General features: G+C 46.3%; 1 protein-coding gene and 2 long non-coding RNA genes across 6 annotated transcripts; 2 read left to right on the forward strand and 1 right to left on the reverse strand.

The window, feature by feature from the left end:
- Positions 1–2,740: 2,740 nt before the first annotated feature.
- On the reverse strand, positions 2,741–21,854 carry LRRC52 (leucine rich repeat containing 52). Its single transcript, XM_078440533.2, has 2 exons — positions 20,924–21,854; positions 2,741–3,206 (listed from the first exon to the last, which is right to left on the reverse strand). The coding sequence occupies exons 1-2, from the start codon at positions 21,543–21,545 to the stop codon at positions 2,881–2,883; spliced, it is 948 nt and encodes a 315-aa protein (XP_078296659.1). The 5' UTR covers positions 21,546–21,854; the 3' UTR covers positions 2,741–2,880.
- Positions 21,855–21,898: 44 nt separating this feature from the next.
- LOC132686573 (uncharacterized) lies at positions 21,899–37,747 on the forward strand. Of its 4 annotated transcripts, none has more exons than XR_009613765.2 (6): positions 21,899–21,986; positions 27,190–27,421; positions 31,469–31,592; positions 34,326–34,488; positions 35,424–35,556; positions 37,478–37,747. It is a non-coding gene; the product is annotated as an uncharacterized LOC132686573 (long non-coding RNA). The 4 variants fall into 4 exon arrangements; XR_009613766.2 differs by lacking the exon at positions 37,478–37,747 and adding an exon at positions 35,651–35,756; XR_009613769.3 differs by lacking the exon at positions 21,899–21,986 and adding an exon at positions 22,006–22,204.
- Positions 37,748–46,130: 8,383 nt separating this feature from the next.
- On the forward strand, positions 46,131–69,280 carry LOC132686574 (uncharacterized). Its single transcript, XR_009613772.3, has 5 exons — positions 46,131–46,834; positions 53,172–53,321; positions 66,078–66,160; positions 68,297–68,623; positions 69,192–69,280. It is a non-coding gene; the product is annotated as an uncharacterized LOC132686574 (long non-coding RNA).
- The last annotated feature ends 1,979 nt before the right edge of the window (positions 69,281–71,259 follow it).

Genomic DNA, 71,259 nt, shown 5'->3' on the forward strand with positions numbered 1-71,259 from the left:
TCCGCACCACCCGCTGGGTGAGGTGCCCTTCCTCTGTGTCCCTTAGCACCCCCTGTCCACCCTTCACTTTCCACTCTGTCCTGAGGTGGCCTGATTACTTGTGTCTCTGCCAAACCAGACTGGACGCTCCCTGAGCGTCTTAACCCTGCCTGTTCTTTGTGGTTTCTTAGGGCCGGTCAGGGTAGGTGCTCAGTCCATTTTGTTGTGGGACGATCCAGGGAATCTTAGAGGTTATCGTGAAAAACTGCAGTTCAGATTTCTTTTGCCAAGATCTTCTTGGTAATTTATATTCCTGGGGTGCCTGGATGGCTCAGTCGGCTGAGCGTCTGACTTCGGCTCAGGTCATCGTCTCTTGGTTTGTGAGTTCGAGCCCCGCTTTGGGCTCTGTGCTGACAGCTCGGAGCCTGGAGCCTGCTTTGGGTTCTGTGTTTCCCTCTCTCTGTACCTCCCCTGCTTGCGCTCTGTCTCTCTCTCTCAAAAATAGATAAACATTAAAAAAAAAAAATCCTGAGAGACAGTACTTGTTGCTCATTGGGAGAAGGAGTTTGCAGTCGGACACAGCTGGTCTCATTTTGGTCTTTCTAGCTGGGTGATGTCGAGCAAGTTACTTAACCTCTGAAGCCCCACTGTCATTATCTACGGGGGATAATAATAGTAACCATCTCACAGGGTCATTGTGATAGGGTTAGTGTCACAACGAAATGAGCTGGTCTATAGAAGCACTTAGAAGAACCCTTGCCCCATACATGTTAGATATTTTGTGAAGAATGTCCCAAGTACAAATGTGGGATTAGACCCTGGAACAGAAACACGGGAACAACCAGGGGCATCCGAATGAAGTCTGAAGTTAAATTCCAGCTTTGGGATTTCTTATTTTGACAGATAAGCCACGGTCGTGGGGGTAACTTTATGGGGAATAACTTTAGGGGAAACCCGGTGAGGGGGTATGTGGAAACTCTGTGTTCTACCTTTGTAACTTTTCTTTTTTTTTTTTATCCTTTAATACTGTTTTTATTTTTATTTATTTATTTATTTTTATATTTATTTATTTTTTATTATAAAATTTATTGTCAAATTGGTTTCCATACAACCCCCAGTGCTCATCCCAACAGGTGCCCTCCTCAATGCCCATCACCCACTTTTCCCTCCCTCCCACCCCCCCATAAACCCTCAGTTTGTTCTCAGTTTTTAGGAGTCTCTTATGTTTTGGCTCCCTCCCTCTCTAACCATTTTTTTTTCTTCCCCTCCCCCATGGTCTTCTGTTAAGTTTCTCAGGATCCACATAGGAGTGAAAACATGGAATCTGTCCTTCTCTGTATGTAACTTTTCTATAAGCCTCAAATTCTCCCAGGATGTTGCATTATTATTTATATATTCACATTATTCTTATAATATCCCTTTATGATGTGGGCACTATAACGATGGCCATTTACAGATGAAGAAACTGAGGCAGAGAGAAGTAAAATAGTTTGCCCATGGTCACCTGTCACAATCCGCATAACAGAGTAGGAATGATCAGTGGGTTGTGATTTCAATAGGATGTGATAATGAACTCTTATGGAACCCCTCCTTTTGTGTAAGGCACCTCCCTACGCACTGTGTCAACAGAGAATACCAGGAGGTCTCGGTCCTAAAGCTCATTATAAGCAGGAAGCCTACGGTGACACGGGGGTAAGGGCAGAATCGGGGGACAGGAACCTAGCCCCCAATTCAGGAGCTCCTACTCTTAACCATTACACTGGACAAATCTGGGGGAAATCATGTGGGATTCACAGAGGAAGTGCAGAGGTAAGGAAGATCTGGTTGGGGGTTTAGGGACAGCTGGCCTCATGGGTAGGGCCTTTGATCAGAGTCTTGAATGGGTCTTGGGGTTGAGCCACGCCTGTCAGCTGCTCCCTTTCCCTTCCTCCGGCCAGTCCTGAGAGGCGGATCGTACTTGTATACACTTGGCTCTTCTGTTTAGCGCTTCATGAAAGACGGGAGCTCATAGTACGCAGGGCACAGGCTTCGGGGTCAAGTGGCCTGGGAATCAGAATTCCTTTGGCTTCTCGTCAACCGTTTGATCCTGAGCTGGTTCCTTAGCCTCTCCGAGCTTCAGGAAAGCGAGGGTAACAGCGACCACCTGACCTGGGGTCGTGAGGGCTGACCTGGAGAGAAAATGCATACAACGCTGGGGGTGAGACTGGGTGCCGGGGAGGGGCTCAGTAAGTGGTGGTCGCCTCTGGGTTTCACTCCTTTGTTTCATACAAGACTTACGTGGTGAGTCCTTGGCTGCGTTGCCAAACATTTCTTGGGGAGGCAACCTCATGGAAAGGAAAGTACATGGAGTTTGGGGGGCTGCGCACCTGTCCTGTTGGGTGACCTCAGTCGCTTGTTTAACCTTTCTAGGCCTCAACTTTTCACTGTCAACTAGTATCCGTACCATGGGATGGTGGTGGCGGTCTTGAGACGGGGTGTGAAGTTGGCCCGTGGGCGTGTCCCACTGATGTCAGCTCTGATCACTGGGTCTTGAGTTTTTCTCCATTTCATTCGTATTAGTCTTGACTTGCCCCAAACTGTTTGCTCTTTGGGAACTGGTCTTCAGTCTTGTGTTTTTCATATCCCTCCCGCCAGCCAAGGCATAGTAGTTGCTCATTAAACAAGTCGGCCTGCATTGAAGAGGGTGCAGCAGCCTTGTTCTATACCATCCTGCAGAGCTCACGGAGGTGCCCTTGGGCTGGTGGAGCAGGAAGGGACCAACTTGTGAAATGGCCACCAAACATTTTATTTGCTTTACTAATGGGCGTCAGTGTCTCAGACAGCTGTGAGGGAGTGGGAGGGGAGGGCGGAGAGAAGGCGGGGAGCCTTGGGAAAGGCACGTCCGATAGCCGTCTCGGGCCGCTAAATCAGCTGAGGGAACCCGTCCTGGGCCGAGTCGACCCTGCTTCTGAAGATCCGCCCGCTGACGTTTCCCCGCTGGCCGTGTTCGTCCTCGGTCTCGTCTTCGCTCGACTTGCGCCGGACGTTCTGGTAGAGCACGGCACACATGCCTGTGAGCCAGGCGGCCACCGTGCCCGCCGAGAAGATGCAGAAGCCGATGAGCAGCAGGAAGAGGTAGTCCTGGCGGTCCAGGTGCGTGATGCACATGTAGCGGAGCGGGTTCCCCACCTGCGTGATGGGCCACCCCGCCAGCTCCGTGGGCTCCGTGCACGTGGCATTTTGATCATCTACGAGGAAAAACACAGCAGGCACAGAGCTGAAACCGCAGAACCTCCAGGGTCCTGAGTCCAAAGGGGACCCGGAGAGGCCTCGCGGACCCGGGCTACTCAAAGCGTGGTCTGCGGGCCAGCAGCACGGGCTGGACCTCGTTAGAAACGCAGGACCTCAGGCACCACAACAAACCTCCCGAGGCAGGATGCGGGTGTGAATGAGACCCCCAGGTGGTATGTGGCACAGCAAGGTTTGACAAGTACTGCACCAGCCCTGCTTCTTGTCCTCACCCCCCGCTTCCGGGTCCACTGTATTCAGTGGCCTCCTGGGAATGCGCTTGGCTTCTTCAGGATGCTCAAGGGACGAGAAACCACAACCGGGGCTGAAGGATCCCCCTGGAGTGTTGACCCCCACCGACATCCGTCACCTCCCTCCCGCCTCCCACCTTTCCAGCCACCTTGTCCCTTTTCCCCGGGCCTGACTGAGTCCCGCCGGGGACCACTGAGGCATCACACCCGGCTCAACTCTCCGGAGGGACAAGCATTCCCCAGAAATGCCTCCTGTGTGTCCTCTGCGCAAGACGTCGGGGTGCGGGGAGCTCAGGGGAGAGGATAGCCAGGAGGAGGAGCGGCTCTGCTTCTCCATGGTGAGGTCGACATCACTGGCTCATCACGTGATCCACATGAGTCTTCGGTCCTTTGTAGCAGCCGACTCAGCTACCTGGCTACTTCTCTGAGCCCCTCCCCGTGTCAAGCGTCGTGGACTTGAGTATATGACAGAAAGCAAACTGGGCCCTGGATCCAGACAGACCAGACCAGGGTTCAGACCCAGACTGTCACTTACTAAGTTTGTGAACTTTGGCAGGATGTCCATTTCCCTCTCTGAGTCCCGTTTCCTCACCTTACACGGGCTGGGCCATGAATGCTACCTGCTCTCAGGGTAGTCGAGAGGATTTCATTGCCGCAGGAGGGAAGGCAGGCCTGGTGCTCAGTAGTTGCACAGAAAACTCAGAGCTCTGCCCTCAGCCCTGCATTTTCCCATTTCCACATGCTCCTCCGTGCCGAGGCAGAGGGGTGCGTGCGTGTGTGTGTGTGTGTGTGTGTGTGTGTGCGCGCGTGCGCGTGTGCCAGGGGACTATATCCAGCAGGCATCACATAAATGCCCTCCAATGCAGGGTGAGACCAGGGCTTGAGATAATCATGCCCCCAATTATAACAGCAGCTACTATGTGCCAAGCTCAGACTACATGCTAAGTGGTATACAAAGGTCTTGTTTAATTCTTACAGCAGCTTTGACACACACAGTGCTATCATTCTTGTTTCGCACATAAGGAAACCGAGACTCAGAGACGTTTCTAGATAACCTGAAGGATCCAGGCAGGAGACAAGACACAGAAAACACAGACCGAGCTCTCTAAGCTCATTTGTAGACGTGGGAGACACAAGCCTGCTCGTGTGGAGAGATGCTTCTCCTAAACTTTAGGGCAGAAGCTCCCGGATGGGTGAAGGCATTCCGATCCTTGGGTGACCAAGGAAGTTAGGGAAATTGGGTTTGGACAGGAGCTACAGCAGCAGAGGAATTAGAGAAAGGGGTTACAGAGGTGAGCCAAGTGGCAAGGAGGCTGTTGGGCCTGGCTGGCCGGAAAGAGCCGACCAGCCTGGGCGCCCTCAAAGTCCGCCGCAGGCTGAACACCCATCCCCTGCGCCTTGCTTCTGCCCCAGTACGCCTGCAGTGAGAGTTGTTTGTTACTTTCAGGAAGATGGCCTGAAAGCTGTGATGTGGTCGAGGACTGGCTCTTGGTGGAACCTGTAGACACGGGAAGGGAAGCCACCGGCTGTCACCTCCGCTATGTGCAAAGATTACAGAGGGAAGGAGAGGAAGCGGCCGTTTGGGCGACCCTGCCCTGCCCGGGGGAGAGCTCTCAGGAGAGGAAAATGGGCTGGGGCCCTGGGATCCATGACAACTGCTGTCAAGGGGCAGGACCACAACCGTGCCTGGAGGCCTCTCTCCAGTCAGCCTGGCTTAGCGATTTGCCCAGGAGGCCCCAGAGTGGGGGCGGTGGGCAGCCGGGGGCTTCTGGCCAGGCTTCGGGAATTCTATCAAGAGAGGGCTTGGGGCATCTCTCCAAACTGCCAGAGACCCGACATGGGACTATACAGAGAAAGATGTATTGGAGGAAGGAAAATGTGAGATTCTGTGGGTCCGGGTGTGTCTGGGGAGGGGGGTTTATCTCATTCTATTTTAAGAAGATTCAGCTTTCAAATTGGGGCTTGGGTGGCAGAGAGGAGACTAAACACGAAACACCGTTTCCCCATTTTGGAGCGTTACCTTGAAAGGGGCAATTAGCAGTGATTTTAAGGCTTTGTTAGGTTGCTCTTAAGTGCGGGATGTGGGTGGCTCTGCGGGGAGGGAGGTCTGGGTTTTTCTGCTGCTGTATTCTCTCCCCCTCTCCGCTCCCCAGTCACTGCCAAGGTGGGAGCCTTCCTACCTCCCAGCAGGTCCCCCTAAATCCACTTTCCCCCATTTTCCCCATTTCCCAGCTCTGGACCGTGTCACACACAACTGCCAGACTTCCCTTCCTCAAGCACAGCTCTGTCGTGGCACACTGGCTCGAACCCTCCTCTAACTCCCCCGTGGGCCTGGGAATAACATCCAGACCACCTGGCCTGGCGTTCAGAGCCCTCAGCATCTGCCCCCTTCTACCTCGCCCTCCTTTAGCACTCCAGTGCCCCTCCCTTTGCTCCAGTCAAATTAAACTATTAATTCCTTGATTACATCTTACCCCTGTTGTAGTGAGCTTTGTTCCACCACTCTTTCTGTATCAAATGCCTCCTCCTGCAATTTTTGCATGATCAAGTCCTTCCTATCCTTCAAAGTCTGGCGTCAATGCATCTGCTCTCAGGGTGCTCCCACAGCCCCCTCGTCCTCATAGCTCAGACTACATGTGATTGTCCCCCTTCCTGAACCATCCATAGCGTTCTCACTGTGCCTATCGCGTTGCCTCTTGCCGGGGGGTCGTGGTGGGGTACTTGCCAGAGGGGGAGTGTATCTTTTCTCCCCCACCAGGCAGACAAAACTCTTGAAGGCATAATCCATATCTTCTCATTCTTGTTCTTGTTAAGAAGACATTATCATTTATTGAAAGAAACACTTATTTTGGGGGGATTTTCTAGTTTGTATTTTTATTGATGAATCCTACTTGAACTCTGTGGGCAGAGACATACTCTGTATGATTTCAGTCCTTTGAAATTTATTGAGAATTTGCTCGATAAAGCCAATTTTAGTAAATTTTGCACGTGCCCCCCAAAAGATGTGTATTCTGTCTTTGCTGAGTACGTCGTTCTGTGAATACCAACTAGGACGTGTTTTGTACAGGTCTTCTGTATCTGTATTGGCTTGTCATTTATATCTTTACTGGCTTTTTATCGATAAAAATGATTGTCTCTTGGTTACTATGAGTTTATTCATTGTCTATTAGTTACCGCAAGAAGGATGTTAAAGTCATCGGTTTTGGCTGGGTATTTACCTACTTCTTCGTATCGTTCTGTCATGATTTGCTTTACATATATTGAAGATATGTTATTGGATGTGTAGAAACTTCTGTTACCTCTTTCTGGTAAATTTACCCTTGCCTCACTGAACATTATCTCTCCTTATCTCTAGCAGGGCTTCTTGCCTTAAAGTCTACTGTCTTTGACATTAGTATGGCTCTATTGAATTTCTTTTGGTTAGTGTTTGCATTGTTTATCTTTTTCCATCCATTTACTTTTATCTACATTCCTATGTTTAAGATACATCTTTGTAAGCAGCATATAACTGAGTTTTGTTTTCTATGCAATCTAGCAAACTTTGTATTGTAATTATTCCGTTAACATTTAATGTTGGACTGATATATTTGTTTTCAATTTGTCCCACATACTTTATCTCTTTCTCTCTACCTTGTTGCTTTTTATTTTATTACTTCGTGTCCTTTTTGCTGGCTTGATAGTCATACGTTGTTTTTCTATCCTGGCCTAATGACATTAGAGATTATAGGCCCATCTACTGATCTTGGAGAGCCTGATATATGCTGGGCACCATAGAATGTGCTTTTCAAAGTTAAATTCTACTCTGACCACTCCACCAGGTAGTTTTAATCATTCCCGTGCTACAGAATGAATAAATTGTTTGTCAATTATTCCCTCTCTGGCTTTCTTGATTTCCTTTCCTCTGACAAAGAGCTACCAAGTACTGTTGTATATGCTGTGCACTGCACAATTCTGGGGCCTTCATTCATATTGGAAACAGGTTACTAGACCCCACGTCATCCTTCTGTCAGCCCCACTCCATGGGCGCAGGGCATTTGTTCCAGTTAGAGCACCCAGGTACGATTACAGGCGTCATTGATGTTTAAACTCTCCCTGCAAATAGTTCCTAAGGAAACGTAAACTCCCCCCTTGTTTATTGCCACACATAGCGTGTTACTCGCAGGCAGAAAACCCGTCTGCCAGAATCACGTGTCTGGAGGAGCAAGAGCTTCTGTGGCTCAGAACCACACCTGTTGGCGCAGGAGCCCAGGAAGCCTCTGTCTCAGAAAACTGGTTTGAGCCCAGTGGTTGTAAGGCAGACTGTTCCTTTCTTGGCCTGCAGGGACCACAGTTCTGACCACAGTTGTGCACTGTGTTCTGCTGCAGGTTCCCAGGCCTGAGTCTCCAGAGGAGCCAAGTGCAGGCTCAGAGCGCCCCCCCGCCCCCACCCCCGACCCCGTGCTGGTGTGCGTGTTCCGGAACCGTCTGGACTGAGTGGAGCCTCCACGCGGTGGCAACGTACGATGAAGGATGGAATTTGGAGACTCCCTCCTCTACTAAACTGTATCTGCTCTCACCCTCAGGGTGCAGCACCGGTTTCTAACAGCTTTAGCATTTTTGTCCTAAGACTTCCACCTTAACCCCGAGAAAAGACCTGCTTCCCCCCATTTCTCCTTATTAGGCCCTAGCTTGCCCGATCATCACTAGATGTATAGTTGGCCTTATTTTTTTCTCCAGCTAATTATGCATTTGTCAAGGAAGTGGATTTACCTCCTACTCCTTCGTCTGCCTCCACCCGCCAGATTATGAGCTCCATGAAGACATGGGAGTTTTGTCTGTGTGGTTCACTGTTGTTCCCTCAGCACCTAGAACCGCGCTTAACCCACGCTAGAGCTCAAAGCAGGATTGTGGAATGAACAAAATGCTATTTGTTATTAATACCCCTCGGGGCCAGGGTCGTCGACATAATGCTCAGCCAGAAAAAAAGGGAGCCTGGGGAGAAAGAACACCATACGTGGGTCAGCTAATCCTTGCCACCTTGGATTACTCGACACTAGACGAATACAAATCCCTGCTTCCCTTTCGAGAATTTGGGGAGGATTCAGTGAGCCATGGGGCGTGAAGTCCTGGGGGAGTCAGGAACAGGTGGTCTCCGGGACCAAATGGAGGGGTAAGCCTTGAACTGGGAAGCGACACTCTTCTGTCCTCAGCGACTGCAGAGAAGGAAGTGAGGGCAAGTGCAGATGGAGACAAGTGAGGGTGCAGGTGTCGTGGGCGTGCCATCAAAAGGGGCTTCTCACTAGTCCCTCATTAGCGTTAGAGAACTGACGGCAGAGGCCCTCTTTGTTCACCTTTGGGTCCCTGGTACCTGCTCAATAAATGTCTGTTGGATGCGTACAGGAGAGAATGGTGGGCTCTTGGTCTGATCTCACACAACAGTCCTTAATCGCTCCTGTCTTTGGCCTCACCCTTTAGGACCAGTTCCCGACTGGAATTTGAAAGGACCGCTGTTACATTCTGCTGTACTATGGGTGCCCAGAGGAAATGACTCCCTAGAGGGGAGCCTAGATTGGATCACCTAGCAGCCCAACAACACCAGAGCCAGCCAGCCAGCCAGGCCCCCTTCTCAGACTCGCATGTGCGGTCCTTTGGGCATTGGCTTCACCTTTGCTCCCTAGAGCTCTTTTTTTCTCATCACCTAGCCGTCTTCTCTAGCCCGGGCTCGGCAAACTCCAACCCGTGGGCCAAATTCAACCTGCTGCCTAGTTTTGTAAGTACATTTTTATCAGAACACAGCCATGCCCACTCATTTATGTATTTTCTGTGACGGCTTTCAGGTAACAGATGGCAAAATCGAGTAGTTGCAGCAGAGGTCCACAGAGCCTAAGACATTTCCTGTCTGGCTGTTTATAGAAAGCAGTGCTGACTCCTGGTCTAAACCATCCCTGGCATTGTGAAACCTTAAAGATTTGGAGGATTTGGACTTGGGCCCTACAGTTCTTATCTGATACATTTTCCCCCCCTTGGATAAAGAGTCCCTACTTTGGTAAAGGTTAAAAGTGATTCATAGACTCTTGGAACATTACAGAAAAGACCTTCAAGTCCAGCAAGTTCAACTCGATTATTCCTGTGCTTTAGAGGTGCTCTAGGCTACAGGACTAGTCTTTTGCATAAGGGGTTGTATATGGGCATGTTTTAGGGGTAGAAAGACCCCCTTGCCTCAAAATACCGTCTTGTGTACTTGTGAGTACATGGGATTCCGTCAGCAGGAGATGTAACCTTCCATTCTGCCGACAGAATAAGGCTTGAAGGGTATCGTCTTCTGAAAAAGAAGGTAACGACTTAACGCCCTACGCTGGGAGAAACTGGCCACCTTTCTGAGTAAGGTTTTGATGGGACAGGGGAGCCAGCTGCATGGCCGGGCTGGGGGGGTGGTACCAGTTGGTTCTTGGAGGCTAAAGGCAAATTCTAGTTTCTTCTTAGTTTGCTCTAGAGCTGGGCCTGCTTAATAACTACCCATCTGCCCAGAAAAATCCAGGTAGCAGAGGGCTATCCTCATGGAGAGAGGCAATTTAGAAAAGTTCAGAAGCAGAAGGGCATCACTGATCACCAGTCACCCAGGCAGAAACTTGGGACCCCTCCTTGCTTCCTCCCTCTCATCACGAGCCACATCTCAAACCATGAGCCATTCCTGTTAGTGTTCGAAACCCTTTCGTGATATCCTGTCACACTTAATTTTTTTTTTATGTTTATTTATTTTTGAGAGAGACAGAGACAGAATGTGAGTGCGTTGGGGCAGAGAGAGAGGGAGGCACAGAATCTGAAGCAGGCTGTAGGCTCCGAGCTGTCAGCACAGAGCCTGATGCGGGGCTCGAACTCACGAGCTGTGAGATCATGACCTGAGCCGAAGTAGGACGCTCAACCGACTGAACCACCCAGGCGCCCCTGATATCCTGTCACACTTAGAACAAAATCAGAAGCCTGTCATTGGCCCAGCGGTCCTACCTGATCTGGCCTCTATTTTTCTGTCTCCTTCCTCCACCTGCCTCTACCGTACTCACCTTCTAATACATTGAGCTCATTCCACCCCAAGGCCTCTGCATTTGCTCTCTTCCCTCTGTCTAGAAAGCCCCCCTCCACCACGTCTTATGTCCACAGCTTGTCTCCTTACTTCCTTCAATTCTCGGCTCAAATGTCACCTCGTTAGCAACCACCCAGTGTAAAGTATCTGCCTTGTCCTCAATCCCAGGCACGCTTTCTCCCTTCCCTGCCTTCATTTGCTTCTGTAGCACTTACCATCACTTGGCATTAGGTCATATATTTATTTGCTTATTTACTCCCCTCCTGATAGAGTGGAAACTTCACGCGAGTGTGTCTGTTTCTGTTCAGAGCTGTGTGCCCAGTGCCTGGCCCAGGACCTGGCACCTAATAGGTGCCCAGAAACTAATAGCGGAATGAGTGCACTCAGGTGCCAGGCTGGGCTCCTTACCCCTGTGTGAATGTCAAATAGAGTCAACAAGGCCTGCACCTCACCTCGGCCACACGCTCTGGCCGAGCATCGTAGCTGTTGGAAGAAAATATGGAAAATTGCAAGACTCTGTTAACATGATTTTAATTCTTGTCTGAACTATATTTTAATCGGATGCATTGGCTATTCCTTTATTTGGGTTGAGGGGAAGGCCAAATCTACCACTGTTCTGATAAAAGAGAAAATCCCTGTATATAGGCTAAGCATTAGGTTTCTTTCTCTCTTTTTTCACATAATGCTGCCATTTTGAAAGCTTTAAAACACCCTCCTCCACCCCAAAAGCCCTGGGGCCCCCCGTGGCTTTTGAGTGGGACTCCCCGTGGACAGTGCACCCCAGCAGGAAGAGTGGCAAGTCACAGCAGTACTTACCTGTCTCAGTAAACCCACACTGCTTTCCCCCCTCTCCATGTCCCCTGTGGTATTGGCAGTCACCACCAGGGACTGTAACAGCAGCGACAATAGCTAACGTTAGTTGAGCACTTGCTGTGTACACTTCTAAAATCTTCCCGTGGGCGATTTCATTGAATTAGCACAACGACCCCAGAACTAGGAACTAATTGATCTCCAGTTTTCAGATGAGGAGGCTGCTTCTCCTGGAGACTGTGGCCCAGCCGTTAAGTGCCAGAGGCGGGATTAAAAACCAGGTCGTTTGAATCCAGAGCCCACCTTGGTTTTGCTTGTTCAACGGGAGCATGATCATCTCAAGAACAAAGGGCCATTTTGGGATCACCTAATTGGGTTGATGGTACAGAAGCATCACAGAACACATCACGGGAACCTGTGCACTTTTCTAGATACAGAGTTGTCCTTTGTCTTTTATTTCACTGCAAGAAAAGGAGGGACACTTGGGTGGGCCCCTCGATTCCATTTGCCGCACATCGTCACACTTACCCATGTGTGCTTACCCTCGCTTCCTTCTCTGCGGTCCCAGGGGAGGGGAGTTTCCCTGTTCAAGGCTTACCCTCCATTTGGCTCTGGAGTCCGTCCACTCCTGCCTCCTTGGGGCTTTACGCCATTGCTTATTCCCCCACCCCATGTCTTTGCCCTGCGTTGCCTCCTCAGCAGCAGATAAAACACATGCATGGACCTCTTTGCTCCTAAGAAAGAAATACCCCCTTCATATCATTCTCGGCCGTCTGTCTCCTTTAGTCCATAGCCAAGCTTCCTAGAAGGGCTTACAATTTTTTTTTTGTTCAAGAAAGCTCTACGCCCAACGTGGGACTTGAACATGTGACCCCGAGATTAAGAGTTGCATGCTCCGCCAGCTGAGCCAGCCAGGTGCCCCAAGCTTACATTTTTTCTGCACTCTTTTTATTCCTTGCTGTTCATTCCGTATCCCACTGTGCTCTGGTGTCCACACCCACGATGCCACTGGAAGGTCCAAGACGTCAGGGACCTCTTGGTAGCTAAATCTGACGGAACTTTCTCAACCCTTACTTGACCTGCTTCCACTCTCTGAAACTCTTCTTCTCTTGGCGTCCATGAGTATACCCTTCTCTGATTTCCTTTCTCTTCCCTGGCTTCTCCCACCCGGGGTACTTCATGGGTGCCTCTTCTTCACCCTTCTCTCTGTTGGGATTCCCCAAAGTTTCTGTCCTTGCTCTATTACCCCTTACTTTTTTGCTGGCTCATCTCATCCTTCATTTAGTTTCATTGGTCACCAGGGAGCTGATGATTCTCAAATATATACTCTATTCTCTATTCTGGATTTCAGGTCAGAACATCCAAAGACCTACTGGTTGACAGGGGCCCTCCCACTCAACATGCTCACGGTGGGATATGGTTGTGCCCTAGGCTCCTCACTGCCCCTCCTCTAAGAGTGTCCGTCTCAGGGAAGCCCCCAAAGCGGGCTGAGCCAATTCTTGTCTGTTATTTTCCACATCTCGCTTATTCATTGATTTTTCTCAATGAATATTTATTGAGCCCTTTTCTGTGTCAGGCCTTGAGCTAGTTTCTGAAGATTCAGACATGTTCCTTGCTCTCATAGACCTTACTGCCAGAGAAGACACATGTTAAATATACAAATCTATTAATTACGTAGAACTGTGCCAGAAGTCATGAAGGGCATACAAGGAACCTTGGGAGGGTCAAGTTCAGTCCTGTGTCCTATTGCTTCTATCTTCTAAATGGTTCCTTCTGACCTATTTAGACTTCTTCATCCCCATTGCCGCCATAGACCACCTTCCTCTTACCTGGGTGCCTACAGGAGCCTCCCAGCCCTGCACCCAGGCTCGCCTGCCTCCTAGGGCTTCTCAGGATGCACTGCCTGTTCCTTTAAAGGCCCTTCATGATTGGATCCCTGTTTCTCTTTCTAGCCACATCCACATTCTGCAGATTACCTCCAGGCTGGAGAGCTCTTCTCTTCTAGAGATAAGGAAACTGAGGTTGGCTGCTTTGGCTAGCCTTGCACTACTGCCTTCCAGAGGCCTGGCTGGTGTTGGGTGACCAGAGGTCTGGCATTGCTGAGCATGAAGGGACTTTGGGTCATCTCCTTTCAGGGGTCTCGAGTGAGCCGAATTCAAGAGCGTGTGAGAATCATTCAGCCTCCTTCCTAGACCACACGTGCTTGCCACCCCATCTCTTCTTGGCCTTTTTGGGCGGTTTAGGGATCACTGACCCAGATGCCCCCCTCCCAGCCCCCTCATTGCCCTCATGAGGCTGCACCTCTGGCTCTCAGCAGGGTGAGAAGGGAGGAGAGATGGGCTGGAGGAGAAGTTGATGGCCTTGGAAATGTCTGCTGCCCAGCTGTTCCCTTTTTGGGCGTCTGGTCTTTGCAGCAATTTCTCTGATGGAGGAGATGGGTTAGCATTAATGGTGGAAGAGTATGAGGACCTGAATTCATTCTGGAAATCTAAGTCTTGGCACAGCTGTAGATGACTTTGTACTTGGTGGCTTGAAATGGGGCCATTATCCTATTACAGCAGCCTTGAATACAAGATGAAGTAGCCTTGGAATGAAACTAAGATGTTCTCTGCTCAAAACGCCCTCAAGATGATGTGGACTTGAAATAGCCCATGACCCAGCCCATCTGTTCCCTGCAGATGTCTCTGAGCAGCTTGGTGCCCCTTCCTCTACAGCACTCTTGCCCAGACTCCTCTTTGATTTGTAGGCCCCACCACCGGGTCACCCAAGACTGCTTAAGGACTATAACTTAAGAGCTGACACAGAGGGACACTCTGTCCCCAAACTACCCCCACTTTTACCCCTGGTGGTCTGTTGCTTTCTGAATTCTCACTGTTTCTGGTTGTTTTCTGTCACACTGCAAATGCTCCTTGAGGGAAACATGTCAAAACATTATTAGCCATTAACATCTCAGTGCAAATCAATTTATTCACCGGTGGGGGTAACCGCTGTAGACCCAGAACACAAGCCATTGTCATAGGGTTTCTCAAAATATGGCCTAAGGATTTGCACTGTGCAAAACTAGAATCTCTGTATGTGGGGCCTGAGGTTTTTATGTTCACTGGAGTTTGAGAACCACTGGTTGAGCAGGCCAAGCCTGGGAGGACAGTCGAGGGCAAGGCATTGTTTTAGTCAAGTAGACGGTGCTTAAGACAGGAGGTGGGACAGCGCAGGAGTTCAAGGCTGCCTGCTTACTACTTACATGCACGTCCTAATTACGTGACTGTAGCCTACATCTCCAGGAATGGCTCCACCTCAGCACTGATCCATCACATTGCCCATCTGGCACCCTGTCTGCTCATCACCGCTTTCCTGCATTCAAGTGCACCTTATCTTTCTAGTTAGCTCCATCGACTACCCATTCGAAGGGGCTTTAGAGAGTATCTAATCCTACTCTCTTTTTATTTCAAAGACAAGTGAGTCTCAGAGGGAAAGTGACTTGCCCCAAGTCACACAGTGGCATCACAGGGACCAGGTCAGGGCTTTCTGGCTTTCAATTGCATCTTCTCTCTCTTATATCCCAAGATTGTCTTATTACAGACAGGAATTATGGCGTCATTCTCTGTGATGAAAGCCATCATTACAATACAATGTTGGACATATACTGAACATACAGCAAATGTTTCAGAGTGGAGTGGACTGTGATGTGTCTCAGAGTAAGGAGGTATCATGGCATGGGGGAAAACACTGAATCTGGTTGTCAGGAGATCTCCATGCCAGGCTTGGCTGTACAGTCACTTACCCGTGAGGAAGCTAGATTCTAAAGTTCCAGCTTTGACATCTTTTATTAAAAGGCTGCTCTGACCAATATGGTGGCCAATGGCCATTCATGTGGCTACTTACAAGATGTAAAATGACGTAAAATTAAAAATTCAGTTCCTCCATTGCAATAGCCTAACTTCAAGAACTCAATAGCCACATGTGGCTAGTGGCTACTGTATTGGACAACACAGATATGACCATTTCTACTGCTGCAGGGACTTTTATTGGACAGTGCCAGACCAAGCTTTGGGAGAAGAGGGGATGGAGGTCAGGTTCCTTATGTCTGGGAGCTTAGAGTTGCATGAGTTTTTGAGAGCATCTTCAGAGGCATTCGACCCTGTCCTAGTAGGCAGCTCTATCCTGGGAAGAGCTCAATTGTCAGTCTCACCTTCAAATGGTATTAATGACTGGAAAATTACAGTTCCAGCCAGGAATTAGTCCTCCTCTCTACTGACCTGGGCCAAAAAGAAAATGGAATCTGTGGGTCTATTTACCTCTGCATTGATCAGAGCATCCTGGAAACCAGCACATTACAACCCACCTCCATTTCTGCTGTGACTTTCATGTTTGTAAAGTGAGTATGTGAACTCTTTGAGGACTTAATAGTCTTTAGTGCATCTGGTGAGTATATCATTAGAGGGCTTCTTTTGATGAAGACCTTTTGATAATAGAATAGAACCTCTTGCCAATATGGGAAACTTTTGATTGATGATGAAATAGATGAATGAAACATTTAACCTTCTCTACAGCTCCTTTGTGGGGGTGGGTTTAGCCAAGATGGGCCATAGGGGAAGGACATATTTACTGCCTTCATATTTTTTGTTTTAAGATCTCCTCATTTCTTTGCTGGACCTTGGCTTCCTTCATGGTTCCCCACTGCTGCAGAACTAATCTTGGCTAATTGTATTTCTCAAGAATTCACTTCTGCCTCTAAGAGCTGATAAAGGCTTGGGGACACCAGTATTACTCAGCCCTAAAGTTCATATATTTTTGCAGGGTCCTCTTCAAGATTGGGGTACTTTTGGGGATCTAAAAGGGTAAATCTCTAATGGTTAATTTTAACTCAATGGTAGGCACTGGATGGGAGCCAAGGTATCACTTAGTCCTCTTCCGATAACAAAATCATACCACGTGGGTGACTTCTTGCTTTCAAGGCCATGTCTACCCCACAGTTGGACCTCCTTGCCCTCAGCTCTTGAAAGATCTCTGCATGTCCACACCTGTTTCTGGAAGTGGGGCTTGTCTTAGATAGAAGTTCAGTTCCAGACTCAGGTGTCTCAGAAAGAACCACTTGGCTACTACTGGCCCAGCACTGAGTCTTATGGTCCAGGCTGAGACCAAGCCTTGATTTGGGCTTCTGGTTTTGTTCCCCGGGGTCTGAACTCCTGTGTTCATAACTCGTCTAATACCTAGCTCCCCCTAAGATCCCTGCTATCCCATTTTTCAAGGGATTAGAGTCCTGGGACCCGCTGCCCACCTCCCCACATCCTATCTATATCCTCACACGCATCCCTATAGTCCTGTCTCCTGGACACTGTCCTCTTGTTCCATGTGTGCTGAGCCTTCCTGAAGTCCACTGCTTATCCTGGGGTCACCTAACTGATGTCTGTACTCTCTTAAGTACCCTATACCTTTCCCACGCCTGCCAACCATTCACTTATTGAATGTTTTTTTGTGTGCAAGACTTAATGGTAATGGCAGTTTGTAAGTGTTCTCATCTCCACAGCCCACATAAGTTGGTTCTATTCTTATACCTGTCTGAAAGATGAAGTTGAAGTTCAGAGAGGTTAAGTAACTTCTCTGATATCCTATAAATAGCAAGTGGCAAGGCTAGAATTATAATCCATGTCTGTTTTTAACAGGAGCTCCCCTGCCTGCATGGTGTCTGGCCTTCCCCATCTGCAACTGAGGCTTCCCCAAGTGCCTGCTCTGCCCAGTAGGCACATGGTAGTCTCTTTTGTCCTGCCCTGTCTGGACAGTGGGGTTAGTTCTGCTGCACGTGACTGGACCATGGGACATATATGGTGCAGATGACCACAGTCACACGAGTCTACACACACAGCTCCAGGCTTCTTGGCTGGTTCCCTCCATGAACACTTTATGGCACCTAGTAGGACTCAATAAATATTTAAATGGATGAATGGATGACTGAGTGGTGGTAGCATGGAAGTTCCTTTCTTCACTTCTTGCTTTTCAAGGGTTCTACATTTTGCCATTCTTCCGTCATGCTGACCTTAATTCTGTACCATAGGTAAAATCGCCCAATACTAATGTTCAGTATCTTCCTGGGTCTAAAATGAAACCCATCTTTAGTTTGGATTCTTTTCTACAAATAACCAAGTTACTCAGCTCACTTCATAGAGAATCTTATATCCTGCAGTGTGGGTACGTGGGGAGAGATGACTACACTCCATTGTAGAACATGCCCAAGGTCACCTGTTGATGGCAAATGTGGTATAATAGGAAGCTTGAGCATTTGCCACGAGTATTTGTCAATAGTGAAGATATTTCTACTTGAGACACGAATCGTACGAGAGTCACTTGAAATAAGTTATCTTCCATTATGTCGAGGTCTGGCTAAAGGGCAAGAGAAGCATCTTCTGAATTCTGTGTGTGTGTGCTCGGTTTCATGTGTATGTGGGTGCCTTCTCAAGTGTGGCTGTGTATCTGCACATCGGTATATGTATGTGTGTTGTATATATGTAATATGTGGGTGATTGTGTAAGTGAGTAGGTGTATATTTATGTTTGCATGTATGGTATGTGTGTGTGGGCACATCTTTGTGCTTGTATGTATGTGGGTATATGTGTGTGTGTTTGCACACGGGTTTATGTGTTTGTCACGGGGTGTATGTACGTGTAGGTGTGGGAAGGGAGAACCAGACTGAGATGCAAAGGTAAGCAAGGTTAGGCTCCTTCTTTGGGAGTTTGGGTAGGTTGTGGTGAACTTGGGTTTGCAAGAACACAGGCATATGATGAGTTTACCATGGCTACAACTCACTATCCAGTGGAAATGATCTTGGATGCATTCATGTGTGGTCATATCGGAAATAAAGCTGTAATTTAGATGCTGTGGCCAGATGCGTATAACATATGGATCATAGTTATGTAATATGGGGATTTAAGATATAGTAGTCTCATGAAAAAAGACCTGACTCAGGAGGTTCAAATCATTTTTGGGGGGCCATTTAGTAGCTGTGTGATTTTGGGCCAGTCTATTTTCTTATCCATATGATAGGGTTAAAATTACCAATCCTAGGGGTGCCCAGGTGGCTCAGTAGGTTGAGTGGCCGACTTAGGCTCAGGTCGTGATCTCACAGCTTGTGAGTTCAAGCCCCGTGTCAGGCTCTGTGCTGACATCTCGGAGGTTCCTCCCTCTCTCTCTGCCCCAACCCACTCACATTCTGTCTCTGTCTCTGTCAAAAATAAATAAACATTAAAAAAGTTTTTTTTTTTTTAAAAATTACCAATCCTAGCCTCTTCCATAGGCCTAGGGCACAAAATTTAAGGGTTGGTTTGACACTCAAAGTAAAGAAGCATGTGTGAAAAGCTCTAACAGCTGCAAATCTCTCTACAAAGATAAATTGTTCTCTGTCTGGCCTTGGGCTCATTAGTGTTTTTAAGAGATAATAATTGTTAGCCAGGGCAACGAGACCACAGTTCTGCATGAAGTGGCCTGGGTGGGCTCCTCTAGGCCACCAAACAGCAGAGGGAGATGAGCAGATTAGTAGTTGTTGGGGGGAGTGTCTTGGGAGGGCGGGGCTCACAAAAGACAGACTGTTGTTCATAAAGAGTTTATGAGTTTGACAGGATAGATACCCACTTCTGATGTTTTTGAGAACAGGCAGTGAAACAGATCTAGTCTACAATCCTATTTAATCTCAGAATGAAGTGAGTCAAAGAGTCCAAGGTAGTCAGCCTGAAAATTCCGACAAGAGATAACTCTATAAGCAGAATTTTGATGAAGGGAGATTCGGGGTCAGGTGAAGTGGTAGGTTTAGGGACTGGGGACGAGGCCAAGCTACATCTCCCTTTTCCGCTAGGGTAGGAGGTTCTCCTGGCTATGTGGTGGGCTCTGCTCAAGGAAAATATATATGTGTGATGGGGAGGGGGCAAGAGAAGATGAAGCTTCTTCACAGGCTGGTTATGTGAACACTGACAGGAGAATCCCATTTAAAAGCCACATTTAATGCGCGAGAATGACCAATCACGACCCTCTTTCAGGGAGCTTTCTAGAAAGCACCACAGCACCAGTCATTGAGAAAAGTAGAAGACATTCTCTTGGAGAGATCAGGCAACCCACCCAAGATAACTGCTCCTCTATTCTCTTATGATTGGTGGTCTTAAGAAGATAGTCTGATGAAATTCTTTCCTTTCGATTTATTCTAACTCAGATGGAAGTGCCTGTCAGCAGGACCAGGTGTCTAGGGCACAAAATGTGAGGAGCCACCCACTCTTAGTGCCTCCCTCAATTCTGCATTCCAGGAGGCTCGCTTGCCTCGCCAGAGTCCAGGCATTGCCCAGAAGACACGTTAAGACCCTCCCACTGGAAGGGAGGCCAGGAGTGCTGCCACCACTCAGCTCCCTCTCCCCCAGATCCCCTTGAAACCTGTCATTTTGGCTAGGGATCTTTCTGGGATATTGCCACCTGGGCAAGACTTCATGGTGGAAGCTTCAGCAGGTGCAGGTGCATGGAAATATTTTCAAGAACAAACACTCAGAGAAGGGAGAAACGACATGGTTTTGATAGGGTTTGAATCCAAAGTCCAATCTTGCCAGATTACATCAGTGGCTCCCGGCTTTCTGTGAGGAATTATCTCACATTCAACTGAAGTTTTGACTTCCTGAGTGAAGGTAGTATTGGTGGAGTGGGATAATTGGAGGATGAGGACTGGACAATAAAGTTACTGAACAGAAGAGGGGGTGAGACACTGGAGGGCCCCAGGGACCATGGCAGAGGGGTGGGGACAGTGGAGAGAGTGGCAGCATCTGGATTGGAAATCTACCAGGTAAGACTTGAGAGTCTGCCTGGGAGGTTGGAATCTCCCTGCTGGACACAGTGGGTACTGGTGACCCATTCTTCATGGATTCATGCCATTCTCTCCTTCCTTTTTGGGTTAGCATCTTGAAGATGAACCATCAAATGCCTTCTCCTCTCCCTTCTCTCTGCTCCCTCTCTCATTGTCTGGGGAGCTCCCGTGCCCCTCCTCCTCTCTCTATTGAACTTTCTCTTCCGTACATTATACCGTTGGATTTTCTACTGCCTATGCATGTCTGAATTTACTTTCGGATCCTGGAAAAATTCAGTCACTGAATCAAACAGATTAAAATAGTCCACCAATGGAATAAAGTGTCCCTGTATTACTTGGCTACTGTGCAGTTACAGAAGTCAGTCATTTCCACACATACCATCTTAGGTTGACATGACAGCTCTGTTTGGAAATATTATTGTCCCCACTTGATGGATCAGGAAACTGAGGCTCAGAGAAATTGGCTTTCCCAAGGGCAGCCAACTAGTAAGTGCTCAGCTTGGGACCAGAACTCAGCACTTTGGATTCCTCCTCCAGAACTTTTTCTACTGACCCTACTGCCTCTCCAGTCAACCCCAGGATGGATCTTGCAGAGCCATAAGAATGTTTTCAATCAGATTAACCCAGACATTTTCTCCCATCCTGACCATCTTTCGACTACCTTTTCTGTAACTAATTCCTCCTACTCCGTCACATCCGCGTCCCCACACCCAATCAAACCCTCACCTGGATGGTTCAGATGGGACACTATTAAGTAGATGGTGAAGTCCAGGAAAGAACAGTTGCACCTCCATGGGTTTCCACTCAGATACAGGGTCTGTAGTGTTATGAGGCTATGGAAGGCAGCATGGTCCAAGGTCTGCAAGCCGGTATTTCTGAGGTCCAGGTACCTCAGAGAGCTGGTGTTGGCAAAGGTGTACTTGTTGAGAGATAACAGGTGAGGGTTGTTGGAAATGTTCAGCTGCACCAGGTTGCTGAGCACGGAGAAACTGTATGGGGAGATCAAGGTTAGGTTGTTGGAGCTGAGATCAAGGTAGATGAGTCTGAAGACCCCGATGAAGGTATAATCCATCACCTCGCGAATCAGGTTATTCCGACAGTCCAAGTAAACAAGGTCACTGAGGAGTCCCAGAGTCATCGCTGGCAAAAAAGTGATGCCGTTATCATTCAGGTACAGCCTCCGGGTGTTCAGGGGTATGTCTGGGGGGTATTCGGTTAACCGGATCCCTGTGCAGATCACTTCTTGGGCTTGACACTGACAGTTATTTGGACACTTTGACCCCGATACCAGTCCCATTCCAAAGGAAAAGAGTAACCACCCAGGCCCAGGGCCTGAAGCAAGGGACATAGTAAGAAACCGCAACTACCCTCCTTCCACCTTCCTGCGGGCGCTGTCCCTCTGATCAGAAGGCTGCCGAGGGGCGGGGTGGTGGGGGGGAGGGGCGCTGGAAAGAACTGTAACACTCTAGCTTTGTGCAAAGCAATTTTCCATTACAGGAGAACAGAACAGAAGTTGAAACGAGAGGCCCAATGCCCCGCCGCCCGGCTGGGTGGCTCTGCCGTTTGCTCACTCCCAGGCTGCTGCTGGAAGCTTGCCCGCTTGGCGGCTTTGAAAGGTCTCACCCTTTCCCTGCGTTGCAAGTGAAGGGGAGCCAGGGGAGAGCCACATGACAATGAGGTTGCCAGTTGACACCTTTGTGATGTCAGCAGCCTCAGGAGACTGCCTGGCTGAGGGAGGGAGAGTCCCGCCTCTCCTTCTGGGTGGTGTGGGGGTGTTTTGTGTATCTCGGTAAGCTGGCTTTCCCCGGGGAATCAGGGCCCTGCAGCATGGGGGTGGGGGGCCGGTTCACAGTGTGTGTGTGTGTGTGTGTGTGTGTGTGTGTGTGTGTGTACCAGTTCCCAGGGAGGTGTAGTAGAGGATTAGGTTAGGGATCCAACCTAAGAGGGACCTTGGCGGTGTTCAGCACAGCTCCCTTCTATACTGAGGAGCAAAGTAACTTGTTTAAGGTCAGTTCTCAGAGTGGGTCTTTTCCTTGGGGAACGGATTGGGACAGGCGCCAGTTCTTGGTGGGAGAGGAAAGGGGAGCCTCCTTCAAATGAGGGAAGGGAATTCCTCTGATGAGGTGGTGCTCTTAAGATTGCATTCCTAGTGTGCGTACAACCCTTTCTGCATTTGGAATATATGTGCGTTAGTATTTTCAAAAACCTTTAGAGCAAGTATAAGCTACTCTCCTTAACACAAAACTCAAATGTATGAGAAAATATCTGAGTGCGAGGATATGAACTATTTCTTACCCTTACTATTCTCCTGGGACTTTTAAAGTAGCGAGTGCCTCTCTAGAGTTTCTCGTGAGAGTTTATAGTCATTAACTGTTTGAGGGATGATGGGAAAGAGGGTCTTTTGGAGGGAGGGATAGAGGATCTGGAAGCTGAAGAGTTGCGACGCATCATCTACTCCACGGAGGAAGGCATATTGGGCAGAAATGAAGAAAAAGCACCTCAGGAATGAAAATTTATGTTTTGGGGGAAAATAGGATTTCATAGGTAACCTAGCTGTGAATATTCATAAAATAATGCCACTTATATTTAGCTTAGCATAGTGCCTGGCACCTGGTGTGTAATAAATATTTATTGAATGAATGATGCGTGAATGTCTCTGATGGTTTGGTCCCTTTTCGTGTTTCTCTGCCAAGAGAGAAATTAATAAACTCAAGTGGATTTGTGGCTGGTTAGCTAATGCTTGATTATGTTTACTTACTCAGCATTCCTAGGGTGACTGGCCGTGAATTAAGATGATGACTTAGGAGTGTTTACCAAATTGAAAGTGACCTTATTTAAGTAGAAATTTCAAACACTTAAAATAATGACCCAAAGGATGGTTGAAGTAATTGAAGCAGGATTTTATTGATGGGGGAGCCACCCTTTCCTTATAATTAAAAAAAAAAAAAAAAGTTCCTTGCTAGACCTTACATGATTGCCCGGGAGAGGAATTTCGCCTGTGAAGGCTATATATGGGGAAGAATTAATTTCTGGGGCGATGGCTTCCCCTGGGGGCCAAGACAAGTTGAGGGTGTGGTTTGGAGGGGGTGTGGTAGGAATGCCACATTCCTTCCCAGTGGGCTGGGTTTGCCTTTTTTTTTTTTTTTTAAGCATATTCATTTATTTTTAGAGAGAGAGGGAGAGAGAGAGGGCATGAGTGGGGGAGGGGCAGAGAGAGAGGGAGACAGAGAATCCCAAGCAGGCTCCACAGGGTCAGCACAGAGCCCAAAGCAGGGCTTGAACTCATGAACCATGAGATCATGACCTGAGCTGAAATCCAGAGTTGGCTGCTTAACTGACTGAGCCACCCAGGTGCCCCCATCCATTTCCTTTTGGGGAGAGATGATGGCTGCCTGGTTTGCCAAAGCTTGTGGAGTGACTTTTCGGCCTCTCTCCTTCTTTCTGACTCTTCCTTTCAGGGGAGCTAGCGTGTCCAGGTTTACGCATTTGATTTCTAGCCGCCGCATGTGGATGCACTTTCTCAAGGCAGCAGCCTCTGGCTCAGGTTTTGTTGTTTGGCCATATGATTGCAAGTGCTCTCACTTGGAAAAGCCTCGGACAAACAAAGTGCATTAAAAGTTATCAGGGACGCCAGTCAGTTATGTCTTTCTCTCTCTCCGGAGCATTGCCATTTTAGCAAAGCCTCATGAATGGTTAAATCGAGTAATAGTCCTTGGCCTGGGGTAGCTGTGTGCTTTGTGGTCCTGAAGTCTGCACGCCCGTAGGCTGGTTCCAGCTCTGCCAGGTTAGACCAGATCCCTCAAACGTGGTCCTCGTTTTGAGACTGAGTAAATATTTGTTAGATAGAGAATGAGTGTACGAGACAAAGAATAGAGAATGCGGCCTTTCCCAACTACCTGATCTCAGAGCCTTTAAGACAATTTCTCTTCAAGGAACATCTACGAGACTCTTATTTCAGGGATCCTGCTCTGGGAAGTTCTGGACTAGGCTGTTTGCCCTTGGCAGAGTTGCTTAATGTCTCCGTGCTTTATTTTTCTCATCTGTATATTGAGGGAGGTGGACGAGAGAATTTCCAACTCTCCTTAGGACTGCTGAATTCCTACATCATGGGAAGATTTCAGGCCCCACAGGGAGCCACTAGGGGAGGGCCAAGAGAAGAGCCTTCCTGTTCCTTCTGATGACCCCCTGTGGCCCCACGTGGTCAGATGGCTGCAGAAATAGAATCTGCTTGCCCCAGCTTCAGAAGCAGCTGGGTTGCCCTTAGTGTATACAGCTGTTTGCTGAGCCCACCTCTGCCCCTGAGGTGGCCGGGGTGGCTGTCCTTCCAGTAGCACTGGTGGGTATCAGGTGAACTCGGTGAGGAGCACCTGGTCTCAGTGCACACTCACTAGCTGAGGCTGCTCTCGGGCCGGCTCCTATTTTTAGCTGTATCTGACAGAGACAGCCTCCCGCTTACCGATCCCTCTCGAGTGCCAGTGTGCCTCCCAACAGACTCTCATGATCCAAAAGACAGGTGGGCACAGTCTTTGATGTTATAAAAAGGCAAGGGTGGGGGAGGATAGAGCAAAGTGGATACAGCCAGGACCCTTGATTTCCACCCCCTCCCAGGGCCTTGGTTTCCTTTCTATAGAACAAGGCGGGATGCTCTCTGAGCACCCGCCCAAGTGTAAGGTTCCATCAAGAGCCAGTCTGTGCAGGGGAAGGACAGATGCTTGAAGCCTTAAGACCCGAGCACCAGGACAGATTCTAGCGACTGCACGGTGCCCGGCACAGGGTAAACAGTTTGTAAATGTTAGTCAGTGCCTGTTCCATCCGACGCCCGGGAGCAAGGGCCGGGGGCAATATAATTTCCGCATACTTGTATTTGCTCAGGAGAAAAATAGAAAGAAATGCCGGTGCCATCTTATTTCAGTTAAGACTGCTCATGTGTTCAACTCAGGACTCTCCACAGGGTTAGCAACCTAGCGGCGTAGAAGTCAGTTCTCTGTTCTGCTTCCTGGGCCAGGAATTCAGTGGGTGCAGGTCTAACGAATGCAGAATGCTAAGGACTTTGATGTCAAAGCTGCTTATGGCATCCAGGTCACTCCAGACTTCTGATAACGCTTGTGTCCTATTCAGCAGGGCCGTCGAGGCAGGTATGGGGCTGGGGGCAAGTCCCACGGAAAACAGATTTATGATGAACAGGAAAGACAGCCTGGAAGAGAAAAGAAGTCCTAATATATGCCAGGAAGGTGGGGCCTAAGGGCCAAATATGTCTGTCTTTCTGTCTACCTATAGATAGATTTATCTCTACCTATCTATCCATCCATCTATCATCTATCATATCTATCATCTATATCTTTATCTGTCATCTATTCATATGTCATCTCCATATCCATCCATCCATCCATGCACCCATCCATCTATCCATCTACCTGTCATATCTATCTATCTATCTATCTATCTATCTATCTATCTATCATCTATCATCTATATCTTTATCTGTCATCTATTCATGTATCATCTCTATATCTATCTATCCATCCATCCACCTATCATCTATATCTATCTATCTATCTATCTATCTATCTATCTATCTATCTATCTATCTATTATCTATCTATATCATCTATCATTTATATCTATCTATAATTTATCTGTTATCTATCTATATCTATCATCTATCTTATCTATTATCTATCTATATCTATCATATCTATGTATCTACCTACCTATCTACCTATCATATCTATCTATCTCTCCTCTATCTGTCATCTGTCTGTCTATAATTTATCTGTTATCTATATCTATCTATCTATAATTGATTTGTTATCTATCTATACCTATCATCTATCATTTATCTATTATCTATATCTATCATAGCTGTCTATCTACCTACCTACCTATCTACCTATCTATTGTATCTATTTATCTATCTGTTGTCTATCTATCTATCTATCTATCTATCTATGATTTATCTATTAGCTATCTAGCTAGCTAGCTGTGAGCCTTGGGTCTGTTTTTAGTACCACCTGGTATGAACTATTTTTGTCTTTCTCCTTCAGGTTGCCTGAGTCCCTGCTCAGGAGATTGGACCTTTACAAGAGTGTAGGCCAGAGGAAATCACTCCAATTGCTGTGTTCCCCAGGGATGTCTTTATTTTCAGGCTCCCCCTACATTATACATTTCTGTGGTATTTATTATCTAGAGGAATCTAAGGGAAGCCTTGAAATTGCATACCGTTTTGGGGGGATTGGATCACCTTCTCAGCTTATAACAGACTTATATACTAACTAACGCCCAAGGCTAGGCTTATAGGTGTAGTAGTCATTATGCCTGAAACCCGCACTGCGACTTTGTCTGAGCCCATTGATTTGGGAGAGACCATGGGAGAGACACCTGTGTTGTGGTATGAGCTTCGGAAGGAGAAACTCCTTGCCGAGTGACTCCAGGCAAACACTTCAGCTTCTATGGACATGTTTCTTTTTGATACAATAGGGGTGCCAAATAATGCTTCTCCAGGATTGCTATAAAGATTGAGTATCATTTAATATAACATACCAACTACCCTTTACTATTCACCCTGTCAGGTATGTGATTCTCACAGCAATGCAGCGAGTCATGTGGCATGACCCATGAAGAAAAAGAAGCTCTAAGAGGGGCCATTTGTCCAAGGCTACAGAGCTGATGAGTGATGAAGGCAGGATTGGGTCCAAAAAGTTTTATTCCTGAGTGCACGCTCTTAGTTACTAAGCCAGACCACCACCACTTATGCAAATGCCTCAAAATGCTCATTATTGTTTTTACAGGCTCCATGGAATAAATGTACTATAAAAGTGCCCCTCCGAGGCACTAAATGGTACATTAACTCCAGACCAGCTCAAACCACTGTGGTTATGTGATCTATTTACACTTTGGGGTTCCTTGTCTTTCAGAAGGCTTACAACCTTTTCAGCTTTAAAGACTTACATTAACCTTTGAGATTGTTTTGTATAATTTTCTTCCTTTTGCAGGCAAGGAAGCTGAATAGAAAAACAACTTTCCTAAGCTCAAAGAATGAATGGCAAAGCCAGCAACCGTTGACTCGTCGATGCCTGAGGTGACCCATATTTCTGTAATGAGGAATTCCTTCCAAGGCCATCTGCAACATGCTGTATCCATTGGGCAGACCACTGGGCATTTCATACTTTATCAGAGCCCCAGAAGGGGCAGAACCACTATCGTGGAAATCTCTCCATAATCCAGGTGGGCATGGCTACCCACCTCCTTCCTGGCCTTCAGAACAACCTTTGATACTGAAATTCTAAAGTAGTGGAAGCCTTTGGTGGTCTCTCGGGGGGAATCTGTACTTCACAGAGGCTCTGGGCGGTTAGGAGGAGGACTGAGGGAAATTGGGTCCTGTCTCTCCTTCAGCATTCCTCGCACACAGATTTTCAAGAAAATATGTCATGTGGGAGGTAGAGACAAATGCCATGGGCAAGGTGAAGGGTGTCCCCACAGGGTGTTACATAGAGGGGCCAAGTTGGCATTTGGCATAGAAATTGAAAAGGAGAGCATGAATCCTGAGGGAGGCAGGTAAGAAGGTCTCAGAGTTTTCCCAGCATCTTTGAAAGGCTGTTTTTTGTTTTTTGTTTTTTGTTAATGTTTTATTTATTTTTGAGAGAGCACACGCCGGGGAAGGGCAGAGAGAGAGGGGGGACAGAGGATCCGAAGTGGGCTCTGTGCTGACAGCGGTGAACCCAATGCGGGGCTTGAACTTATGAACTGTGAGGTCGTGACCTGAGCTGAAGTCCGACGCTCAACTGACTGAGCCACCCAGGTGCTGGGGCTTTTGGGTTTTTGGAAGGGCTGCTGTCAGAGGTCAATGGAGTCATGTGGGTGTGTCATTGCCATACTCCCAGAAGGACAATGGGGGGAGGACCACGGAGCTCCTGGGAAGAAAGCTTACTCTACCGTGGGTCTTACAAGGAGCATCTGTATTTCTGATCAGAGCCCATGAACTCACTCCCCCAGGAGGGTCTTCCCAGCTCTTTACTTCCTGGACAGACTGAAGAAGACACCCTTAAGGCCTGGCCAGAGTCCCAGTGGTGCCAAGCAAGGGGAAGGCAGGTAGCTGAGCGACTGGTTAACGTTGTGATAAATGCTTTCGCTTCTGTCTCCAGGCTGACTCTCAACCTGAGCCCTTCTCCACCAGACCCCAAGTGTCCAAGTATCAGAGGCAGGCTCACTAACCTGTCATGGGGCTCAAATAGCCCCTGTTTCATGGATCACGCCGTCTACCTTCCTGGAGAGCTTGCTTTGGATAAATGTCTCTCCACTTCCCAAACTAGGAAGGATGGAAAGGTTAGAAAAACCTCAGGGAAAATCCTGGTGCATGCGGCTTGCTGTGTCATCTGGCCACTCGCCTTCACCCCTATCTCAGAGAGAACACAGCTTACAGCCGCCATGCTTCTGTGTAAAAACGGGCCGCGCTGGGTTCTCTCCGAGATAGATTCTTTTGCTGTTGCCCTAGTAACAGAATTATTAAAGCTCCAGCCTTGGGAGTATTTGTGCCTGGTGAGGTAATGTCTGTCGCATGCAGCCTTTTCATTCCCACCCCCACCCCTCGCCTCAGGCCCTGTGTACCTCACACCTAGACTCATGGACTGCCTTCCTCCTCGGCCTCCATGCCGCTTGCCCACCCTCCCCGCCAGGGTGGCTCCCAGCTGAGCAACACCCTTTCTCAGACTCAGAGACACTGTGTTGGTCGTATTCCCCATCAGCCTGGCATTCTGAGGCTGATGGGGAATTCAGTGGTCCATACCACTTTCCGAAAACCCACAGAGCCCTCTGGGCTTGAGTAGAGCAGGATGTGGTTGCAGTACAGTGACAGGAAGCCGCAGGGAGAATACACCAGGCTAAGGTAGTGACTGGTTCGTTGGGAGGCAACACAGTGTAATAGTTCAGCGTTTGGGCTTTGGAATAAACGGTCTATAAAATGTGATCTCTCTCACAAAATAGCTGTGTGATCTTGGGCAAGTTTCTTTCTTTCTTTTTTTTAAACTTTTTTTGAATGTTTGTTTATTTTTGAAGGAGAGAGAGAGAGACAGAGTGTGAGCAGGGGAGGAGCAGAGAGAGAGGGAGACACAGAATCCAAGGTGGGTTCCAGGCTCTGAGCTGTTAGCACAGAGCCCGACCCAGGGCTCGAACTCATAAACCGTCAGATCATGAGCCGAAGTTGGTCACTTAACTGATTGAGCCACCCAGGCACTCTGATCTTGGGCAAGTTTCTTAACTCAAGTCTCAGTTTCCCCAGATGCAAAGCAGAGATAATGATAGTACCTTCCTCGTGAGGGTTTCGCTGCCCAATTAAAGATCTTGTAAAGTGCTTGGCTTAGTATCTTTGAACGTAGAATCACACCGGAAGTGCTAGCTGTGATGGTCAAGATGGCGGAGAAAGGGGGAAGGGCGGCCGTGTGACAAGTGGAAGAGAGAGCGGTGTCCGGTTTCGGCCAGTGGGTAGGAGTCATGCAGGTAGAGAGACCAGGTGCAGAAGGAACCCGTTTGTGAGAACAGATCACATTTTTGCTTTAGGTCTTCTTGAGTGGGAAGTGTCACAGTTCACTTTTCCTGATTGGCACTGAATGCCAGGCACTCTGCTAAGCACATTCCATGCATCATTTCTTCTAGAATTCCCCCTCCCCACTGCAGCCCCCTGAGATAAGGCTTAGTAACACAGGGCAAGGTTAAGTAGCTTGACGCGTTGTTGAGCAGAAGAGCTGGGATTTGAACCCAGGTCTGTGTGCCTCCAGCAGTGCACTCTATAAGCTGCCTTGACTGGATATCTTTAAAAAAAATTTTTTTTTAACGTTTATTTTTTTATTTTTGGGACAGAGAGAGACAGAGCATGAACGGGGAGGGGCAGAGAGAGAGAGGGAGACACAGAATCAGAAGCAGGCTCCAGGCTCTGAGCCATCAGCCCAGAGCCTGACGCGGGGCTCGAACTCACGGATCGCGAGATCGTGACCCGAACTGAAGTCGGATGCTTAACCGACTGAGCCACCCAGGTGCCCCTGGATATCTTGACTGGAGTTAGGAAGTTGGTCCATGTGTGTGTATGCACCCATGTGCACACGCTTTTAAAGCTAACATGGTCTTAGGGGGCGCATAATAGTTTGCAATGCTTCCTGCCTAGGCAGCGGTCTGCCCCCTCATCTGGGGTCCCTGTGTGTAAATTTGGCCCCTAGACTTGGGGACTTCTTTTACAACAGGTGCTCTCCTGCGCTTGTGCTCTGTCAGTGACTCAGTGCTCAACTCTCACCCAGTCTTCCTGCCTCATTCTCAATCCCCCCACGTGGCATCCTGGTCTTGAGAAGTGCATTAGCATCTCTGAACCTCAGTTTCCTCCCCCGAACAACTTAAGCAGTTAGAGAGTTGCAGGAAGCATCAAAAGAGACAGAGTTTTCTTGAGGAAAAGGGCTGTTTCTGATTTCTCACCAGTCCCAGCGCCTGGGCCAGCGCTGGGCATATACTGGGTGCTCTCTGGTTTCTGAACGAATACATGCCCAACTTACTGCTTATGCTAATATGTATGGTGCAGGGTCCACCCCTGGTTTTGACTCTACTGAGATTGCTTCCTTTTCTACTTGTCCTGCTGTCCTGAGTGGTTACCCCAATTTTAGTGCTTTAGGGCTGACTTTCTTTAAAGTTTTGGAGTCAGCTAAACCACAATGGCAGAACTGGGTTACAGTGCTGGTGTTGGGTGTTGCCCGTATATGTGACGGGGATGGGGAGGGGGTGGGAGGTAGCAGGTGTGGAGGGACAAGGGTGTAGACTGGATCCTATTTCCTCCACAGACTTTTTTCGTAATTGAACGTATGAATTTACATGCAGTAAATGGAACCCAGGTGCTATGGTTGAATCTTAAAGGCCAGTGTGATGGTATTAGGAGGTGAGGCCTCTGGGGGGAGGTTAGGTTGTGAAGATAAAGCCTCATGAATGTGATTAATGCCTCATAACGGAGGACCCCAGAGAGCTCCCAACCCCTTCTGCCCTGTGAGGACACAAGAAGTTGGAGACCCAGGAAAGGGCCCTCGCTCAGTCATGCCAGCACCTTGACCTTGGACTTCCAGCTCCCAGAACTGTGAGAAATAAATTTCTGTCATTTACAAGACGCCCAGGCTGTGGCATTTTGTTACAGCAGCCTGAACAGACAGCAGGGTACAATGAGTTGGTTTTTAACAGTTTTCTGTTCTTTTAATAACAATACTTCAACATGACAAATTTCAAATATTTTTCCCCCCTTCTTTCCAGGTATTTACACTTTCAGTAACCTGCGTATGGATCCCACTGCTATTTAATTAAGACTTAAACCTATAAAGATGCACATTTAATACTCAGAGTAAACCCTTGACTTGTTCCCTTTGAAGATAAACAGGTGAGATACCTTCTTGAACTCAGATTTCTAAGATAATTAAGATTAGTTGCCATAGAGAGAGAGACAGAAACGCATTAAAATGTATCATACTTTTCGTGTTTAGGAAACTCACTTAGTTAAATATTCAGGGCCATTAAATCTACCCAGACCCAGATACCTATTAATCTGCTGGCCACACAGCCTCCAGAGTGATCTGTCTTTGTCAGGAAAGCCTTCTAATTGCTCTGCTCCTCTGCGCGGAAACTTCTAATGGCTCACCATTGTCCTGTGTACAGATGGTGTTCCCGACCCTCAGGGCCTGACCCAGCCTCCTTTCCCCAGCTCATTTGCTACTCCCTAGCCTCATAGGTGCCTACTGGCCCCCTCTGGCCCCTGCAGTGTGCCAGTTCTCTCTATATTATATACCCTTTGGGTCCTCTGTCTTGTCCTCTTGTGACTTTACGAGGTCCCGCTCACTCTGTAGGTACCCACTTCAAATTCCACATCCAGGTTAAATGCTGGGCCTCTTTAGATTCCTCCAGACAGAATTACCCTAGGCTTTCTTGGACTTTGTAACTGTATGACAATTCTCATTAAAATGTACCATAATTATGCATTCCCCCCCCCCCCCCAGACTGAGAACACCTTGGGGCCCAGGGACCAATTCATTAAATGAATATGTAGAATGCCTTATATGAATGTGGAGATTCATATACTATCTAGCTTATAGTAGGTCCTGCATTACTCTTGTTGGAGGAAGTTAAGTTGATGGCATTACATGGTCAGTTAATTGTATGTGTTAGGATGTTATAGAGATTTTTTCAAGGAATGAATTATGTGACCCAGCCTTTTCTGTGGTGCCCCATATAAAAGCTCCAGAGAGTGTGTGTGTGTGTGCATGCGTGTGCACGTTCATGTTTTAATGTTTATTTTTGAGAGAGAGAGAGAGAGTAGGGGAGGGGCAGAGAGAAGGGAACAGTTGGGCCCCTTGCTGACAACACAGAGCCTGATGCACGCTCAAACTCAAGACCCATGAGATCAGGACCTGAGTTGAAGTTGGACGCTTAACCGACTGAGCCACGCAGGTGCCCCCGTGCCATAGCTTATTTTAGTTCTCTCTCCATTGATGTTTAGATTATTACCAGTTTTCTGTGGGTAAACAGTGCCATAGTGAACGAGCTTGGCAGTGGTCCTGGATAAGGCCATCATAGGGACCTGTTTAGAGAATTGTGCCCTTGAAGCAGAATGAACAGCACTGGCTTGTGGAGAGCACCATTTTCACACGTATAAATGACTATTAGGGAGTCAGAGTTTAAGAGAAGGAAAGCCCTTTTGAAACCGCCAGTCCCAGCCACTGCTTCTGTGGGCGAGAAAGCAAACTTGTCCAAGGTCACGTGGCCCTTTGGACACAGCTGAGGTTAGGACACAATCTCTTGACTCTCAGTCCATGCTTGGCAGAACTGCCTGTTGTGTGCCCAGGCACTTCCAGTGGTCAACTCCCCAAAATTGGCTGAGCTCCAGTGGTCAACCCCCCCAAATTGGCTGAGCTCCAGTGGTCAACTCCCCCAAATTGGCTGAGCTGCACGATGTGAACATAGCTCTTGATTGGAGGCCACGAGGTGTAAATGAATGAGCAAAGATTTGGGGCCAAGCTGACCTGGAGTGAATCCTGTCTCCAGCTCTTACAGTACTTGACTCTGAACCTTGACATCCCCACATGACAAAAAACACTTGTCACAGGTGGCGTGGTGGTGTAAACCCCCTGTCCCACCCTGCCTGGTGCAGATGCTACGTGGGAACTCCCTTCCTCCCACCTGCTTCTCCTTCTTCCTTCCAATGCAGTTGTTAGGAGAAGCAAATCAGCAAAACAATTTTTTTAAAGCTCACTTATTTATTTTGTGTGTGTGAGAGAGAGTGCAAGTTGGGGAGAGACAGAGGGAGAGAAAGAGTCCCAAGCAGGCTCCATGCGGTCAGTGCGGAGCCCGATGAGGGGATGAACTCATGAACTGTGAGATCACGACCTGAGCCAAAATCAAGAGTCGGGGGCTTAACTAACTGAGCCACCCGGGAGCATCCCCCACCCCAGAAAGTTTTTCATAAACCTTCAAGGAAGCAAAGGCTTCAGAGAGCAAACCAAAAACAGTGTTCTGTGTGGATACATGTAATTTCAAGCTTTATTTTGTTCTGAAAATAATGTCCTCACTCAGATGTTTCTCAGCAAACTACGAATATATTAGAGACATCACTCTCAGAAGATGAGTGGTGATAAGACTGAGAACGATTAGGGAAAACAGAAATCCTTTGATAATCCTCATTTTAAAATAAAACTCTGTTTTTTCTGAGTATAAAACCTTTCCCCCCCCAATTATGATATGTTTTGCAAAAACATGGAAAGTACAGAAAAGTATGAAGAAGAAAGTAAAGTAATGCATAATTCCATAGGCACTACTAACCTTTTGATGAGTTTCCAGGCTTTTTTTCTGTGCGGATTGTGATATGTGCCACTCGAATGTCCCTTCGCTAGAGAGCTGGTGAGCTGCTCCGGAACTGGCCTCAGCTTTTGAACCAAAGTCCTAGTTTTCTAGAGCTGGCCCCAGATGGTGACTGAGCAAGGCTGCTTCATAGGAGCCTATCTAGTGTTCAGACAGTTTCCCCTCAGATGGCTATTGGCTTTTTATTTGGCTTTGGGACATATAAAAGTTTTACATTTTTAAAAAATATTTATGATTATTATTATTACTATTCTTTTTTTAGAGAGCGAGAGTGAGTGAGGGAGGGGCAAAGGGAGGGGAAGAGAGAATCTCAAGCAGGATCCACACCCGGTGCAAAGCCTGATGCAGGGCTCAATCCCAGGACCCCAGGATCACGACTTGAGCCGAAATCGAGAGTAGGATGCTCAACCGACTGAACCACCCAGGTGCCCCCAAAGGTTTACATTTTTGTGTAGACTAATCTAATGTTTCCTTTTTTGATTTCTTCCAGTGTTTTTATGCCTAAAAAAATCTTTCTTCATCCAGAGATCAGGCAAAATCTTCATTTTTTCCCCTTTTGTTCATAGTTTTATTTGTTAAGTCTTTAATCTGTCCAATATTTATTTTGTTTTATGGTGTCAGGTGAAGAATCTAGAAGGAGCTCATTTCAAATAGTTTTCTGGGCCCCACTTATTGACCAAAGGCAAGTTACTTAACCTGTTTTAACATCCATTTCTTTATTCATAGAGGGTAAAGGAAATCCTACTTTGCAGGGTTAGGTTGAAGAAGAAAACAGGTCATGGATACGAAAGCATTTTATAAATGCCATAGGAGTGTTGGTTTTTGCAGTTGTTTTTAAGTGAGAAAATCATGTGTGAATGCTTGTTTGGTCTGGTCTTGTTCCAGTCCACTTATGAAAACAACACTGACAGGGCTGGCTCCGAAGATCCCAACAAACCCAAGACTACTGGACCCACAGAGAGGTTGTAGGGTGCCACAGAGGAGTTCAAACGTAGGCTGTTTATAATAAGTATGATTCAAGGGCCCATATGTTTATGGGTACGGAGCAAAGGAGAATTCATTCTATATGGGGGTGGGGGTGCTGATCCATCAGGGAAAGTGGCCAAAGCCTTTCATGAGTAGTGTGTGATGAGGGGAAACAGTTATTTGTCTCTGGGGTCCTGAAGGACCACAGAGCGGTTGGGATTTCAGGAATTATTTGAATGATAGGAGACACATGGCCTGGCATGTTGAGAGGGAGGGTTTTCCAGCCATGCTGTGCTGTTTTGGAGCTGGCCTGGGGGCTGGTCAAAGTCAGACTCAGAAGGGTGAGTTGGACTGTGTTATCTTGGCGTGGCCACGATTTCCTCTCCTCGTTTAGACAAGAAGAGAGATCTCTTATTTCTCATCAGAGGGAGATACAAAAGAAGGTTGCTGGCAGATAGAGCCAATTCTTAACCACTGAGAGGAGAGGCTAGCTGAAGACCTAACATCCTAAGGAAGGCTCTCCAGATGTAAGCATTTCACCCCCAAATTATTTATTGACTTGCTTTCTTCTTTCCTCTCTTTTCAAACCTACCAGCATGTTTCAAATGTGTTTAATTACAGGAGGTCTGGAGTCTGATGGAGCCCCTAAAAGGATACTGCCCCTAAAAAATGGTAGCAGAGAGAGAGTGTGGAAGAAGGAAAATAAGACGAAAATACGTTCTTTGGAGTTAGGAGTTCTGTCTCCTTCATTTTTGAGTGACTTAGGGAGTTTCATACAGAGAGCAGGAAGCAGTGGATGTACAAGATGTGCTGGTTGGTTGAATTAGGGAGAGCACAGACCAGAGAAACACACTTTGGTTAGTCAAGAGTTAACACGGTTCTCTTGAAGAGAGTAATTGGCGGTGGCTGAGCTATAGTAACACTGCACATTCCCTGCTAAGTGCACATTTCCTGTTCAGGACGTGGATGTGATGGGGCCTTTTAAAAGTAGGTGACTTAGGCGGTTCTTTTTATTGGGGGGAAAATCAAGATAATATGGTCTGGCTTTGGAACCTAATTTCCCATTATTCCTCATCAAGGGCCTTCATCCAAGCCACGCACGTCTACTCGTGATTCTCCAAATCTAAACAGACTGCACAGATCCTGCCTCTGAACCTTTGCTTATGTTGTTCCTTCCAAAGGCTGCACCCTATCCTCTCCCCTCTCCTGAGATCCTACTCTCCTTCAAGACCTGAGTCTAGCTTCTTTTTTTTTTTTTTTTAATATTTGTTTGTTCATTTTGAGGGGGGGGGGTTGCGTGGGGAGGGGCTGAGAGAGAGAGAATCCCAAGCAGGTTCCTCACTGTCAGCACAGAACCCTGCGCGGTGCTCGAACTCACAAACCGTGAGATCATGACCTGAGCTGAAATTAAGACCGGGTTGTTTCACTGACTGAGCTACCCAGGCGCCCCTAGCATCGTTTGCAAAGCTGCCTCAAAAGCCCTTCCAACTTTCCTCCTTTTCCTGCACTCTCTCTCTCTCTGAATTTCTCCTCTCACTGTTAATGTGTATGTAATTTATTTGCACTTATATTCTCTTATGCAAAGTTAGTGTTTTATATGCATACATTTGAATCTTCAATTAGATAATATATTTCTTATTGTCTGAGACCTAGTTTTCTTTCCTTATTATCTACCCCCCTCCCCACCCCCCATAGTGCTTAGTATAAATCTGCCCCCAGACCAGGTAGCAAAAAGTTATTTGATACTTTGATGATTTCAGAAGATTCCATGATGCTCATCCCCAGGTAAATTATCTTTGTGACGCTAACAAGGCAGGAACAAAGGCAATGTTTGATTTAGGCTCAGCACGTGGAGCATAGTGTCAAGGGGAACGAAATAGTTGCCATGAGGGCACATCAGCTACTGGTCAGTGTTTCTCTTTCTGAATTCTACTGGAAAGTCTGGCTCCCTGGATGAAAAGCAACTGAGGCATGACCCTGTCCTCTGTGCGCAGGCCAAGCATGGGAGACAATAAGGATACCTACCGATGACTAAAAGACAGCATGGTAAATTGGATAGAGGGATATAGAGATGGTTATGGGAGTCCAGAGAGAGGGCATCCAAATGAAGCTGGGTTAGGCCATCAGGGAAGACTTCCTGGAGGATGCAGTGCTTGACCTAAGTTTAGATACAGAAGAAAGGAAAAGATTTCGAAACACCATCACAGTCCAGGTCAGGAAAGGGTGTGCGGGGAAATTTAGAAAGGGAACTTTTCTAAGATCAAGTTATTTTACAAAGAAGCAGCACTGGGAAATCAAGGGAATTTAATTACAACTGCCTCACGAGCAGGATTTGAAAAGGAGTGGGAAGCTCATGGAAACCTTAATTGCTGAGAAAAGTTAAGAGGAGAAATATGACAGAAGTAATAGGTCTGTATGTATGTCATGTCTGATTTGTCATTTTTCTAGACAGGCACTCTGCCTCCTGCATTCTAGGTTAGAGGAAAAAAAGATCCTTCGGCTGCTAAGGTGAAGATAGCATTTAGGATGCAGAAATGGGACTTGGAAGTACTCCTGATTCCTTTTAGGGAAGAAAAGGTCCATCTCGGCTTACCTCATTGCTAAGAAGAATAATAAGCATTTGTTCAGCGAAAATAATGTGTGAGGTGCCTGAAAGAGCCCTGAATCAGGCTAAATAATTTCTTCCTTCCTTTAGAAAATAAAAAACAGCTTGCCCGATTTCTCTTCCAATTTATTCTTGTGGCTTTCCATTCCTTTGGAAATCCGGAGGATGCCTATTTTATGAGCTTTTGTGGACCAGCCCTTCAATACTCAGAGAGGGTGTCCTTGTGTGCATTAAGCTGGGTCTTTAAGATTAATGCAATATGCAGGAACATGTGATCAATGATACGGCATTAGCAACTTTTACTTTGGCAAGTGGCTGCATGTTGAAGGCATCTGGAAAAATTGTAAATCACAGCATGACCAGAGCATCAGCCACAGACATCAAGACAGGGGAATGGCCAAGTGAGAAGGATGGACCTAGAGCCTCCTGGGTTGTCCACACAGGTATTGCTAGAGACAGAGAAGGATGTAAGGATGTCCCAGCATAGAGGGGCTAGAGGACACAAATCTGTTGGTACCCGGAAAGGGAATCAATATGGAGAAGAGTCTCCATACACAGGTAGAAGGGTAGATGAGACAATCTCCAAGGTTCTGTCCAACTCAAACTTTGATTCCATGACTCTCTAAATAAGGACTTAATGAATTTTTTCAATAAGCTCTAATATCTCATAGACCAATGGAGTCCTTGGCTACACACACACACACACACACACACACACACATATAAATTATATACAATGTAACTATATAATATACTAAAATATATTAAAAATATAAATTATTATTATGTTTGATTCATATATAAAATGTATATATATTATATAATTATTAAAGCTCAGAAAGATATATATTTATATATAATATATAAATATATATATCACTATATAACATACAAATATACATATAAAGTATATAAATATATAATTAAATAGTATATAATTATATAAGCATAATTATATAATATATATAATTTCCATGAGCTTTAATACTTTACATTTGTGTAGTACTTTACAGTTTGTGGGGACTTAATCTCACAGACTCTATTGGTTATCTGTTGCCACAATGATGCCACATAACAAAGAGCCCTGCAATGTCAGTGCCATACGATGAGTGTTTATTGCTCACATGTCTGTAGCTTTGCGGTCTTGTCTAGGCTTGCTCACATAGCTGGACATTGGCTGGCTGTCGGTTGATCTAGGATGGCCTCAAGCTGAGGTGACTTGGGTGTCTCCTAGCTTTCAACAAGCTACCCCAGACATGTCCTGCCGTGGCAGAGAGGGTGATAGAAGAGGCAAAAGAGAGCAAGCGGAAACTTGCGAGGCCTCATTTACTCCTATACTGGCCAGAGGAAGTCACAGGGCTGAACTCGGTGTCAAGGTGTGGGGGACTGTGCTCCATTCTTTTTGTTAGAGCAGCTGCAGAATCACCTAGGAAAGGCTGTAGATATAAGTGAAGTAGCAATCTACCACACAGATGTGGCCTTGCTTAATCCTGTCGGTGTCATCCTTTACCCTGGTATTATTCCTGCTTTTACAGATTAAAACATGGACACCAAAGAGGTCAGCAACTTATATGAGGCCACATGGATCATAGGAACTGGAATATTGGCTTTCCTGCTATAAAATCAAGGCACTTTCTGTTGTTCTACACCATGCTTAATTAAAAGCATGAATCCCAGGAGTGTTGTCAGGGGCTTCCTAGAGGTAGACTGGTAAAGTGTGAGGCCCTCAATGTTGCGTGAGTTGCAGAATACACAAACTTTTACTTATCTGTTCTAATCCTTCTATGTAAAATATGATACTTTAACAAAATAATATATGGACCCAAGGAATTTACTAGTCATCTAAACATTAGTTTCTTTGTAACTAGATAGTTACTTCATGTATTTGTCAGAGTAGGCTAAATGCTGTGACTAAGTACCCCTAAATCTTGGTGATGTAGGAAAAAGTTTATTTCTTGCTCATATTGGCCAGAACTCTGGCACATGGCCACATCTAATAATAAAGAAGGCTGGTAAATATAATATAACTGTATGGAGAAAAGAGGATATTGATAAATACTTAGCAAGACTCAAATGAATGGACCATAGTATAGGTAAGTTTTGCAAGGAGACTAGGAGGTATGTGGTAGGTGATGGAAGACGTAACAAAGGAAGATGGGACAGAAAAGCCCATAGCTTGAGACTCTATCCAAGGACATGTGTAGACCATTGGATCTAAGACATTTTGCACAAATATACTCTCCTGTCAGTAGGTGGGATGACAATTAGGAATTTAAGAATTTAAATCTGATTATGTCACTCCTCTGCTTAAAACCCTTCAATGTTTACCCTAAGGATAGATGGTTAATGTGTGTTACACAGTCTTCCAAAATGTATCCTCTGTCTCTCCAGCCTTATCTGCTATACCTTCCCATTCACCCTTTTATTTTTTTTAATGTGAGGATCTCTCATCTATAGGCCATTAATCATGCTATTTCTTCCATCTGTTCAGAATCTTCTTTTCTGAAACCCCCTTCTCAACCATTCTTTTTCTGGCTGAGACCTACTCATTTGTCAGTTCTCAGCTTAAAAATTACACCCTCCCAACAACCAAAGGTAGGTCCAAAATTAAAACACCAAACCACAGATCTAAGAACCTGAGAGAACACCAACAGAGAACACCAAACAGCATAAATACCAAAACACAAACACATCTATACATATCATTCAAAATGTTAAAAGCCAAGAGATATTATTTTTTTAGATGTTTATTTATTTTTGAGAGAGAGAGAGAGATAGAGAGAGAGAAAGAGAGAAAGAGAGAAAGAGCAAGCAGGGGAGGGGCAGAGAGAGGGAGACAGAATCCCAAGGAGGCTCCATGCTTTAGCACAGAGCCCGATATAGGGCTCAAACCCATGAACTGTGAGATCATGACCTGAACTGAAACCGAGTTGAATGATTTACTGACTGACCTACCCAGGCACCTCAAGCCAAGAGATATTCTTGAAGGCCCCTGAGAAAAAAAAGACACGTTGCACTTAGATAAAAGTTATGGCAGACTTCTCATCACAAAGTATACAAGCCAGAAGACAATGGAGTAGAATTCTTACATTTCTGAAAGAAGAAAATGTCAACCCAGAATTCCATACCCAGCAAAAATATCTTTTGGAGATTAGGAAGAAATAAAAAAATCTCATTGGACAAATAAAAACTGAACTAATTTACTTTTAGCAGACCTAGAAGTACAATAAATGTTAAAGGAATTTCCTCAAGAAAATAAAAATGATACCAGACAGACTCTTGGATCTACACAAAGAAATGAAGAGCACTGGAAATGGAATAAATGAAGATAAGTTTAAATGCATTATTTCTTCAAATATTTTTCTGCCATGTTTCCTTCTTCTGGGATCCCAAATATATGCATATTAGACTCTTCAATATTGTCCCACAGTTCTTGGGTGCCTTTTTTTTTTTTTTTTTTGGCTCTTTTTTCCTTTGGGTTTTCCTTTGGGTAATTTCTATTGACCTATCTTTAAACTTACTTATTAATTCCCTTATTCATTTCAAGTCTATGATGTGCCCATTGGAAACATTCTTTATCTCTGTGACTATGGTTTCCATTTCTAGCATTTTCATTTGATTCTTTTTTACAGTTTCTCTCTCTTAGTGGAAGTTACCCATCTCATCATGTATGTTTTTCATTTTTTCCACTAGAGCCTTTTACCATAATAATCGTAAGTATTTAAAATTCCCTGTTTGTTGGTTCTGACATGTGTGTAACATCTGAGTCTGGTTCTATGGATTGCTTTGCCTCTTGACAATTTTTTTGTTGTTCTTGTTTCCTTGCATACCTTGTAATTTTTTGATGAAAGCCAGACATCTTGTCTAGGGTATTAGAGACTGAGTTAAATAGTTGTCCCTGGAAATGGACATTTTTTCCTATTCTTAGCATTTAGTGTGGAGGGTTGAATCAGCCTAATTAAGAGTTGAAAACCAGTTTGGGATTTGTTGTTGCTATGGTTACTTTCATTATAACACAGTTTTAAACTCCTCTGGTGTTCGGCGCCTGGATGGCTCGGTCGGTTAAGTGTCTGACCAGTTTAGGTCATGATCTTGTGGTCTATGAGTTTGAGTCCTGTGCCAGGCTCTGTGCTGACAGCTCAGAGTCTGGAGCCTGCTTCAGATTCTGTGTCTCCCTCTGTCTCTGCCTCTCTGTCTCAAAAATAAATAAAAACATTAAAAATTTTTAAATTTCTCTGGTGTTTAGGGTGGTGGCTGGTTTGTTGGAAGGTTTTCTCCCCATGGTGTCTGCTCTACCCTTGGGTGTTGATCTTCCTTTTGCCCTGTGCTTCCATGGGGGTTTCTCACCATGATTTTGCACCTCTTTCAGCAGTAGAGTACTATCAGTAGTTACTAGATGCTTATTAGCCTGGTGGGGGGTGGGGAGCATTCTCTGATGTTCTGATTAGGTCTCCATTGTAGCCAGGCCTTGTGTCTCTACATCTTGGAGGTGGTGCTTTCTTAGTGGTTGTCCTTTACCTTTAACTATAGGTCTGGGTCCAGAACATATTCCTGCGCCTTCCCAAGACTATAGAGCTGCTCCCCCACCTTTCCCCAGCTACAATAGCTTTTCACCAGCGTCCTAGGACTGACAGGGTTTGTTGCCCTTCTGTCAATATTTCCAAGCTAGATTTGATAGGAGATAAGAATCTAAGTGGAATTCCAGACATTTCCCACAGTGTCTGCTACTTCTTTCTCCCAGGCCTGCAGCGCGTAGGATGCTGCCTGAAGACTCGTGTCCTATTCTCCATCTTTTTTGTGTATCCTTAATGAGGTCTGTGGAGGAAAACCTGCTAGAGGGTGTGAATTTGCCTTTGTCTGTGTCCCAAGGGGTTCTATAGCCTCTTGCTGGTCTAAGCTCAGCCTTTAGCAATTTGTTGAAATTTTTGTTGATTTTTATTCTTTGTTTATGTATTTATTTTTGAGAGAGAGAGAGAGAGAGAGAGAGAGAGAGAGAGAGAGAGCACATGAGCTGGAGAGGGACAGAGAGAGAGGGAGTGAGAGAATTCCAAGCAGGCTCCATGTTCTTAGTGCAGAGCCCGACATGGGGCTCAATCACATGAACCGTGAAATCATGACCTGACCTAAAATCAAGAGTCTGATGCTTAACAGACTGACCCACACAGGTGTGCCAATTTGTTGAGATTTTTAGCTGAATTAGTCTTATCTGGGTCCAGCGGCATGGGCCCCAGATAATCAAGTGCTTATATTTGTCTCTCTCTGGAGGTTCCTGTAGTTTCCTTGGGTTTGGGGTTAGCTGACTGTCTTTCAGTCCCAGATCTCTGATGGGTCAAGAAAGGTGAATTTGCAGATTATTCAACTTTTCTTTTTCTTGGTGTAATGGTAGGAGTGATGTTCTTTCCAGTTTTCTACATCCTAAGTGGGAAGCTAACACATAATTCTTAAAACATTTGTGTATCAATTTTTCCATTTTTCAAGAGTATAGAACAGTATTTATTATAGTATCATTTCCAGACCATCTATATCAGAGTGTTAAGGCTTATTAAAAATGCTGATTATGGAGCCACACTCCAGGCTTATAAATCTGAAAATCTAAGGGTCATTCATTTTACCAAGCTCCCCAGGTGATTCTCATGCATTTTTAAAAAAAGTTTATTTATTTATTTTGAGAGAGAGAGAGGAGGAGGGGTAGAGAGAGAGGGAAACAGAGAATCCCAAGCAGGCTGTGTGGTGCTCGAACCCATGAAACTGTGAGATCATGACCTGAACTGGAACCAAGAGTCGGATGCTTAACCCACTGAGCCACCCAGGTGCCCCATCTCATGCATTTTGAAATTTGAAAATGGTTGGATTCACAATTAGCCGTGAACATTTATTGGCATTTATTATAGTGTATCCGGCATATTACAAAGATTATCTTAATCTCACAACAAACCTATGATATAGGCACTTTTATCATCCTTTTTTTTTCTAAATTTTTTAATGTTTATTTTTGAGAGAGAGAGGCGCGTGCGAGTAGAGGAAGGGAAGAGAGAGAGGGAGACACAGAATCCAAAGCAGGCTCCAGGCTCTGAGCTGTCAGCACAGAGCCTGACGCAGGGCTCGAACTCACACACTGTGAGATCATGACCTGAGCCGAAGTCAGCCGCTGAGCCACCCAGGCGCCCCTATCGTCCTTCCTTATACACTATGCAGCTGGGTCTCAAAGAGGTTAATTAGCTTATCCAAGGTAACCCAGCTGGGATACAGCAGGGGTGGAATTTGAACTCAGATGGTCTGATTCTGAAGCCCCAGATCTTTTTAAACATTGAGCTATAATTCACATTTCTATCTTTTAAAGCGTACCATCAGTGGTTTTTATTATATTTACAAGATGATACAATCATCACCACTCTTTAATGGCACATTTTATTTTCATCGCCCCACCCCCCCCAAAAGCAATTTGGTACCTGCTAGCAGGCACCCCCCCACTCCCCCGCCCCCCTCCAGCTCCCGGCAATCACTAACTCACTTTCCATCTCTAAGGATTTGTCTCTTCGGGACATTTCATGTAAATGCAATCATACAATACGTGGCCTTTTGTGTCTGGCTTCTTTCACTTAGTAAAGCCGGAGATCTTAACCACCGTGTCAGAAAATTAGAAACGGGATCGTATCTGCTTAGACAAAAAGAACTAACACCTGTCAGCTCGCTGGTGCAGGAGGAGACAGGCTACCCAGGAGACACAAAGACAAGAATTCCATTCAGTTTAGTGAAGACTAATAAAGACCACGTGTGTTACGCGCGAGAGCGGTTTCGCGCGGGGAGGGGGGTATCTGGGTGGTGGGGTCTGGGGTCCGGGGCGGTTCCGGCTTCAGGTGGCCGCATTCCCCGCGGGCTCCAGATGCCCGGAGCAGAGGGGACCCCGGCGGGCGCGCAGGAGGCGACGTCCCCGCGGACGCGTCTGCAGGAGCCCCAGTGTCCGTGACCCTGGCGCGCCCGGCCGCCGCGGTGCGCAGCTCTGGGCCGGGCTGCGGAGGCGGCTCCCCACGCAAACTCAAGCTCCCCGAGCCGCGAGAGATGCGTTCGCTAGGAGGTTTGGTCAAAGTCCCTGATGAGGCCGGAGCACTGATGACAGGACGCGGCCAAACTTCAGGCTTGGGCCTGACGCCGTGGACCGCCCCGCCTCCCCCCCACCTACAGGAATGATGGTACAGTTTTGAGGCGGCCTCTACAACGCTTTGCAAAAAGTTCGTGGGTTTGGTTTGTTAGGAAGAGTTGAAATGAAGAATGTGAGTGGAGAGAGAAAACTGGGGTGCCTCCTGAGAGCAAAATCTGGGGCCGGATACTCCATGCGGATGCACATCAGAATTGCCCCTGGGGTGTGATAAAAATAGATTTCTGGGCTTCACTGGGGGAAATTCTGGTTTTGGGGTCTAAACAGGGCCCCGTGTCCCGTGATTCTAACAGGCCTCTGCAGGTGATGACGAGTGAGGGGCCAGGGCCAGGCTGGCACGCACAGCTGGAGGGTAATAGTTTTCCGCGTTTAATGTGCATGCGAATCATCTGAAGGTCTTATTAAAATTCAGAATCTAATTCATTCAGCAGGTCAGAGAAGGGGCCGGAGAGTCTGCGGTTCTGAGGACCTCCTGATTTGCTATCTGGGGACCACCTTTTGAATGGGAAGGTTGTAGGGGATACCGGCTTAAGGATAGAAAGCTCTGGCTCTCACTTAGGGTACTTGCCGTCTAGGGCGGGGAGCCCGGTGGACAGCTGCTTCTAGGCCAACGTGAAGTGGTCTGTCCCAGTAAAGACCCAGAATCGTTGTAAGGGGAGACACACCCTTTCTGTGGGCATCACGTGTTCGTAGTGAGACATCCAGGAAAAAAAAAAAGGTGTATGTCATGTTCGACAAACTGTTTAGCAAGATAGGAAAGGGTACTACAGATCTGACGCATATTTCTATCCCAAATGGTTAATATCTTCAGAAAAAAATATGGACGCTAAAGAGGTAAGCCCTAATTTTCTAGAAAATTCACTGATGTGGAAAACTTCATTTCCTGATAATGCCGGGAAAATCTGTGTTTTGTTGGGTGCTCCATATGCTGTTGGTGCTTATGAATTGTGCAGTTTTATTATCCTCATTAACAGGGATAATGCTTGCTTTTTAACAATCATGATCACCATCTGGAACTTGGAAAACCATCGTTTGAGACTCAGGTAGGAAGGGGAAACGGTCTTGATGGGGTCCTGGCTCACTCACTTCCCCACTGCCCCAGCCTTGTTCACGTCCAAGGGCTTGGCTGCCAGGCACAGAAGAACCATACAGACAGATGTGATGTTAGTTGTGGTTCAAGAGGAAACAGAAACAAAGCAAAACAGAATGAGACTCAGCACAAGGAACGTTTGGCTTTGACTTCACTGTTTAATTTCATTCTCATCTTTTTTTTTTTTAATTAAAAAAAAATTTTTTTTTTTAAATTTATTTTTGAGAGGGAGAGAGATGCGAATGGAGGAGGGGCAGAGAGAGAGGGAGACACAGAATCTGAAGCAGGCTCCAGGCTCTGAGCTGTCAGCACAGAGCGTGATGTGGGGCTTGAACCCACATCATGACCCGAGCCAAAGTCTCAGCTGAACCACCGACTGAACCACCCAGGTGCCCTGAATGTCATTCTAATGTTAACAAATGTTCATAAAGTGGCTTTCCATGTGTGTTCCCCTCACAGCCCTGGTGATCTATATGCTGTGACATTGTGACAAGCTGGCTAATGTGACCGTCAGTGCTCTCCCAGCTCTTGGGGGGAGTTGGATTTGGGCACCTGAATGTCTTTTTTGTTTCACGGAGGATTACCTTGTCAGAAAGAGGTGGCTAGACCTCCAGGACCTGATAACCATAGCAACCATGCACGCCTGACCTTGTGGGTTCTTTAAGACACCTCCCCAGACCTTTCCCAGATGGATCTTTTCAAGCTTTCCCCAAACTGTTAGTGGCATTCTTAGACGGGCTTAGCCCTAACATGCAGGGCACTTCAGGAGTATTGACCTGACTGTCTTTTCCAGGTACCTAAACAGCACTCCATGGGGAACAGGAGGAGCTAGAAAAATTGGGAAAGCGAGAAGAACAACACGAGCAGAATCTCGCCAAGGAAATAAAGCACCTGCTTTTGATCACTAAGAACAGAAGATAAAATGCTCACATTCGAGAATGCGATCAACTCACTGTAAGGAATTGCACTTAGAAGTTTCTTGGTGGGGGCGGGGTGGGTAGCAGGTATGTAGGTGAGTTGGAGGTAGTTTTCTAGAGAAGGCGGGTTTCCAGTAGAATTGGTGGAGGAGAAGAAAAGGGCAAAACATGGTTGTGAAAAAGGGAGGAGATGTTAGTAGTTCCCCCATAGGGGCTGTGTATTGTTTCAGGGGCACAGGTGGGGGCAGGTCCTCTGAGGCTGAACCAATGGAACAAGGCATTGGGGGCCATATGGCTGAGTCTTACAGGCTGGATCCATCATCATGAGTAGCCAGTTCCAGGGTGGGCAGACACTAAAACAATCAGGCTTCCCCACGTTGTGTCCTCCCTGAGTTTTCCAGCCTTTCTTCCCGCCATGCTCCCCCTTTCCCTGTTTCACCCTCCCCAGCAGCCTCTTCCTTGCATGTGGCTTCCAAAGCACCCGTGCCATCCCATCAATTGGTACCAGATTGAAATGAGGTTGAGACCAGATGTCGACATGCACTGAAGCTTAGAACACTATTGGGGCTCAGCCAAGTCAACTCGTTGTGGTTTCTTGACCGTTTCTCTGCTGACATGTGGACATTTACCACAAATAGTGAATGTTTACACCAAAGAAGTGGAAGGATGTGCATTCTAGCTGACCTTCACTTCACCTCCCTCTGTCATCTTCTAGAAATAGGGCTTTATCGTTGGAGATGGAGTCAATGGGTTATGTCTCAAGTATGAAGACTACTTCACCACAGGGGGGTAAATAGCGATGTTTCCCATTGCAGTTATTATGGGATGGAAGGGGTAGAAATATGTAGTCTGATTTGCGCTATTTCTTCTTTGGGGGAAGCACACACTGTATTAGGCCTACCTCACGTTGCATTTGGTGCTGGTTGGATGAGATCATGATCCTGTCCTCTGTAAATGGAAGGTGACTCGGATACTTTCTCATGGATCCTATGTAATTGTCCTGTAACTTACTGGGTGACTCTGAACTTGGGTTCCATTGGGTGAAGTTACTAGGTGACCTGGTTTCCTCAGCTCTCAAATGAGGGGAGTGGGGTTGGACCTTAGTTAGACTAGATGATAATTCATAGCCCTTCCAGTTCAAATATTCTGTGACTTTCCTGGGTACTGGGCAAAGCTCAAGTTCTAATCACAGAAACACCTGTGAGCCCCTTCCACTGCAGACATTAGCTCCATCCTCTGTGGCTCTGGGTGAAAAGTGACACATTATCAGTAGGGACCATGGGCACATGTCCAGTTTCATACCTGGAAGGCACGAGGCCATGAAGTGTCCAGAACCCAGTACGAGAAGTAATAAAGAAGTTCTTTGACAGCAGGGATGATTTACATCCGGTAAGATTAAGTGTGGCTCTGTCTCAAGGAAAACCTAAAATAACTGTTTTAAAGCAGTAGTTCTCAAAGTGTGGTCCTGAGCCAGCATCATCAGCATCACTTGAGAGCTTATTAGAAATGCAGATTCTTAGGCCTCAGTCATAACTGAAGAATCAGAAATTGGAGCCCAGCCATCTATGGTCTAATGAGCCCTCCACATGATTCTGATGTATGTTAAAGTTTGAGAACCGCTGGCCTAAACATACCAAGATTATTCTATTATGGAAAAAGAGGTCTGGCGGATGACCTCGTGGGCTGATAGAATGTCACCAGGAACCTAAACTGACCATCCACCTGTTTTTTTTTTTTTTTTTTTAAATTTTTTTTTCAACATTTTTTATTTATTTTTGGGACAGAGAGAGACAGAGCATGAACGGGGGAGGGGCAGAGAGAGAGGGAGACACAGAATCGGAAACAGGCTCCAGGCTCCGAGCCATCAGCCCAGAGCCTGACGCGGGGCTCGAACTCACGGACCGCGAGATCGTGACCTGGCTGAAGTCGGACGCTTAACCGACTGCGCCACCCAGGCGCCCCCCATCCACCTGTTTTACCAGACTTGGTTCTGAATGATTTTGGCTTGCCCTGAAAAATAAATTCCATTCTCAAAGCAAAAAGACCCAGTGGCGATTACAGGTACCCAATATAATTTGGTTCATTTATTGAAAAGAATTCACAAATATGAATTCTAAAAATATTTTAAGCGATGGCACCATCATTGGGTTGTGCGCTTCCTAAGGTGAGGTGCCACTCACATGGATGTGTGTAGTCTTTGGTGTGTTTGTTTAAAAATTAACCTAATTAATTCATGGTCATACATCTTAACACGGTAACATTATAAGGCCATCATCTTTAATGCTTACTTCTTCATTTATTTTGAGAGAAAGAGAGAGCATGAGAGAGTGCTTGAGCGGGGCAGGGGCAGAGAGAGAGGGAGAGAAAGAATCCCAAGCAGGCTCCACGCTCAACACGGAGCCTGACATAGAGCTCAGTCTCACAACTGTGAGGCCATGGCCCGAGCCGAAATCAAGAGTCGGGCACTCAACTGACTGAGCCACCCAGGTGCCCCTCTAAGGCCACATCTTGCCGTCCTTTTGTAACCCTCTCATAACATACTTCTTTCTGGCCACTGAGTAAGCTTTCAATAAATAATGATTGAGTTAAATGGGTGACTTTATAGAGACCAAGGCAAGGCAAGATGAAATCAAGAATCAAACACTGATCTGGATAACTAAATTAGTGTAGACAGAAATGTAAGATGTTTCAGAATCTCAAACATTTGGTTCTCCATTGTAGATTTTTTCCTTTTTCAGTAATAGTTTGGGTTATGTTGATTTGAACAGGGGACTGAGAGCTAGGACCCAAGTTAAAAGCTCTGCCTTCAGCATTGGGAAAGTCACTTACACTCATTTTGTATCCCATTTCTTTTCCCTACAGGCAAGGGTTTTTACAATTAAAAGAGTTGGACAAGAGCTAGTCCATGAATCTGTCTTCTGCTCCTGAGGGGATACGTATGCAGGACCTCCCTGTAGAGAGAATGGCACATTCTCAGTGGCACCTTTAGGACACAGCAGATACCTACCGTCGACCCCCATTCCTTCAGATGTGACTATTTTCCATTGGTCTGTATGGATCTGCGGGTGGGAGAATTATGGGGTGACCTTGAAGACCGAATGACACAGTGTGTTCTCATTTCTAACCTATCTGAGAAGCCTAGATGGTTTAGAAAATTGGAATAATTTCCTTTCATTTTCACAGAGAGCTGTGGTTTCTAAGAAAAAATATCAATGTTTTTGACCAATTCCTTCCATGAAGACTGGAAAAACCATGCCCTATCTGCTTAGCCCAGGCGCTGCGGGCCAGACAAGACAGTTGCCTGTTTACACGAGCAGAAAACAAAGCCGCTTCTAGATCAGGCTGTCTGACTGCTGCCGATCAGATCAGATCAGCAGCACTGAATGGGCTCCTCGCAGGGCCAGCTCCGGGTACCCCAGAAGACACGGGGCTGGCGGGGTCTACTCGCAGGTTCTCTGCCCAGCATTCATTCTGGCTTCTTCTTGACCAGCAGAACTCCTGCATCATTGAGGGCAGCAAGGTGTCCACTGAAAAGCGATGCTTTTTCAGCTTCCTTTTCTCCTTACTTGTATGTAGCCTTGTGACCGTGTTCTGGTCCTTGAAATCTAAATGGAGCCTTCACGTGGATCTCCAGGAAGGCTCTCTAAAGACTGCCGATTCAGCCCAGAGGTGTGCCTGTGTTATTATTGTTCTACTCTTTCTCCTCGCTGCTGCCCGGAATTGAAAGGTGACATCTGGAGCCTCAGCGGTCATGCTGGGCCGTAAGTGTAGAAGCCAGGCACTGAGGTTGGCAGAGCAGAAAGGCGGAGGGATTAGTCCCTGTTGACTTCGTGTCAATCATGGGTGCCTCCCCAAAGACCTCTTTTATGTGGCAGAGTAACTTTTTTGTGTTTAGACCTCAGTCATTTTGGGCTTTCCATTATATGTGGTCGCATCTAATCCCAGCTGATACCGGTGGTCCCTGCTCTCACTTCCTGCCTGTGGATGCTGTGGAGTCTGGCACATTCAGGTGCATGCATGTGGTCCCTACTGTGGAGTGTATCACTCTTCGGTCAGAGTCTTCGAGGATTGGAGTGAAGGACGAGGGGATGGCAGGGTATTTTTGTGATTAGGGTACCAGGCTTCCCTAACTCCCATGAGAGGGTCACAGGATGTTAACGATGACCTGGTTTAGTTCCTACGTCACCGCCTGCCCTTCTACATTGTGGGCCCAGGTTCATTATCTGGTATGTGTGAGATGGAGATTTCAATCACCAGGGGTTTTGGGGACCTGGAAGGAAACCTTGGACCACCGAATCAACACCTCTGCTTGAAGCATGAAGTGGAGACGAGACTACATGGGTGATGGTCTCTCTGAAGTGATTCAATATGGTCTGGATTTCAGCCGCAGAATGCAGCCTGACGAACAAGGTTCAGGCTTGGCTCCTTGTATCTGAGTGTTCTCGTTGAGTATGCTCGGGAATTTTTGACTAGATAAACCAATCGCAACTGAAGTTGACCATGGATCCCAGCTCATAATTCCAATATATAATTTTTTGTAATGCTTATTTTTGAGAGAGTGAGAGATAGAGACCTAGCATGAGTGGGGGAGGGGCAGACACACACACACACACACACACACACACACACACACACACACACATACACACACAGAATCCGAAGCAGGCCCCGGGCTCTGAGCTGTCAGCACAGAGCCTGACACAGGGCTCAAACTCACAAACCATGAGATCATGACCTGAGCCAAAGTTGGACGCTCACTGACTGAGCCACCCAGGTGCCTCAAGTTCTGTAGATTTTCACTCATGCACCGAGTCTTGCCAAATACCACCACTAACAGAACACAGAACAATCCCAACACCTCATGAATTTCCTTGTGCTACCTGGTAGTTTTTTAAAATACCTTTCCTGAGTTATAATCACATACCATACAGTCCACCCATTTAAAGTGTACAGTGTGATGGCTTTTCATATATTCACAGATAATGTGCAGCCTCCACCAGTAAATTTTAGAACATTTTCATCACCTCCAAGAGAAGCCCCTTACCCTTTAGCCATCCACTTATCTTTCCATCCTTGTCCCAGGCAACCACTAGTCTGCTTTCTGTCTCTATAGATTTGCCTGTTCCGGACATTTCCTATAAATGGAATTATGTAATATGTGGTCTTTTGTTACTGGCTTCTGTCTCTTAGCATACCATTTTCAAGGCTTCTCTGTGCTGTGGCGTGTATCACTATTTCTTTCCTTTTCATGGTCCAGCGACATTCCATTGCATGAGATACCACATGTTCTTTAGTTAATGGACATTTGGATGGTTCCCACCTTTTAGCTATTGTGAACAGTGCTACTGTGAACACGTGTGTACAAGTTTTTGTTTGAACAACCTGTTTTCGGTGCTTTTGGGTATGGAAGTAGGAGCGGAATTGTTGGGTCACGTGTACTTTTATGTTGAAGTTTTTAAGGAATCACCAAATTGATTTCCCACACTGGCTTAGCTGTTTTATGTTCCCACCAGCAATATATGAGGGTTCTAATTTCTATGCATCTTTACTAACATTTGTAATTTTCTGTTTTTGCTTATAGCCATCATGGTGGGTGGAAAGTTACATGGTCGTTTTTTGGATTGTAATAGTCTCACACGCTGGGTGAAAAATGTAGACATTTTTGTCCTGTTTCTTTGCCTTCAGCCAATTGAAACTTAGCAAAACATAGACTTTCAGAATGAGAGATTTGTATAAAGGGGGAATTGGCAGAGCAAGTGAATCAAAAGGAATGGTCTATAAACACAATATAAGGAAGAGCCAAATGTTATATGAAAATCATGGGTCCAATATACACTTCAATCAATGCATATTATTTGTTCCTACCGTGTACCAGGCTCTGTGCTAGGCACTTGGGGCTTAAAACTTAAATAGGAACAGAGCCTTTAGAATGTTTGCTGTATGGAGCGGGTGCTCAGAGGAGGGGCCCTTCACACAGTCTAGGTATCAGGAAGGCTTCTTGGAGGCAGAGGGATGGAAAGTAAAGAAATTCTGATCAGAAAATAAGGGACACTAGAAGTATTTGAGAGGGAAAGAACTCATGCTGGAACATTTGGGAACTATCTTCCGGATGGCCTATTTTTTTTTTTTTTTTTTTTTTTGCCTTTAGGCTAAAATCTTGATTAGCCTGATTTCTTTCATTTCCCAATCTGCAATTGGTGGGTAGAATTCTTTCTTGAGGAAAATAAATCATAACTAAGACTTTTGTAAATATTGCTAGCTTTTGATTATTTGCACTAATTAAAGGGGAATGTATAATTCAGGATGGCAACGACGTAAACAGGGTTTATATTGACTTTGGAATATGTTTTTTGTTTTTTTTCTGAAATTCCCAGATGTTGCTGTGTCGGATGTTCTCAGAACACACAGACCCGACTACGGCATGATGCCCTAGGAAGTGGGCTCTGTAGTGCTTCAGGATGATGCGTCGGCCTAAGCAGACAAATTTTCTTCAGACAGTGCTTATGGGGCACACCTTTCCTGCGGTGAGAATTCATTGTTTGGGCTTTAGGTTTTCTGTCTCCTGATTTATACTAAAAAGGAGGAATAATTCCAGAATTGTTTGCTCTATTTTAGAGGTGGCAAAAAATCCTCGGAGATCACCTGTGCTGCCCATTCTTTCTTGGTACCATAAATAAAACCTTTTTGCCAAATTCAGGGGAGGAAAAGAAATTCTTCTGATATGATCAAATTCTTTTGATGACACCCTGTGGCTTTTTAAATAAACACAAGTAACTTATTGATTCATGTCCCAAGTAGCGGCCTAGACATTGCCATAAAATATACACACATATACAATGGACCAGATTTTGGACGACTTGTTTCTGAAGGGTCGCCAATGGAGAACAGACTCTAATCCCAAATAAATAACATTGCCAATTGGTCAAAGTAAGAAATAGATTCACATATGTACAATAAAACCTGAAACTCATTTGGGCTACTTATGGAGAATTAGCAACAAGTCTTTCTTAAAATTTTTTTAATTAAAAAAGTTTTTTTTATTTAAAAATTTTTTTAATTAAAAAAGTTTTTTTTATTTAAAATTTTTTTTAATGTTTATTTTTGAGAAAGAGGGACAGAGCATGAGCAGGGGAAAGGCAAAGAGAGGGAGACACAGAATTGGAAGCAGGCTTCAGGCTCTGAGCTGTCAGCATGGAGCCTGATGTGGGCTCGAACCCACAAACCATGAGATCATGACCTGAGCTGAAGTTGGACACTTAACCAACTGGGCCACCCAGGCACCAGGGGCACCTTAGCCAGGGGCTAAGTTCATGGTCTTGTGGGTTCATGAGTTCAAGCCTGTGTTGGGCTCTGTGCTGACAGCTCAGAGCCTGGAGCCTGCTTCCAATTCTGTGTCTCCCTCTCTCTCTGCCCCTCCCCTGCTTGCTCTCTGTCTCACTCACTCTCTCTCTCAAAAATAATAAGCATTAAAAAAAATAAAAAAAATTGGAAAATAAAGATCCTTGAGTATCTGGTTTGAATGAATAATAAAAAGTAATTTGTAATTAGCACACCAGTTATATATTTGCTATCTATTGCTACATAGCACATTATCCCAAAACTTAATGACTTAAAGTAACAATAAACATTTCTTATCTTATGTAGTTTCTGGAAATGGATTAGCTAGTGTTTCTGGCTCAGGTATTGTCATGAGACTGTAGTCAAGCTGTCAGCCGAGTCTGCAGTCATCTGGAGGTTTGACTGGGGCTGGAGGACCTGCTTCCAAGATGGCGCACCCACATGGTTGGAAAACTGATTTCTCAGTCCCCTTTCTAGTGAAACTTGCTCAAAGCCTGCTTGAGTATTATCACAGCATGACAGCTAGCTTCTCCCAAAACAAGATCTGAGGGGGCAAGGCAGAAATAGCAACGTCTTTTATGACCTAGTGTAGGAAGTCACACGTCATCACTTAAGCCATATTTTATTGACCACACCAAGACGCCCTGATACAGTGTGGCTAAGACTGCACAAGGGTGTGCATACCAGGAGGTACTGGAGGTATCAGGAGGCATCACTGGATGCCATCTTGGAGGCTGACCACCACGAGCTGTTAGTACATAATTGGAAATGAGTCATTCCAAAAGAGAATTGGATTAATCACTTTCCTATTCTGGCAATTAGCATCCAACTACTATAAAAAAAATTCCAAGTGGGTAAAGTCAAATTGTGAATTTGAGCGCTTTCAGGATGAGAGGTTTATGATCAACATCAAGATAAGTCATTAGCTCAGGGTCATAGAAGACCATCTACAGTTAGCTGGATTCTAATCTTTGCCTACTCTACTCTACTCTACTCTACTCTACTCTACTCTACTCTTCTGTTGTGAGTACAGAGCCCTTGGGTATTGGTACCCTACCCAGATTCTTCAATGGTGATTTCATGCCACCTCTTGTGTCATCTTCATCATGAAGCTACTCAGCTGGCTTGGTTCTGGTGGTGGCTTCCAACCATTTCTGTCTCTACTGAGGACGTTCCCTCACATTGCACACTCTCACGGGCAACTCTCAGATTATATACATCTCCCAGACCACTAGGTGCTAGCCCATTTTGTTTTCTTTTAAATTCAAGAAACGTATTAGAATACCAGTGAATGAGAGGGGGGGTTATGCTAGGGATAAACTCAACCCTGTTCTGATTTATATGAATCAGAAAAGCATGTGTATAAACACATAAGGCATTTACAAACATTAGCACATTGACTATTACTAGGAACAAGTCTCTCTTAACACATTAGTGTGTCCACCCTGAGATTGAGGGCCTCAGTAAGGACACTGGCATGGCGAGTTCAAATCCGAAACCCAGACTGGCCTGTTAGTTCTTCCATGTTTCCTGGTAGGCTGGGAAGCATCTGCCACTAATTATAGGGTAAACTGAGTGAGCGTGTCTGTGTGACTGGTCCCTGCCCATTTAAACAGACTTCGCTTCCACCGGCAAATGGGCCCTGAGAAGTATTTAAAGGAGAGGCGTGGACATTGGCTTCAAACGGCCAGAAGTTTTTCAGACTGACTCCTGTCTTCCCATGTCAACTCACTGTTTTTGTCTTTATCTCCCTTTTTCTCCAACCCTATTTTCTTTGTACCTTGGCTCTGATATCCACCAGGTCCCCGTGCTCCAATGATGGGTGTAGACGTGTTTGTTGAATTCACTCTCTGGATCTGAGCAACCTTGGCTGCGCTATGTTGAAGCGCTTCGCCCCTGCCACCATCCCCTGGTGTGAGTCTGTCCCTACTCCCTTTGAGCCCCAGTGGCCACCGGTAGGGATCACACCTGTTATTGTACACAAATGCATCACTGCCCCCCGGGGCAAACAAGTCAATGACCATTAGATAGGATTATTACCATCATTGTAATTCATCAAATGAATTTTCATTTATTGTGGTTCACTTCAAATTCAGACATTTGTTCTTAGAAAGGCTTTTCTATTCCTTTCTTAATAAAGGAGTATTTATGTGGTGAGTTTTCTTCCAGTTAACACATGAGAAAACCAAGGTTGAGAAAAAGTAAGCCACATAGCCACTAAGTTATGGGGAGAGGATTAGAATCTCAGCCTTCCAATATTTGGTCTAAAATGATTTTTTTAAGTTTATTTATTTTAAGAGACAGAGAGAGAGTGAAAGAGAGCACTCAGGAGTGGGGGAGCGGCAGGGAGAGAGAGAGAGAGAGAGAGAGAGAGAGAGAGAACCAAGCAGGCTCCACAATGTTAGCGCAGAGCCTCACATGGGGCTCAATCTCACGAACCATGAGATTATGACCTGAGCCGAAATCAAGAGTTGGACGCTTAACTGACTGAGCCACCCAGGTGCCCCTGGACTTTGTTTTTAAAAGAAAATGTGCAGTGACTTTCACCATTTGATGTAATAATTGTCTCCCAGCATTAGAGAATTAAATTCAACTTAGTTAAGTTGAATAGAAGGGTAGTGGCAAGGGGCACCTGGCTGGCTCAGTCAGGAGAGCATGAGACTTGATCTCAGGGTTGTGAGTTCAAGCCCCATGTTGGACATGGAGGCTACTTTATTTTTATTAAAAAAAATTTTTTTTTACATTTATTTATTTTTGAGAGACAGAGACAGAGCATGAGCAAGGGAGGGGCAGAGAGAGAGAGAGACAGAATCCGAAGCAGGCTCCAGGCTCTGAGCTGTCAGCACGGAGCCTGACACGGGGCTTGGACCCACGAACCGTGAGATCATGACCTGAGCTGAAGTCGGATGCTTAACCGACCGAGCCACCCAGGCACCCCTGGAGCCTACTTTAAAAAAAGCACAAACTAAAAGTTAGAAAGGCAGTGGCAAAAGTGTCAGAATGATGGGGGTTTGGGAAGAAGTGCATTTGTAGTTCTTCATCTTTGCATTGTGGTATAGATAGTGAGGAGTCCACCTGCTAAAAATGTTCTTAATTTTTAAGTACTTGTTGCAAAGCTACTGGGGGTAAGGCATTTACCTTGATATGAGGGACCCTGTAGGGTCCATATTTTGGGGAATATTATAACCGGAAGTACTTGAAGTGTCCTTTGAGGGCTATTCTAATAAGTTCTCTGTGAGACATTTTTGTGTCTTGCGTGGGGATGTTGTGGAGAACCTGGTCGGCCACATGATGCTGTGTTCCTTCGTAATGATGGAGAGATCTTTTGGATCTCAGCATGTGCAAGAGCTGCTCAGAAACCCTAAGTCTCAAAACCTACCGCATTTCCTTCTTTGAGTTTGTCTTCTAGCTTGTGTTTCTGTGTGCTAACTTTGCCCCAGCGTTATCTTTGAGCGTTGCTCAATTTTATCTTTGCCTTGATTTTCCTCCCTTTTTGTGTATAGTATCCTGTGGTCCTGCATAGCCCTGACGTGATTCTGAATGTGAATGCGTGTCTATGTTAACTTGGACAGATATAATAATTTTACAAACATCTGTGGAGGAAGGGTATTTATTTATTTATTTAGAGAGTACGTGTGCACGAGTGTGAGAGGGGGAGGGGGAAAGGCAGCGAGGGAGAGAGAGAAAATTTTAAGCAGGCTCCACGCTCAGCACAGAGCCAGTCCAGGGCTCGATCCCACGACCCTGGGGTCATGACCTAAGCCGAAGTCAAGAGCCAGCCAGCCAGCCTGAGCCACCCAGGCGCCCCTGGAGGAAGTTTTAACAAACAGATGAGATTCATTTTGGTTTAGTAATACTCATTGCTTAGAAACAATGTGTTATCAACAAAGGAGGGAGTAGAGATGGAAGAAATAAGAGGGCATAGGCTGTCGGGTCATTTTCTACAGGCTGCCTGTCCAGTCAGTGGCCCAGAGAGGCTCCCTGAGAAGGCTGTGTGACTTTGCTTCTGGAAGCCCTTCAGGACAGCACAGTGCTATCTGAGAAACTGTCAGGGCCACCCAGAAGACTGGCTGGTTGATTGATCTCATGGGATTACTTAGTATGATGCTTTCATTGAACTTTTTTTCTGTACTGGAAGAGTATATGGGGAAGAAGAAAGGGTTCCAGCAAGAGTTTTCTCTGGGGGCCAAAAACATAACCAGTGGTTCTCAATGTGTGGTCCAGCATCATCGCCATCACTGGGGAATGTGCTAGAAATGTAAGTCTTCAGGCCTCACCCAGAGCTACTGAATCAGAAATTCTGAGTGTGTGGCCTAGAAATCTGTATTGTAACAAGCCCTCCAGCTGATTCTTCATGCTCGGGTGTGAGAGCTGCGGGCATTTAGAAGTCAAGAGCATGAGCTCTGGACTCTGACCTCCTTTGCTAGAATCCTGGCACCACCCCTTATTTAAGCTGTGCGACTCTGGGAGCATTGCTAGATCTCTCTGTGCTTTAGTTTTCCCATCTGTAAGTATCTGGAGAGAATTATAGTACCACCTTCAGAAAGTTGTAATAAGGATTAGATTTGTGAATATACTCAAGAGTAGTACCTGGCACATAATAGCAGCTCAGTAAATGTGAGCCATTATTATCAGCGGACTTCTTGTCATGGAAAAGTGGGAGAGGGTTTCTCGCTCTAGCCTCTCTCCGTAAGAACCCGCGAAGCTCATGCAGCCTTCTGTGAGGAACAGCTACAGGCTGGAATTGCTAGGATAGTGCAGAACACGAGGTGCTCAAAGCCCCGTCTGCGCATATCATGTATGTTGCCTTAGAGATAGCCCTGAGTTGTGAGAAACTCAGTTTCCTTCTCAGCATTGGTAAGATCCGTTTCTGACCTGGGGGACAGAGAATTGATTCCTCGATTTTGGGCGAAACCCCAAGTGTCTGAGGGATCACAAAGGTGTTGCAGAATTCACCAAAAAAGTCTGAAAGGAATATCACCTAAAATTAACTTTAAATATCTTAAAAGAAGTTCTAGTTTGCCCAGATTTTCGAAAACTGTGCCTTAGGGGGTGGTGGGGAATGGGGGAATCTGGAAAGAACCAAATGGCTATTGGACGTGGTAACCTCTCTCCAAAGCCTGGGGATCATCGTTGCAATGTTTCAATGGATTATTTTCAAAAGTTGCTACAGACACACTCAGCACCACGGCCTCAAGACCCACTTTCCAGTTGCGATAGGGTGGCATTGTGATTTCCCTTCTCCCAAGGTTTGAAATTTTTCCAAGATGATGTGCAGCTTGGCTGAATTAAATCCTTGTCAATAAGATGAAATACACCAGATCAATTGGGGGTTTTCTTTTGGCAGCCCCCACCGCCAAGCCGGCTCATCTGTATGGCGGATCCACTCAATCATGCAATAGTAGTTGCTGACATGGCCAGAAAGAGTGATTTGTTGGGGAAAAATGGTTGGAATTGGAAAGGGCTGGGATTAAACGCAGGAGCTCAGAGGTTCCATGCTGTGCCTGAGCAGCCCAGGGGCTCCGGCGGCCTCTTTGTCTAGTCCAGGCGGAGTCACTAAATGGAAGGAGAGGACACGGGCCAAGCTGGGTCAGGGTCTTTGGATGAATGTGCACGGGTAGCCCTGGAGTGTCCTGGAGATTCTAGCCACCCCCCCCCCCATCTCTCTCTCTCTCTCTCTCTCTCTCTCATTCTCTCGTTCTCATGTTCCAGACCTGAGAACCTGTGGAGGCCAAAGAGAATGAATTCTGAGGTCCAGTCCTAGGTCCAAGAGCCAGAAAGCAGAGCTCAGGGGTCTGGTTGTGTAGACAACAGCCAAGTGCTTTTCTTATCTCAGTACATTCTTCTCCTAGCCCACCCCTCCCCCTCACCATCTCTCCTCATCAAACTTCCCAGTGAATTAGGCTGTTGCTTTGACAACAGCTGGGAAGGGGGGTGGGGGGGATGGTGAAGTGGAGGACTGGAAAGTTCCACGTCACTCTGTGGCAGAACTGCTGATGAGACCCAGGAAGGAGCACGGAATGAGATGTTAGCTTGAGGATTGCAAACATTGGCAACGCAGGATGATTTACCCCGGGCTGGAGAGGCTTCTCTTATTCCTTCGCCTGCCCCCCCAGGAAGCCTCTAGGACTCTGAAAATAATGGATTTATCTCATGGGAGAGAGCTGGTGTCTTGCCAAGAGAAAAGCATCCTGATAGCAACAGGTCGAAGCCTCACGTTGTGGCAGGATTTATGATGGGGGTTTATCAGCCAGAGAGAGAGGCAGTGTGGGGAGGCCTGGGCGGTATCTCTCCCCACAGGAATGTTCTGCATGATCCCTTTACTACATGAAAAATGAAGTGTGGTGGGCTAGTGGGGAGACCTCGTAAAGCTCGGGTGATCACACAGACTTGGATACAGAGCCTGGCTTCAGAGCATAAGAAATACCCAGGCTATACCAGTGAAAGGGCGTGGACATAAATAATGGGCAACTCCCATAAAAAAGGTCAAACGTCTGACTTCAAATAACATGCTTTTTCTTCCTGAGCCGAGTTGCCGAGAGTTGAATGAGGGTCAGATTTGCATCCACATCTCTCCCTAGCTCAGCTCTTGGCTTGCCTCGTTTTCTCCCCAGGGTGTATTAAAAACAGAGCCACTTCACGTGAATGTGATGGTTCCCATTCGGAACCCTGCCTCGGCTTTGGTTTTTCTCTATCATCCTGAAGGGGGAAATGTCCCCCCCAGCTTCCAGGTCACCTGCGAGCTATTTGGGTTTGGAAATGAAATGAGACCCTTGGAAAGCGCGCCTCTTTACTCATACTTCGCTGATGTTAGTAAGACTCGGTCATTCTCCAGCCCCGGGCCAGGGGTCAGGCAGCCATAAACCTGCCCGCGGAATTTCTTTTGGGCAGAATTACTTTTTCTTTCTCTCTTCTTTTGCTGTGGAAGGAAAGGATTTTGGAAAAAACGGTTTGCTTTTGCTCTGTGGTTTTTGTTTTTTGTTTTTTGTTTTTCTGTTTTGGTGGCTCTTTAGAGCTAATCTTCTGGCCTGACAAAGCACCTGAAAATACATGTGTAAACAGTGATGGCCTATCTGCCTGACCCACCCCTGCCCCGGCCCCCACCCCTGCTTCTTTGAGTCTTAGACTCAGCAGCTGGAATCCTTAACTCCCAGGGAGAGACCTAGCCTTAACCTTAGGCTTTGAAGTTGATTTTATTCCTGGCCGAGGGTTGTAAGGAGACCCAGGGCAGGAGCGGACTGAGGTGGAAGTGAGTTTCCCTCGCTGCTGTCTGACCGGTGCCTTCAGTCCCCAGCTGGGCCCTGGTCCTCATGGTCTGTTCCAGCCTTCCTGCTGTTTGTCCTCTGTGGCACTGGCCCTTCTGGCCATCACCTGTCCCTCCCTTGGTTTCCAGGCAACCACTCGTTTCCTGGTTCTTCTCCTACCTCTCCCAGAAAATTCACCGCCTCCTTGGCATGCTCTCCTCTGCTCCCCCTCCACCCCCCACCCCCCACCCCGAAACATTGACATTCCTTAGGGCTCTACCATTTGTCATTTTCTCCTCTCTGAGTAACCTTATTTACACCTGTGACTTTAATCACCAAGTCTGGGCTACTGGTTCCCAACCATGGAGACTAAGCTCCAGGTGTGTTTCCAGAACTTTCTGGCCACATCGACTTGCAATGACCCGTAGTAGCTGAGACTTACACATTCCAATATGACCTCATTTTCTTCCCCCTCAAGGAAAACTTCTTGTAGTCTTGTTTTTGATAGATGGTTTTCCATCCATCCAGTCCCTCGAGTAAAAAAATCGTGAGTGCTCCTTGACTCCCCCCGCCCCCAACCCCCATGTTCAAACACTCACATGTCCTGATGTTTGCAGTTCAGAAATTTTTCTGGAGCCCTGCCTCTCATTTCTGTTTTCCATATTTACTGCTATTGCTTTGGTCTAAACCCTCACCCTCCTTCCCCTGTAAACATATAACATTATAATTCTTGAACAACCGTAAGCTCAACAAATATTGGTCGAAAGGATGGATAACCTCTCTAGACCTCGGCAGACTGCTGTGAGGGTTATATGAGATGCTTTACGAAAAGCCTCCTTAGCACAATGATTGGCTCACAGTAGATGCTCAGGGAACATCAGTTGTTATATGTTATATACAGGAGCTGTTTGAAAGTGTGGACCTTGGACCCAGGCTGCCTGGTTTCAGACTCTGGTTCCATCCTGTTTTCACTTGTCGTATACACGATGTCCGTGTCTCCATTTTTTTTCATCTGTAAGATGAGATGATGATCATACAGCTGTTGGGATTACATTATTTAATTTATGTAAAGCTTTTAGAATAGTGCCTAGCATATGATAAATGCCCAATATGTCAGTCCTTACTGTCATTATTTTTGTTAGTCTCCTGCTTCCTGGGTTTCATAGTCAACATGTTGGGCTCTGTTAGAGGAAATGTGTGTTCTCTGAGCTCTCATGTGTGGCACCCTAAAATTACATTGGGGAAAAATCATCACCTCATTTTCACCGAGTATCATGTCTGTCTCCTGTGGACTTGATAAATACTGAATCACAGTCTTTTTTGCTGCATTTTATAATCGTTCTTTGGGGTGAGCAGCTGTCCTGGTTTTCCTGGGATGAGAGGTTTTCCAGGATGGGGGACTTTTGGTGTAAAACTAGGATAGTCCTGGGCAAACCAGGACAGCTGGTCATCTTGCCCTTTATCTTCAGTACCCTGAGCTCTTCTGAAGCTCAGCTTCTAAACATGCTTCCCCAAGCATATTTCAGAGGCAAAACCAAAATGCATAAGTCAAGGTGACGGGCTTGCATATCACATTGGGAAAATAATCCGGGAGCCCTCACATGCCATCTTCTGTTCTTCTCCACCGAAATGTCACATTCTGGGAATTTCTGGGACAAACCAAGGCTGGTTTTTTGTTTTTTTTTTTACTGGTGAGAAGAATGACTTCTCATTTCTGGCTCTGTCCTTAAACACTGCAGCTCTCTTTAGCTGAGTCTCTGTGCTGACGAGCAAACCGAGATCCCCTTTCTCATCCGCCAGGCCTTCTCCGCACACGGGCTGCAGGGCCGCAGGATCCTGGTGGCAGCTGACCAGCTGTGAGCCCAGCCATTGCAGAGAAGGTGGCTGCTGCTCCCTACCAGCTAATAAGCAGCTTCCCTCTGCTTCACTCCTGAGGCCTCTCCTCCTGTTGTTTCTAAATTGCAGAGTCTCTCTTTCCCTATTGGCACCAGACTTCTCTTCATAGAAAAGAAATCAATGCACATCATTTCCCAGCCCAAATCTGTTGGTTCCGGAGGCCCATAGCATTGGAGCCAAATCCTTGGCTTGCTCTTGGGCTCCTTCACGGTCTGGCCTCCAACGATCTCTCCAAAGCCGCCTTGGCTGACTTCTGCTTTCATTATCCAGAGGTCACCACTGTTCCTCAAAGATCACCATGTCTTTGGATTAATCTACTCAGGCTGCTGTAATGAAATACCATCGACTGGGTGGCTTAAGCAACATTTACTTCTCATACTTCTGGAGCCTGGAAATCCAAGATTGAGATTCCAGCCAGTTTGGTTTCTGGGGAGGGTGTGCTTCCTGGCCTGTGACAGCCGCCTTCTCAAGCTGTGTTCTCATAGGGCAGAGAGAGAGAGAGAGAGAGAGAGAGAGAGAGAGAACTGGTGTCTCTTCCTTTCTTCGAAGGGCACTAATCCCATCACAAGGGCTCCACCTGCATGACCTCATCTAAGCCTAATTGTCGCCAAAAAGTCTCACCTCCAAATACTACCACATGGAAGGTAGGGCTTCAACGTTTGAATTTGGGGGGAAACACTTCAGTCCCTGACACCTTTTAATTAACTCCGGCTTCTGCACATGCTATTTTCTCTGTCTTACATGCCCTTTCCCTTTGCCAGACAGATTCCTACTCATCTCTTAAAACCCACATAAGAGCTTCCACTCTCTGTGAAGCCTGCCTTGGCTCCCCTCTGGGTGCCTGTAGCATTTTGTCCAGTGCTTAGAGAAGTTGCCACTTTGTACGAGAACACGTTTACATGTCCGTCACTCCCTGGAGTCTTAGAGAGTCTTGAGGGACTGCACTTCTGGAGTATTCTTCTCAGAAAACCCGGTGCCTAGCACAGGTGTGGTTTGGTCATCGAACCACTGGATGAGAGTGCCAGCCAATCTGTAGCCATGACAGCAGCAGTTAACCTTGACCGGGAGCACTTCCTGGGTGCCGAGGTGCTCTGTGCAGTGCTTTGCAGGTCCCACCTTGGTCCTTGAAGGAAAGCGGTGTTGCTATCCCCACTTGACGTGAAGGCCATTGCTAATTTGGTTAGCAGCTGGAGTCCATCTTTGCTCCATCCACGCAGAAGGAACTTCAGACATGTCATCAACAGAATGCTTTTTTTATTGTCATTATTATTCATTTTGAGAGACAGAGAGCAAGTGGGGGAGGGGCAGAGAGAGAGGGAGACGGGATCCCAGGCAGACTTTTCGATGTCAGTGCAGAGCCCGACGCGGGGCTTGAACTCACAAACCGCAAGCTCATGACCTGAGCCGAAATCAGTTAATCAGGGCTCTTAACTGACTAAGACACACAGGCGTCCCCAACAGAATGTTTTTTAAAAGCTTTAAAATACTACATAACCTTTCTCAAGACATTCTAACATATTGAAAGCTCTCATGTATTAAGAATTGATGTGCTAATCACAAGTTCAATGTGGCTCCTAAGGCAGCCTCCAAAAAATGATTATATGATATTTCCTTGACGTGATGTCACTTTTAGTTTGTATCTGGAAGTTATAAGACTGATTTTCTTTTAAAATATCCTTAGCTAGTTGGTGGGAATGCAAACTGGTGCAGCCACTCTGGAGAACAGTATGGAGGTTCCTCAAAAAATTAAAAATAGAAGTACCTTACAACCCAGTAATTATACTGTTAGGTATTTATCCAGAGGATACAAAAATGCTGATTTGAAGGTGCATGTGCTATATTGTTTATAGCAGCCCTATCAATAATAGCCAAATTATGGAAAGAGCCCAAATGTCTATCAACCAATGGATGGATAAAGGAGATGTGGTATATATACACAATGGAATATTACTTGGTGATCAAAAAGAATGAAATCTTGCCATTTGCAACAACTTGGAAGGAACTAGAGTGTATTATGCTAAGTGAAATTAGAGAAAGACAAGTGTCATATGATTTCACTCATGTGCAATTTAAGAAACCCAACAGATGAACATAGGGGAAGGGAAGGAAAAATAAAAGAAAAACAGAGAGGGAGGCAAACCATAAGAGACTCTTAAATACAGAGAACAAACTGGGGGTTGCCAGAGGGGAGGTGGGTGGGGGACGGGCTAAATGGGTGATGGGCATTCAGGAGGGCCCTTGTTGGGATGAGCACTGGGTGTCATATGTAAGTGATGAATCATTGGGCTCTGCTCCTGAAACCAATACTATACTGTATATCAACTAACTTGAATAAAAAAAAAATATATATATATATATATATATATATGTATAAAAAATTAAAATTTCAGAAAAAAAACATCCTTAGTTAGGATGTTTCATAGAGCCACGTTGGCCTTGACCTTGCTGGCCTGAGTCAGGCCTATGTGCCATTTGAGGCCATGTCTCTCACTTGCTTTCCAGGTAATTTCTGTGTTCGCTTTAGCGGATGCCTCCACTTTGTGCCACGTACCTGCTTTGGTGTATAATTGGAAGGGAAAAAATTGTTCGGTGAAAAAAAAATTAAGTCAATGCACAGAATAAGGCCCTGAGAACATTTCTGTTAGGTGGACAGACCTCATTATAGCTGCATCATTCTAGATGCCGATAAAGGATACTAAAAGCAACCATAATTTCTTGGCTCCTTTTTGTGTTTCAACATTTTACACTGCCTTAATCTTCACATGTGTCCTACAAAGTAAGTGGACTTTTTCCATTTTACAGAGGAAGAAACTGAGGACCAGAAAGTTGCATAACTTGTTCAAGGTCTCCCTTGAGAGAACAGAGGACTTGGGAGCTGAGCCAAGGTTAGTCTTACGTCAGATCGCACGCTCTTCACCTGCGAGCTACACCGTCAGGTGATGCCAATAACACAGTGTCCGCAGACACCCCACATTCTAATCTAGAGTGTGACATCACCAGCCTGTGTTCCCCAAATGTGACCTAGTGCCCATTCCTGGCCTCAGTATTTCTAGGTGGCATGACACATCCTGTGTCACCCGAGCAGCCGATGCTGGAAATAATCCTTGCTCACTCTTCTGTAGGGTTGGAGATTCCTTTGGACATTTTCCCCGGGCAGAGGAGGGGTGGGGCCAGGGTAAGGATATAGTGGATGACAGCTGGCATAGAAGCTTGATAGCAGGGACACGAGCTGACTTGCTTAGTGAGACGCGTTTAAATCTGTCCCTGACCTTTCCCCAGGCGTCATGCCTCCATCTTGTTTCTACTTCTGGTGCGAAGGATCTGGTGAAACGTAATGATGAATAATTCCAAAACCCAAGAAATGTTCTTATTAAGTAGGATTTTTGTCTTGAAAACGGGGCATCTGTGGGCAAGTACAAACTCATCAGGCGACTCCCAAATAAAGACCTGGGTGGCCCTCCTCATTCTTTCCCACGCTGAGAAAATTTTGGTGGTGGAAACTGCAAATTTGCAAAGCTGTAGCAACTTGAAAATAGTTCTCCGGGCTGTAAAATTTACCCCACTAAAACCAATCTAATTTCTTGAGCCAAAGATCAAACTTTTGCCAGATGTGGTTTTTCCATTGTCATTTCAGCCTTCAGGTGGCAAAGCAACGCTTGATGAGTTTTAATATATGGAAGCTATGTCTCCATGGGCAAAGAGGTGTAGGTCAGAGCAGTTAACTGGACAACTCAGTCTACAACCTGGATTTGACGGACCAGTGTCTAGACGTAACTACATTTGTCCTGGTTTTAATTCTGTAGTTTACCGGTGTCCAGAAGTTTGGTTTGCTCCACAACGTCTACTTAACGACTTGCTTTTGGAATCTGGCCCTGAATGAGTGCTTCCTTGGATTCCTCCCCCCACCCCGCCCCCTTCCTTGGGTTTGTTCTCCACAGCTGGAATCAAGGACTAGACAGTGTGAAATGAAGGGCTGGGGCCATCCACTGTGGGCTTCCAGGATGGCTCCCTGGCAGCGGGAGCGCAGTGACCCTGGAAGGCTGATGTGGACTCAGTTCTCCTGATGTAACATGGCTGGCAAAGCTCCAGCTCTGGAATGTTAGCATATTCTTCCACGCTGGTGGTTCAGCCGGCACATGGGAAATTGGACTCGGGTGGGGCCGTCTGGCAACAAATCCAAACCAAAATGGGAATCAGTCCTTTAAGGCCAACCGTGAAAATGTACGTGGGCCCACAGCCCGAAGGCCCGAGGGGCACCGGGAAGGGCGGAGGTGGAATCAAGAACACTTTTAGTGACGTGCTGCAAACACCCCTTACCCAACCTGGCAGGTCTTTGTGTGTGCTGAGATCGGGCTATGGGAAGGGCCACTGAACATCTTCTCAGGCCAGGGAAAAATGGCAGAGGCACAGCATGTGGGGGAAGCTATTTTCAAAGATGTTTTAGATTTTTTGTTGTTGTTCCTCGATTGAGAGCTCTATTCATTTTGGAAAAAAAGAAATGGTAGCCTTCGTAGGAGGCAAAGTAGCTAGCCTCGAGCGGGCTTCTGGGATGTCTCCATCATGGATTACTCACCTCTTCTAATTGCTCAGGAGAAGGCTGGGGCCGGAGGGGGAGCCTCAGGAACATCCACTGCAGGGCTTCTCAACCTGGTCCCACACTGGAATCCCTTGGGGAATATTCTAGAAATACTGATGCCTGGGCTGCATTCCAAGCACATCAAATCAGAATGTCTGGGGTCCCCGCTCGGACATCCACATGTTCTGATATGGCATTCTGTGGTGCGGCCGAGGTTGAGAAGCACCAAGCTAGGCGAATCTGACATGTGAAGAAATGAACTGTCCAGAGAAGACTCTTACTGAGCCCTCTTGTGCCACGTTACGTTGCTTCTCTTTACTGTAGTTTGGCCATAAATTAAAAGCACACTTCAAGGTGTAAGTTTACGAAGTAGCTTTAAGAAATGAGTTCCTTTGAAGGCAAACAGGGATTTAATCACCGGTAATACACTGATGCTTTTTTACAGGAACGTCTGGCCGGCATGAGCTTATTGTGTCTGGGGCCAGCTGAGCTGAACGTGGGCTCCTTTGTGGCTTCCCCATCGCTGGCCAGCAGGCTGGCCTTCTGTTTCTCCTCCGGAAACCTTGCACACTCCTTTGATTCATGGTGTTAATGGAAAACCTGTAGCTGGTGGTCCGTACATCTGCTGGAGAAACATTTTTCACAGAACTCACCTCATCTGGGGACCATGTGTCCAGGAGAGTTACCGGTTTTTGGCAAAGGGCACATCCAGACCCATGTGCCAGCGTTACCCTCTGGGACATCTGGTTACCAACTAATGACAGGCAGCCAGGTACGCTTACTGGTTTGCTTTGGTTTGGTCTTGTCTTGTCCTGTCCAGCAACCCCCCACCCCCCCCCCCGCCCCATATTTGCCACATTGCAGCTAAAAATTCTTAGCTAGACTTACCAACAATGCCATTTAATCACATTTAGACCAGATTTCAAGGTGTTGCTGGTCTCTATACGAAAACATTTGAATTTCTTCTTGTGTTAAAAGAATGACATGATCTATGAGGTAATTTCTAAGGTGTTTAAAAAAATTGCTTGGTCTAGACTAATGGTCTTTAACTCTGGCCACTTTAGACTCACCTGGGGTATTAAAAAACACTACTGTCTCCTGGGACCCACCTCATAGATTCTGAAGCTGTCGGTCTGGGGTGGGGCCATGGGGTGGGACCAAAGCGTGAACACTTCTGAATCTCCTCACTGAGTCTAGCTTGCAGTCTGGGCTGACACTAAAACAGGGCCCCGAGCTCTGGATTCTTCACTGTGACCTTGGTGCTATTTGCAATTTCATTCATTTTATTTATTCAATGAATTTATGTTTAAGAGGGAATTTTTTTTGAAATACTTTCCTAGGTATCCTTTCCTCCAGTCGTACATGCAGTCTTTTCTTCACCTTTGCAACCTCATTATGGCTAAAGCAGACATTTATCACCCCTGGGAAGGAGAAGGTAGGTACTGCGAAGAAAGGTGATTTGCAACCTTAGATGCCCTTTAGAGCCACTTGGGAAGCTTTAAAAAATTGGCAGTGCCTGGGATCCACTCCAGACTAATTAAATCAGAATGTGGGGGATGGGTCCAGGGATTACTATAAAAGTACTCCAGGCATAATACTTTTTTGTTATGTGTCCAAGGTGGAGACCGATGATTCTAGTAAGAAATGGATGGCTTACCAACTTACAATGAAATTCTGTTTTTTTAATGGTATTTATTCGGCACTGTTGTTTAAAAAATTATTTTAGAGGGAGAGAGAGAGAAAGTGAGTGGGGGAGAGCAGGAGAAGGAGAGAGAGAGAGAGAGAGAGAGAGAGAGAGAGAGAGAGAGAGAGAGAGAAGAGAAAAATCAAGAGTCAGATGCTCAACCGACTGAGCCACCCAGGTGCCCCTACAATGAGATTCTTATTTCTTAAAATCTTGTGTATTCGAACCCGAAGTTTTGAGATTTAAGGGAAATTATCTACTGACCTGTAATTGGAAAAGATGGAGGTTAGTTTTGTTATTGGTGATAGGACTTGATGATTTACCTTCATAAATATTTATCGAATAACTAGTATATGCAAGGAAACTGTGATTAGAAACACCTGGGAACTTTTGGTTTGTTTACTTTGGGTCAGGAAGGAGACCAGCGTGGATATATGGGTCTGGGTCCCATCAGGAAAGACAAGGCACGCTCGCACTTGGTAAGTATATAGGATTTAACAAAGGGACTGTTTATCATGATACAAGCAGGGTTTAGGGAAACCGATAGGGAGGGGTGCAGCTCGTAGGAATGGCGAGTCATAGGGGGAGCCATGAACAACCCCAGGCCTAAGGGGCCAGGCAGACTAGCTGTGTTAGGAGGGCACCTGACAGAAGCCACAAGCTTCTTGAGAAGGACACAGCATTGCCCAGGGACCCTTTCTGTATAAGATCATTCTAGTTGAGTTCCTGTCTCACCCAGCCCAGAGAACTAAGTCATTCACAACTGGTCCTAGAGGTGAGCAGGTATAAGTGACAGAGTCTATCTTTTGAAGGTGGGCAAACGAGAGGGAAGGAGTAGGTAGCCCCTGATTCTGGCTTGGGAAACTGGTAATCCCGCAGTTTAATAACCACTGCCCCGTCTCGTGGGACTCTGCCTTTGAGGCTCACTGGGGCTGGAGAGTCTCACGGCAGCACAGAAGACGTCAGCCTGCCATTCATTCATTTATACCTTTACTCGTTCTATGAAATCGAGAAATACTTCCTGAGTGGCTCCCAAGTGCCAGGCACGGTTCTCGCAACAGGAGCTAGAGCGTCGATAGAGAAGCAGTAGAGGAGACCGCGTCTGACGCAGCTGGCTCCGAACAAAAATATTCACACCTGTCAGGGGATCGTGTAGACAAGCGTCGGCAGTCACTGCCTTAAATCCATTTCTTTTTTAAAAGTTTTTTAATTTAGTTTGAAAGAGATAGAGTGTGTGAGCAGGGGAGAGGCAGAGAGAGAGGGAGAGAGGATCCCAAGCAGGCTCCACGCCGTCAGCACAGAGTCCGATGTGGGACTTGAACTCACAAACCTGAGATCGTGACCTGAGCCGAAACCAAGAGTCGAATGCTTAACCGACTGAGCCACCCAGGCGCCCCTAAAATTCATTTCTTAAAAGGTGCTTTCTGAACTTACATTTGGCATTATGCTTTGAATTCATGGTAAAACCGCCATGAAGAGAAAACACTTGGTGTGGAATCGCACTGCTAAATAAGAAGCTGGCTTTGGCACGAACTAGCCACATAGCATCCTACCGTTGTTCTGGAAATCTCTATTCTCAGTTTCTTAGATGTAGGGATGTGACTTGGGCACTGGGGGTGGGTGGGGGCTGGGAAATGGCCCTGAAGAAATTTAGGAGAGAAAAGAAGCCTTTCCTTGTAGCTGGAGATGGTCTCCATAATAAGGGAGAGAGTTTCATTCATTCA

This window comes from Panthera onca, chromosome F1, assembly GCF_046562875.1.
Source record: "Panthera onca isolate mPanOnc1 chromosome F1, mPanOnc1 haplotype 2, whole genome shotgun sequence".
Classification (NCBI taxonomy): Eukaryota; Metazoa; Chordata; class Mammalia; order Carnivora; family Felidae; genus Panthera; species Panthera onca.

Bases quoted from the DNA above. Each gene is read 5' to 3' on its own strand.
- LRRC52 (XM_078440533.2), bottom strand. From the start codon at position 21,545: ATGTCCCTTGCTTCAGGCCCTGGGCCTGGGTGGTTACTCTTTTCCTTT. The intron at 3,207-20,923 runs GTGAGGGTTTGA...TTTTCCTCGTAG, and splicing joins GTCCCATCTGAACCATCCAG to ATGATCAAAATGCCACGTGC.